Genomic DNA, 72089 nt, shown 5'->3' with positions numbered 1-72089 from the left:
TGAAACAATTAGCAAAAAGATTTAAACATTCACAAATGAAGACATGGAATTATAGATATTAGAGTAGTTGCATATGTATTATTTTTTTCTTTTTTTTGCATATGAATTATTTTAAACATTTGGTCTGAGTCATATATATGAGCAACAAAACAATCAAAATAAACTTCTAGGAATAGTTATAGATAATTTTGAAATAAAAGGAAGTATTAGTAGATGAGAAAGGGACAAAAAGGGAATTCATAAGCTGGAATATATATACCCCCAGAAATGATTAAAATGCATCATAGATTAAAGAGATGAAAATATTTTTAAAATATTAAGAAGTATGTAAGGTAGAATGAGAGATCTACTGAGCATCTGACTAGGATCTCAGAAGCAGAGGGAAAAAAAGTGATAGTAAAAAACAAATTAAATCTAAAGTATATATCCAACATATACTAATCAAAGCATTTAAAAAGATAATGGTTGTGGGTTTTCTGAACCGAAACAAAAATAACAGTACACCTACCCAGAAAGCACATTTTATTCCAAGCCAGAAAATATATCTTACAAAATAATAGTAAAAATCAAAGAAGTTTTTTCAAATGTAAGCCAGAAGGCAGTGAATTGAGACTTTCAAAGTGTACAGAGAAAACTATTGTCAGTACAGAAATACATAAACAGCAACACTACTTCTAAAAATATGGAGTTAGGGTGACTTTATACATAAAGCAAAAATTAAAAATAGGAAAATAAAAAAGCACATTAAATATAAAATAAATGACTTAAACAAGAACAAAAATTTTACTTATTAATATGTATGTAACTTAGTTACATTCTCTATTGAAAGACATAGCCTAACAAGTAAATTATTTGGTTTGCTTTTGTTGTTTGTTTTAGTATTCAGTAATTTATGAATATGAGATAATTCCTTAACCTGATGCAGTACATAAAAATATTCTCTCCTTCAGGGCACCTGGGTGGCTCAGTTGGTTGAACGTCTGCCTTCAGCTCAGGTCATGATACTGGGGTTTTGGGATTGAGCACCGAGTTTTCAGGCTTGGCTATGAGTCTGCTTCTCCCTCTCCCTCTGCCCCTCCCCACTGCTTGTGCTCTCTCTCTCTCTCTCACAAATAAAATACCTTCAACAAAGATTTTTCTCCCTCTGTACCATCTGCTATTAAGATTGAATCATGAGGCACCATCCCTTCCTATGTATGTAATTGATATTTACACAAATTAGGTTACTATTAATTATCCTATTTTGCTACCCTGAGTTTTAGAGAATGACTTCAGGACCACAATACCTGCTTTACACTTCCCCCAATCTCCATTTAGTTCTGGAGGCTACCAATGTGTGTTTTATATATTCTCAAAGGCATTCTCTCAATTTCTTCTACTCATCTCCACCGAGATGTGAAGCTCTCATACTGTCAGTTCTCATTGTGTCAGAACTACAGTACAATCTTCACAGAAACTGAAATAAAACTGACTACTCAAGATCACACTTATCTTCTGAACCCTAAGACAGCACTATATATTCCTTGTATGTTCCAAATCCCTTTGAAAATGTTCCGCTTCACTTTTTAATTATGGTACTCTTTGTAGAGATTTCAAAACTAGCAAATGGAAGCAAGTTCAAGCATAATCCATCTTGCACTCTCCTTTCCCCCACCTAATCTATCACTGCCTCCAGGTACTTCACACACAAATCCCCCCCCCCCCACTAAATAGTATCTGGTTTCTAACCATAGATCACTTCAGAACAAGAACATTGGCTTTAAATACTAATGTTGCATATTTTCAGCAATTTGTATGTCATGAGAACTGCCTGAGTAATCAGAACAGCCAGCTGCTAGGACATAACTGGTATATTCATGCTGAGTCATATAATAGCAATACTGATAGCATTAGCAAAGTTATATTTCATCGTATGGCTGCTTGAGCAGGTTGAAATGTCTTGTTCTCCATAGTTCTCTTCTCTCATTGTGATGGTTCAATAACTATCCTCCACTGTGCTGTCAAAAATGAGAACTCAGGAGTTTTTGACACATTGATGGTAAAATGATACAGAGTCCCAGTAAAAAATGTTGCAGTTTAATAGTATCTACAAAAGTCAAAGACTTTACCACTTGAGACAATTTTATAGTTTTTTAATTTTCTGTAGAAACAAAAGTCTAACACTCAAAATGACCACGAGTTCTTTCTTCAATGTCACTTCAATGTATGATAAATAATTTTTTTTGATTCCTAGTGTCATGGAGGGTGATAAAGTTATATAATGTCTGGACATTAGCTGGCATAAAAAGTCTGACATGGACTATTGCCATTGTAACATTGATTTGTGTCATAAGCAATTGTGGGAAGTAGGCATTTAAGATTCAAATATCACCCTAAAGACAGAAGGGTAGAGGAACAATACATTCATGTTGTTCTATTTTCTAAGACAATCTTTTCATACCTCTTTGAGCTAAAACCATATCTCTTATTACTAAGGCAAAAATATATATAGATATATATAATATATATTTATGACTGAGTATTATTCTGTTTTATATATATTATATATATAATATATATAAAATGAAATCTTTGCAACAATGTGGATGGAGGTAGAGAGTATGATGCTACGTGAAATGAGTCACAGAAAGACGAATTCCATATGATTTCACTCATATGTGGAACTTAAGAAACAAAACAAATGAACATGGTGGAGGGAAGAGAGGCAAACCATGAAACAGACTCTTAACTATAGAGAACAAAGAGGATTGTTGAATGGGAGGTGGGTGGGGGGTTAGGTTAAATGGATGATGGGCATTAAGGAGGGCACTTGTGGTGATGAGCACTGGGTGTTGTATGTACGTGATGAATCATTACATTCTATTCCTGAAACCAATATTACCCTGTATGTTAACTAAATGGAACTTAAATAGGAACTTGAAACTATATAAAGAACGCTTATCATGTATTCCAGTAGAAAATGGGTAAAAGCTATACAAAAGGGAAAATAAATGAACTAGAGTTGCATGAATCAACGTGATGAGTCCTAAAGGTCTGATACTGAGTAAAAAACAATTGCAGAAAGATATATACAGCATAAGTAGAAAATTTTAAATGTTAAAATAGTACTATCCATTATTTAGAGATGGAAACATGGTATAAGTATAAAGACATTTATGGATCTGGTTTTCTCTGAAGTTTAAGAATATGGGGGAGGTGGAGGAAAGGAGAACGTAATGAATTTCCAAGGTTTTTTAATGCTTTATATTTGATTCTGGGTGATGGGTACTTGAATATTCATTATATTATTTTATAAACCTTTTCATAAATCTAATATAGTTTTTTAAAATAATTTTTAAAATAGCATTGAAATTTTCTGGAAACAAGGAGGACAGGTTATGGGAAAATCGAGCTAGTTATTTGTTTTGGAACAAGGTAAAATGCTAAAACAGAGGGATTTTTTTTTTCTTTTTTTTGCTATGACCTCTGTCCCTGAGAGTAACTGCTAATGGAAACCAACTTCATAAGAATGGAATCTGAGTTTGGGAAACTAAACAGTAGTTTAATCACAAAGGAGCTCAAATGCCAAGTTAATGAGCATAAATCCCTTTCCAAAAACAGTGCATATTTTCTAGCAAGGAGTTGATGTGCTCAAATGAGCATTTCCAGGATGATGTGTTGAGCAGCAGTGTGTAGAATACACAGAGAAAAGTATATAGAGACCACTAAGATAGTCAAAATGTTATTTTATGAAAATCTGAACATCTACCAAAAATTAAGATTTTACAACCAATCATGGGGGAGACAGAAAAGCTAAGGATGAGTTGAAAGTTTTTGCATCAAATTAAACTAGGGGAAAAAGATAGCAACATTCCCTGGGTAGGGAGCAGCCTGAGAGAATTCACAAGGGCATTTTAAAAAATGAGTTGGTTAAAGAAATGAAATCTTGCCATTTGCAACGACGTGGACAGAACTAGAGGGTATTATGCTAAGCGAAATAAGTCAATCAGAGAAAGACAATTATCATATGATCCATATGATCTCTCTGATATGAGGAACTTGAGAGGCAGGATGGGGAGTTTGTGGGGTAGGGAAGGGGAAAATGAAATAAGATGGGAGGGGGAGGGAGACAAACCATAAGAGACTCTCAATCTCACAAAACAAACTGAGGGTTGCTGGGGGGGTAGGAGGGTAGGGAGAGGGTGGCTGGGTTATGAACATGGGGGAGGGTAGTGCTAAGTGAGTGCTGTGAAGTGTGTAAGCCTAATGACTCACAGACCTGTACCCCGGGGGGCAAATAACACATTATATGTTAATAAAAATAATTTAAAAAATGAGTTGTTATTTAAGTGTTGAGTTTAAATTTACCTAACCTACAGAGAGTAAAACAGATCTAGGTATGTATCATAATTCAGGAGTACCACAAAGAACCACAGTACTTACCCCTTTATTTCTCTTTTAGTTAATGACTGAAAAGGTTAACTTACTATGTGAGAAGAATCAATCTACAGGTTTTGCATTCTAAGTTTGTTAGGGCTGCCTTAACAAAGGACCACAGACTGGGATGCTGAAACAACAGAAATGAATTGTCTCAGAGTTCTGGTAGCTAGAAGTCTGAGATCAAAATGCCATAGGTTTGGCTCCTACCCAGGGCTGTGAGGGAGAATATGTTCCTGCCTCTCTCCCAGCTTCGGGTGTTTGTTGGCATTGGCATGCCTTGGCTTGCAGATCTCTGCCTTTATCTTTACAGAGTGGTCTTCTTGTGGGCATATTTGTCTGTGTCTACATTTCCCCCACCTTATAAGGACACCAGTCATATTTGATTAGGGCCCCACCTTATTCCAGTGTGACATGATTGAGTTAGTTACATCTTCAATAACCTTAAATCTAAACAACATAGTATTTAGATATAAGAAGTACTGGAGATCAGAACTTCAACATATGAATATTTGAGGGACACAATTCAAGCCAGAACAAGTAGGCATTATTTTTTAATTCTAATTTTTACCGAAGAGTCAACTGAGGAAAAGAAGAGTTAAGTCAATTCCAAAGGCCACCCAGGTAGAAAGTGATGTAGTCAAAACAGGCATTCAAGCAGTCAGGCTTCAAAGGACTCTCTCAAATTTAGAAGTTAGAGTGATTGAAAAAAACAGCCTTTGGTAGGAGCATGTCTGACTTGGTGCATACAGGACATACTGAGAATGTTTCACTTCAGGGAGAATGACAAATTTGGCTTTAAGGAGTGTGTACAAAGCACGGGAACAGTAGGTACCAAGGGATAAGAATGAAGAGATAGATACAAAGCAGAAACTTGGCTCTGGCAGATGAACACAGCCAATAGCCAGGCCTTTCCTTGGATCCTTTGCCTTTTCCCCAGGCCTCCCTTGAATCTACTAGTTTCTTCTTAAGTCATTAAAATCAATGGGAAGATTCCAAATGAGAATGTGAGAAATAGCACACATCTTGAGAAATTCGGGATGTTGCTGACTTAATCTTTGTCTAACTCTGTTTTAACTATAAAATCTGCACCTTACAGACCAAAATGGAGGTACTGTCAAAGGTCTATCCTAAAGCTCCACCTCAATCTCAGGCTCCTGTTGAAACTTATTTCAGGTGTTTCCAAATATTTGTATTCAGATAATGCTGTGAGAAGCATCCTTGCTGCTGTATCTTATCTTCTATTCCACATTATTCTCTTAGAATAAACTCCTAGACACGAAATTGCTTGAACTATATATAACTTCCAAGACTCTTGGTATGTTTCCCAATTGTCCTCGGTCTTCATAGAAAAATGCCTCAATATGAAACGCTTTGCCATCTGTCATCAGTTATTCTCCCATTATGTGAGATTATCTGTGGCTGCCTGAACCTACCATGTGCTTTCGTATACCCCTTCACTAGGTGATAAAGTCACAGTACTCTTCCCAAGTTCAATGCACTGTTATTGCTTTTGGGGGAAACTCTCTGATTCTCACAGCAATATCAACCTAAGCCTCCTCTGGGCTTCCTTTGCAGTTGCCTGGGATCATTACTACAGTTATCACATTGTACTGTGAGCTGTTTTTCTGCCTGGCTAAGTCGCTAGCCCCTTATGAACAGGAACTATGTCTTTTCCTCTTTTTGGCCTCAGCAAGGACTAGTGTGGGTAACATATGATCAGATTTTGGCAAATGTTTCTGAATGAGTAAAAGGAGCACATATTCCATTTTCCCAAGATGAACCTAAATTCTCTGCCCTGGTTTTTGTTATCCCCTTAGGCAGCAAACCATTCTGATAACTGCTGACTCTGGTAAATCTCAATTCCAAATTACCTGAGACAAAATTCAAAAAGTTGAATAGATTTCAAGAAAGAACCATGTGTGTAGGTGTGTGTGTGTGGGGTTAAATATGGATTTAACTCATATTTTATTAATGGCTATATAAATGGTTTCATTATAATTTTAATCATGTTTACTCTTAGAGCAATGTCAAAAATAGACTAATTGCATGTGTCTTGAAAAGAAAACAACAGATTTCAAAACTATTTTTCAAGAAAAGGAGGGGAATTAAAAAGCATTTCTGAGATCAAACTATATAGAATATTAAACATATATATCGGTCTCCTCTTTTAAAGACATGTATATTTAAACACATGTTTTAGAAGCCTGCCACTGACTCAGATGGTTCAAAAGCCAATATGAACAGGTTTTTTTTTTTTTCAGTTTTTTATTTATTTATTTATTTCCAGCATAACAGTATGCATTATTTTTGCACCACCAGATTAAAAACTGTTCATATTGTAAACCTGGTGATTCACAATATGAACAGTTTTTAATCTGAGCCTATTTGTATTCATCACAGGTCAGGGAATTTTTACACATTAACTTCAAAAGCAACTTTGTTGCTTTCTGTGGACTGTCTGTTTTCACTTTCTTCCCAACCTGATCATGCTGACTTTCTTAGATGTTTGGTACCCACTGCTTCTGCGTGCATCCCCATGAACGCTCACATACCCTTTATATCCCCTTCACTGGAAACTTTTCTCCCTGCACGGGCATTGACAATCCAATCTTTGTTAATGTAAGATTGAAATTACCAATGTCTCCCATGATACACATCTGCTCTCTGCCTGGAAATTTTGTAGAGTTCCATAAACCAAAAAATGACTTTATTTATAGGAATTTGATAGCATAGCAGGTATGCTGGGAAATCATTTTCTGACAGCAAGATTTTGGACATAACCTAAAGAAGTGATCATAAATTCAAATTTTATAAAGGAATAAGCCACGTGGCACCCATGGGCAATGCGGATCTTGAGTGTGAGAGCCCTATCGAGGGAGTCCTGCAACTTCTCTATTTCAGAAGATTGTTGCCATGCAGGATAGAAAGAATGAAGCTCAGAGTCCCACATTTCAGTTGGCTATGAAATAAAATATTTTCAAATTGTTGTTAAATAATTCATTGTTTTATAAACCTTGAGTGGGCAAAAGAAAACGTGCCTCTAGGCAGATGTGACGAGTGGACATCCAGTTTGCAACCCCTGTGGTATAAATTGTGTCAAAAATTCTGCTTCTGGAAATACAGGATCTAATTCCTAATCCAACATGCCCTCAGAATTTAGAAAGGTTCTAAGTGAATCATTCAAGTTAGAAATCTGATCTAGTCCCAGATCCAATTATTCATGGCTATCTGGAGATAGGAAGGAATTTGCCATAAGAATCTTTTGGAAATGTTTAAAGTTTGTTTTAGAAATGAAAAATTCCAAGAAAAGGGGGTTTTTGCTACGAGAATTTTTAAAAAGACTTTTTATTTATTTATTTGACAGAGAGAGAGCTGACAAGCAGGGGGAATGGCACTCAGAGGGAGAGGGAGAAACAAGTTCCCCGCTGAGCAAGGAGCCCCACTAAACAGTCAATCCCAGGACTTTGGGATCCTGACCTGCGCTGAAAACAGATGCCTAAATTACTGAACCACCCAGGTGCCTCTGCTGTAGAAATTTTAACATTGCAGATGAGAAACATTGATGAAAAATCAATGAGGCATATTCAACATGATCTAAATTGTGAATTCTCCCAACCCATTCTTAACTTATAGCTTATGTTCACCTTTCCCAAATTATGTGGCTATACTTTAATTGGAAAGAGAAAAATGAATGTGCTATGAAATATTCTTATGAGTTCACACCAGTTTAATCACCAGTGACATTTTTAACACTAGTAAGTATAGTCTTTAAAAATTAACCTTTCTCTTTCAGTATTTTTAAATACCATTTTTCTATTATAATAATGAATGAAATCTCATTACAACAAATATGAAAATAAAAGAAATAGTTACTGTTTCCCCCCATATTTTCTTGCTAATCTTAGCTCTTTATTTGTCCAAAATAAAAGATCATTGATGTTAAGTTACACTGTTAATGTTTCCTCAGGTTTTCCATTATATATCTTCTACTGGGTACATTATGATAACTTACATTTCTCTAGAAAATTATCCATTACTTAAAGTATATCTAATTCATGAAAATGCTATTGAACATCATAATCTCTTATAACTTAAAAATATTTTATATGATTATATTTTTTCTAATTCTAAGTTTTGTGCACACCTGTGTTTTCTCTAATATGCATATTTCTTCATTCAATATTCTGAGTATATTTAGAGCCTAGATTTTATAACTTATTTAATAATAATAAAAGTTATTTATTTTATCATTATTTTAACATTATTTTGTGTACTAATTGATTACTGTAGCCAATTTAAGTAGTGCAAAAGTAATGGTAGATAAAATTATAGGTGCCTTAATATGAATGAAGGCAGTACCACCAAACTGTACTACCAATTAATGCATTCTGCCATGTACTTGCAGAAAAAAACACTATGACCCTGCAATTGCACTACTAGGTATTTACCCCAAAGATACAGATATAGTGAAAAGAACAGCCATCTGTACCCCAATGTTCATAGCAGCAAAGATCATAATCACCAAACTGTGGAAAGAGCCAAGATGCCTTTCAACAGACCAATGGATAAAGAGGAGGTGGTCCATATACATGGTGGAGTATTAGGCCTCCATCAGAAAGGATGAATACCCAACTTTTGCATCAACATGGATGGAACTAGAAGAGATTATGCTGAGTGAATAAGTCAAGCAGAAAGAGTCAATTATCATGTGGTTTCACTTACTTATGGGGCATAAGGAATAACATGGAGGACATTAGGAGAAGGAAAGAAAAAGTGAATTGGGGTAAATCAGAGAGGGAAATGAACCATGAGAGACTGTGGACTCTGAAAAACAAACTGAAGGCTTTGGAAGGGAAAGGGGTGGTGGGATGGGTGAGCCTGGTGGTGGGTATTATGGAGGGCATATATTGCATGGAGCACTGGGTGTGGTACATAAACAATGAATCTTGGAGCACTGAAAAAATATATATAATTAAATTTTTTAAATATATAAAATTAAATTTTTTAAACATATAAAATAAAAATTTTTAAAAAGTCAGTTTCACTTAAAACTAAAACAGTAAAAATTATTAACTTTATTGAATGTTGACTTCTTAATGTTCTATGGGATGAAGTAGGAAGTAAACACAAAGCACTTTTGCTCCATACCTAAACTGTCCTTGAATTAAAAAAAAAAAAAAAGAACATGCACAATTGTTTGAGTTGAGAGCTGAAACTAGCTGCCTTTTTCATAAAGCAACATTTTTACTTGAAAGAACAACTGGCAGATAAACCATGGTTAATCAGACTTGTGTAATTGGCAGACATTTACTTGAAAATGAACAGAGTGAGCCTGTCATTTCAAGAAAACAACTGACAGTATTTGTTGCCAAAGATTAAATTTGATCCTCTAAGTAAAACTTAGAACTTTGGAAAACTGCTATTTTAGATGTCATGGTCAAGAAGGTCCTCCTGCAAGAGTGATGCTTGAGCAGATACTCGGGAATGAAGCAAAATGACAAGTTGTTACTCTCTAGGAGGAAAGCTTTCCAACCATATGAGTGGCTCAGATAAACGCCTTTAGAATATGTATTGTCAGTTGTAGAAAATATAACTTCTACATATATATCCTGAGGATCAGCAGCACGTCATGGATGTTTGTGGTACCCCAGTGAACCACAACACTATCTGAAAACCCTTTTTGATGTGATGAGAACTATTTTCTCTTTTGCATTTATTGCGGTCACACCTAATTCTGTATTGATGGGTCTCACTATTAAGTTAGGCGGTCAGTACATGAGTTCTAGATCTGCTTCCTCTTGATTACGAGGCATTCGTTTCTGTTCTGCTGTTGCTATACTCAGAACCCATCATGGGGTGATGAGCTATTAACTGATCTCAAACTGCTTGTACTTCCCATCAGTTAAGCCACGTATAAATCATCCTGAACTATGGGATCAAACATATCAGACACTTGCAGAATTTTCCTTTCGTGTCTTCTGCTATTGCAATATAAACAGATGTGTATAAGGGAAGGACTAGGGACTAGCAAATTACAAAATTCCTATTAAATGCCAAGGATTCAGTAGATACTACATATTTTACCCCATCTATTTATCTTAACAACTCATGTTGTTAAGTATTATTAGCTCCATTTTGCAAATGAGAAATTGAGATAGACTGAAATTAAGGAATGTATACAAGACATTTCAGACCGTGGCAGATGGAAAAATAATATGAATCCAGATACAATTGACTTTAAAATCCTATCTTCTTTCTAGCTTGCTGTCTTCAAAAAGCTGAGAGCAGCCTCTAAAGAAATAATCTGCTTGTGCAGTTTCCAGGCTTAACATTTTTAGATGTCTTTTCTATTTTCTTTTCTACTTTTCTACTTAAAACTGAACTTCCCAACATGTTTTCCATACACCTTAAGAATCTAGCCCCCATCTGCTCCTGACGGGCTAGCGCTCCCCCTTCATGGGTCACGTTTTTAAATACGAACCATATTGCTCTTCCTCTTATGTGTCACAGTCTCACTCATGTCTTGGCTTTTATTATCAATTGAATGGGTTGAGTTATAAAAACCCAGAAGTCCTAATGGAGTGTTTCAAAGGTAATGTTTCTTTTTTTTTTTTTTTTTTTAAAGATTTTATTTATTTATTTGTCATAGAGAGAGAAGCGAGAGCAAGCACAGGCAGACAGAGTGGCAGGCAGAGGCAGAGGGAGAAGCAGGCTCCCTGCCAAGCAAGGAGCCCGATGTGGGACTCGATCCCAGGATGCTGGGATCATGACCTGAGCCGAAGGCAGCTGCTTAACCAACTGAGCCACCCAGGCGTCCCTCAAAGGTAATGTTTCTTAAACTGAGTCTTAGTTTTAAAGTCCAAACAGCTCTTATTAACAGGAAAGAGAATCAAGCAACATTTGTAAGACCAACTCATGCTTCAATCCCCTCACAAAACAGGAACAATACATTTGATTATAATTACTAATTCTATATTATTTGTCTAGGGTAGTGCTGTTCAGTAGAATATTCCATAATGACATGAGGGCTCTACACCTGCATTGTGCAGAAGAGAAACCACATAATGGTTTTTGGACAATTGAAGTATAGCTAGTGGTGTCAAGAAAAGGAATTTGGAGTAGCATTTAGTTTTCATTAATTGAAAGAGCCATATACGGTTAGCCACTTTCACATTGCACAGTGCAAGTCTAAGGAAGTATAAGATAGATTTTTTTTTTTAAAAGGAACATTGATGAGAGGCAGGAGCATAAGTAAAGAAAAAAAACTACAGTTTCTTCATTACCCCCCTGCTTCTATTCTAGTTACTGAAAGCTCTTGTTCTCTATTCAACCTTTTATAACTCCTAGTGAAAAGCAAACAATATTGAGTTTAGAACAGCTTATGTTAGCAAAGTTAATTGCTATTTCAAATAAATAATAATATAGAAAAGAGACACTTTTTTCTGAAAAAAATTCTAAGATTCTCATATTGGGGGAAAATTTGCTTAAATTGGGAAATAATTTAAAACAAAGCATTGTAAAATAATTTAAAAATTTAAAAAACGCACTGTGCTTTACAAAATCAAGAGTATGATGCTTAATTTTACTATCAACTTGGAAAGTGTTATGGGTGAAATTAACCTTCAAATCTGTAAACTGTGAGCAACCACATTACCTTCCACAGTGTGGGTGGGTCTTATCCAATCAGTCGGAGGCCTGATTAGAACAAAAACCTGGCCTCCCATAGCAGAAGGGAATTCTTCAGCAGACTGCCTCTGGACTTCATCTGCACCTTGCCTTTCCTGGGTCCCAGACTATTGGCCTTTAGGCTGTAACTGCACCATTGGCTCTCCCCAGCCCACACTTCAGCTTTGGACTTGTCAGTCTCCATAACTGGGTGAGCCAATTCCTAATATAAATCCCTGTCTTGACAGATAGATGAGATGATAGAGAGAGAGACAGAGACAGACAGACAGACAAACACACCTTATTGGAGCTGTTTCTCTGGAGAACCCTAATACAATGGAGTTTTAACACTTAAAATTTTCATTGGTGTACTTTTTTCAATATTACCTTTCATTATTTTCCTATCCCCTGTGTGACTGTAGACTTTCACTAGAGAAGTTAACAAAAACTAAAACAAAATTATGGAAAAAAGGATAAGCTTTTAACCTCATGGAAAGTTATTCAAGAAAGGAGATATCACAGTACACTCAACAATGGATAATTTTTACATAGGTCATAAGATAAGCACTGATTATGGATGTAACTAAAAGTTACGTTTCCACATTGAGTGGAAGAAAGTGAACAGCAAGAACACAAAGAAACTAAATCTTTATTTGCCATAAAAGTCAAGAAATATTGTATAAAGACACAAATTAAGAAATAATGGCATTAACATGTTACCTAAAAATATGTAGCTAAGTATCACAAGAGACAACTGAAAGAATAAGAAGTGTTTATCACTTCTTAGCAGTAGGGAATTAGCAGTAGAGAGTGTGATTTTCAATATTATGTATTTTTAAACTGTATGTCGATATTATTTTGACAAATATTTTTTCTATGAAAGCAAAATGAGGAGCAGATAATCAATGAAAAGAAAAATGCAACAGTCTATGAATCTAGTCAGAATTCCTGGAATGAAATGTTACAGTATGCCTGATGCAATAATTATCCCCAAACCTAGTTTTATTATAATTGATGAATATATATGTAAAGAGTACTATCTATGCAGAAATGGAATGAAATGAGTCATTTAGTTTGTAATCTCAAGCCCTGGACTATTCAAGCTGGAAAGCACCATAGAGATCATCTATTCATTTCTCATTGCTCTCTCCCGTCCATCCACCATTCCCTTTATATCACAAAGAGGCAGAGGCATGGAGATGTTCTAGCTAGGAGAAGGGATATGCCACAGCTTCTGTCTTGCTGACCGGCCTGCAATTTATCAGATGGGAATAGCCTAAGTAGAGAATCTTAATTTTATGAGGAAAACCAAATGATTTGATTAATAAAGTATTCTTGAAGTAACAAAGGTTAGATCTATTAATGACATTTTAAGCTATTTGAAATATCAACAAATTTGAGTTATCTTCATTTTAAAATCTGCCATCAATTTTCATTGAACTTGGACTTTTAGGGCCTGAAAAATGTAGTTAGATGAGATGAATGAAGATGAACAGCTACAACAGTTAACATAGCAGTCTTTACTGTACCCTAGAGTAGGAAACTTTTGGAATTGGACTCTCTGGAGCATGATGAGGCATTTCCTTATTCTAAGTGATCTGTGACAGACCGTGCTTCTGACCATTTTTATCATTAGACTAGGGAAATAATAGTCTTTCTTTCTCAGAAGTGTGTGTGTGTGTGTGTGTGTGTGTGTGTGTGTGTGTGTGTGTTGATATGGGTATCATTTGTCTTTCTTTTTAGTTGTAGTCAGATATATTAATTTTATGATGACATTAGAGGTACACTAATAAATCTTTTTGTAGGGTTTTAAGCCTATTTCTCTTGCCTTTCTCTAGGGCAATCCTACTTCTTGCACTACACAACTATTGAGGAACACTGCACAGGCCCTCACCATAATTGTGCAATGTGGATACGGGTCTGCCTACATCCTCAAATAGCATTTGGGTGGAAATGAGGTACGGGTGGAGATTGGTTAAGGACACTCTCTACCCTGGAGCTGATGAATCAGTGACAATTAAAAAAAAAAAAAAAAAGAGTGCCAAGGCATTACTAGGTCCAAGAAATAGGAATGCAGAGAACAAAGGTCCCAAGTAGTGTAGAGATAAAGAAGGTATGCTATTATTGAAGATGTAAATCAATCTAGAAGATTAGATGAATAAAATATGATTTTTGACAATTTCTATATATAGAAAATATTGAAATTTCTGAAGAAGTTCTTATTCATTATCTCAAAACATCAATGAATCTTTTGAGGGGAATTATTGTCCCTGATCCAAAAGACTTGGAAGGGATAAAAATTAACAACAGCTGGTTCGGTTGTATGTGCCAGGAGTGAAGAGATGCCTGACAAATTGCTTAAATATAAATCTGGAAGACAAATGTCATAAGTTGACACAAAAGAATTTGAATTTAAAAAATTATGGAAAGTAGAAGAATATGAAGTTTCCTGCCTTTCATGGTCACAGTGGATCTGAGAGATAGAAATATAGGTCCCTCATGGATTTATTAGATGTGTTCCAAAGGACATTTAGCCTTTAATAATATCAGAATTATTAGATATCATATATTATTACTATTGAGACAGTACATTACTACATTATTAAAACTAAAATTATTAATTATATAGTTCATAATTATGGTATGAAGTCAATCATATAATATGGCTATAGAAATAAAAATTCTTAATTTTCTTTTTGAGTTTATATCTTGACCAAATGCTGTGGTCCTCCCTCTTTTACATTTTATCTTTTTGGCAATGAGGAGCTTACAGGACTTCCTGTAGACATCCTTCTCATTCCAGTAATTCTGCACCAGCTCATTAAAGATCTTCTGGGATACCATGCAGTGTCAGAGAGACTATATTATGCTCTGGTGTGAGCTTAAGAGGAATTCTAAACAGAAGCCTGCAATGTTGATTTCTTCACCAGCAGAGAATTTTAAAAAGTCATTAATGGCATCATGTAGATTACCTTCCTAGAAAAATTTATGCACAAATATTAATTAGAAGAGCACAGAATTTTAAAGCCTGGCTCTAAGTTCATTGTGAAACATCCCACAGCTTTACATCTGGCCACTTGGATTTTGTGGCTATTGTCTGAATTAGGTAGAAGTGAGCCATTTTACTACAGCAGTGGGAAACTCAGGGAGCCGACAGGTAATCACTGGTTATTTTTAGAATCCTTGTTCTATGATTTATCTTCTTCCTGCTTGCATTGTAAATAGGGCTGTATTTGAACTACACTATTATACACCGAGGAGCCACCCAGTTGACATAAAACAAGGTAAATATATTCCTGCTACTGGAGCAGTTTTGGAGGGTACACTTGCATATTTACAAAATGACAATAAATTAATCATGAAGACCAACATCTTGAAGTTATTACTATGCTACTTTCTAGTTACTGATAAAATATTTTAACCTGAGGAAAAGCAGATAAGATTTAGTAAAATGTTCTATTATGTGCTATATATGCTAAACTGATAGACAATATACAAAATGCTGTATGAAATTCCAGCAAGATACAAACAAGAAGCGCCTGGGTGGCTCAGTCAATTAAGCGTCTGTCTTCAGCTCAGGTCATGATCTCAGGATCCTGGGACCAGCCCCATGTTGGGCTCCCTGCTCAGTGGGGAGTCTGCTTCTCCCTTTCCCTCTGCCCCTTCTCCCATTCATGCTTTCTCTCTCTCTCTCTCTCTCTCAAATAAGTAAATAAATAAAATCTTAAAATATAAGAGATATGAGCCATGAGAATAAGTCTTGGCCTAATAATAATAATAATTACCACTAATTGAGAAGTTACAATGCACTCAGAAACACACTGTGTTTTACACACTCAATTTCCCTAAAAGATAATTTTCTTAACACTAAATATATATAATTTTTGGTCTTACTATTGAATGCCTACTTGATCAGTCAGGGTACCTGCAGAAATAGATGACACACTCAGATGGGTAGGTGAGGAGATTTTGGTAAAAGGCAGATTACAAGGGTTTAAGAAGGGTTGAAGAAACCAAAGGATGAGATCAGAGGACGAGAGCCTAGCCATTACAACAAAAGACTTGTCCCCTAAGAGGCAAAGACAGAAAGCAATTACCAAAACCTGGAGATCCTTCAACCTTTAGAAAGGAATTATGGAACAGCTCTGGCCCTAACTGGACAGACACAGCCACAACTGGTCTGCTGCAAGGGAAATAAAATCCAACCTAAATAGCTTTTCTCCTCTGATCCTCTGAAAGTGTTTCCCAATTGGCAAACTACTCAGTGTAAACCAGAGGGCAAGAGTCCAGATACACAATTTGTAGAGGCCAGCCTCCCATAGCACAGAACAGGAAAGAAGAAAGCTTGGAGTAGATCTGCTGCAGCAAAGGGAAAATATGTAGCTCTGTGTCTTTGGTATTCTCTTAGGCTCAGTGATATTACCTGTAAACACAGAAAAATACCTGTGAGCAAGGAACTTATATTCCAATTGACAGTGCCTAAAATAAAATAAAATAAGTAAACTATATCATAGGTATCAAGATGATGATGGAGAAAAACAAGGCACCAAAAGAACAGATGTTGGGGAGAGGAATTCTAAATTTTAAATTTTAAATAGGGTGGTCAGAGAAGGTCTTACTGAGGAAGTGATACCTGAGCAAAGACCTGAAAGAAGAGGCTACATGACAATCTAGGGAGACAACATTTCAAGCAGAGGGATGAGCAAGCATAAATCTCTAGGTGGGAACATGATGATTTGTTAGCGAAGTGGTGATGGAGCAAAGCAAGTCAGTGAGGCTGCTGGAAGGACTAAGGGGACACATGGAGTGGAATAACACTGGCAAAGTAGTATATATATGACCTTGAAGGTCATATAAAGTAATCCCGTTTTAGGGGCACCTGAGTGGCTCTGTGGGTTAAGCCTCTGCCTTCGGCTCAGGTCATGATCTAAAGGATCTGGGATCAAGCCCCACATCAGGCTCTCTTCGCAGTGAGGGAGCCTCCTCTCCCCCACCCCCACCTGCCTCTCTGCCTACTTGTGAATTCTCTCCCTGTCTTGCAAATAAATAAATATTTTTTTAAAAAAGAAATCCCGTTTTATTCTCAAAGCAAAGAGTAGTCTTTGAGAAGCTCAAAGAGGGCGTTGATGTGATTTCCAGATCTGTGTTCCAGAAAGATCACTCCAGCTGCAGTAAGGAGAAATGATAGAGATGTGTTGGTTGGGAAGGTGAGGAAAGGGCAGGACGAAACACGTAGGTGGTCCAGGCTGTTGCAGTCATGTAGATGTCAAATGATGGCCCCTTGGAGGAAGATGTTGGCATGACAGATGGATAGAAGCAAAAGAGTTCAAAAGATATTTAAGATGTAAAAGTAACAGGTCATGGTAAAGCATCGGATATGGAGGGTCGTGTGGGAGAGGGAGGTGATCTGGGTGCTGCCTTTCACAACAGCTACCATTGGCTGAGGATTCTGTTCAGCTTTAGATGTGCTGAGGTTTATTTCAGACACCCAGGAAAAGATGCCAGGTAAACTGTTATTTGCATTGGAAATTAGAGAATAGGCCTGCATCAGATATACAAATCTGTGACTCATTTAGCCACCATCCTTTGTGTGGAGACACACACACACACACACACACACACACACACACACCCCACACACCCCACACCCCACATGGAAGGTGGGACACAGATATGATTGAGTTGAGAACATGTATGGAGTGAGTAGAGAGTGGTATAGAATCAAGCTTCACTTGAATAGCTCCGAAAGTGGTATCAGATAAAGAAGAAAGAGTTGAAAAGAAAGGAAGGAGGCATATATGCATAAAGGCCTAACATATGGGATGCCTGGGTGGCTCAGTCGGTTAAGTGTCTGCTTTTTGCTGGGGTCATGATCCTGGATCCTGGGATGGAGACTCACATCATGCTCCCTGCTCTGTGGGGAGCCTTCCTCTCCATCCCCCCCTGCCTGCTGCTCTGACTGCTTGTGCTCTCTCTCTCTGTGTCAAATAAATAAAATCTTTTTTTAAAAGGCCTAAAGTATATATAACTGTGATTTAAAAATGTATGACTTCATAGTAGCGTGAACTATAATTAATGTTCTAATTATTAACCTAAACATGAGTAGCTATAAAAGTACAACTAATATAAGGCTATATCCATAGACTAATTCAAACAATAATGTTCAATTTCTCCTTATTGAGGTACAGACTGGATCTCAGTACATTCAGAAAATTATCTTTTTCACTTCTACAACTTTTCATCATAAAACTTGGTTGAATTTTTTTCAGACATTCCCATATATTTGTTCTGAACCTAATTAGCCATTCTTTTGTTTTGTAAAAATACTATATTATACAACTGAAACCAATATTACACTGTATGTTAAATAACTGGAATTTAAATAAAAACTTAAAAATATTTATTCCAAATGTCTTCAAATCCAACATTTTGGTTATATCTAAGAGAAGATAACCTTAGATTTCATCCTTTCTTTGTTTAAAAATATCACTGATTTTTCTCTTCTTGGCTTTTCCAAGGGTTCTCACAGACCTATTCTCCTTTAAATAGTCTACTGACAAATTTCCCTGTGTACTTTCACCCAGCTTTAAAAAACAAAACAGTTCAAGAGGCAGTAAGTATAAAATTTTAAGCCAAGAGAGACTAGAGCCTTTTGGAACATAAATTGCATATCAATCAGGAAAGAAAGAAGAGAACAATTTACTGGTAGATTTTCTTCACTGAATTGCCTGAAATAATTTTTTTGTCATGCAATGGTTGCTTATGCTTTGATTTACAATTTATGGTGATGCCAACTCTCCCACAAGGGAGCCCTGGTATATAGAGTTCCTTTCTACTTAACGGAAAGGTTTATTACTTTTTTTTCAAGAGTTGGGCTGCTTCTTGTTCCTCATCATCTATGACAGCATATTGGCTGCACATTCACCCTGGGATAGACTCTTCAAATCCCTTTGCCTATTATATGGAAGGCTTAGTTTTATAGAAGCATAATTCTTTGAAGGAAAACAAAAGGTACAATGAACCAAATTCTCTAGAGATTAAACATAAGATTAACTTTGAAATAGTAATACCTTACTTGTCCCTAAAATGCCTTAAAAGCACAAAGTATAGAGTGCTTTATTGTTTTATGAAATCTTCATTTCAAATCCAATAATTTGAATATTCATATAGTTGATCAAGATGGCCTTCCCTTAATGTTCCTCAGTTTGACTAAACTTTAGACTAAAGTTTAAACTTTAAACTTCATCTATAGTCCCCGACCTCCTTTCTTAGAACATCTACTTTAGAAAACTTGTAATTGTAAATTTTTTCTCTGACCCTTTGAGGTGTGAATCTACAATCAAGAATTGTCTTTCTCAAAAACCTGGAAGTCATTGCTTTGAAATGTAACTATCAAGAATGATAGTACCTTTTTCTCCCAGTTTCTGGGGAAGGGTGGGAATCTAACTCTATGAATGTCAATCAGCAAACACAGATGCCTAATTCATTGACTGAACCCCCCTCCCCACAATGTCCTTCAATACCTTTCTACTCTTCCATCTTTGTTTTGGTGGAGTGGAGTTCATTCTTTCTTCTATTAAGTGATCTCTCTCTTCTATTGCAATAGTCTTGAATGAAGTTGTCTTTGTCTGTTTAACTGGTCTGGCACAACTTCTCTTTTTATGAAAATTATGCATATATTTGATTCAAATGGATGAAGAGTCAATCCTGACTTGTAATGTAGCTTTCATTCACTAGGTAGCACAGATACATAATTAAATGAGACTGTGATGCTCGACATTTCTTGAGTGAATTCACTGGTTTTTCACCATCTCAGTATAGTTTTGAAATTAAAATAAATAGCATGACCTTGGTCCATATTGTTTTTCCAAATGTATTTTCCAACCCATGTTTTTCCTTTAAGTTCTTGTATTTAAATTCTTGCCACATCCATGATCTAGTTTTTAAAAATTATTCAATGTCGTTTTCTTGTGGACACCTTGATTACAGAACTCAATAGATTATCATTAAAATTAAAAATTAAGTCATTTTAACGTCTGGTGGTTTGTCTATAAAATGCCTATAACTATTAAAAATGGAAGTAAAAATGTTATTAAAAAGTTCAGCAAATAAATGAGAAAGCACAACACACTGGGGAAAATGATACATTTCAGGGTACTCTTAAATACAAATATAGTGATCAACTACTTTAAAAATGTAACATAATAGTAATTCCCCTTAAAGCACAGCCAATTTTTTCAACTTTATTGAGGCATAATTGACATAACATTGTAAGATATGGAAAGTGCTCCTCATGATGATTTGACGTATGTGCACATTGCTATGTGAGATGATGCATGTGCTATTCACCCCATCTATATAAGTAACACAGGCATCATCTCACATACTTATTTTTGTGTTGTGCATATGAACATTTAAGTACTAGTCTCTATGCAATTTTCAATTATATAATATAATGTTACCAACTATGGTCACCATGTTACATATTAGATCCTCAGAACTTACTCATCTTATAACTGAAAGTTAGTATCCTTTTACCAACCTCTCCCTCTTTCTCCCCAACCTCTAGCAACCTCTGGAAACTACTTCCCTACTCTGTTTCTATGAGTCTGATTTATTATTTACTTTCCACATATAAGGGACATGCTGTCATATTAGTCTTTTGCTGTCTAGCTTATTTCACTTAGCATAATGTCCTCAAGTTTCATCCCTTCTGTCCTGTTATTCACCATAGTCAAAATACTGAACCAATAGCTGATTTATGAATTATATAAACAGAAATTTGATAGATATTGTCTGTATTATGAAAGCTCTGGAGACCTTGTAAAATTTAAGCTTATATTACCTGAATTTATTCCATATCAGCACCAGATCTATAGCAATATAAACATTTAGGTTAGTATTTTCTCCATTGCTCCTCCTTGCCTTCCCCAACCACCCACCATTCTCAGCCCTGCTCTGTGCTCTTGAAGTTTGACTTCTGTGGACTGAAGACTCTTTTGCCTCTGACAGCTGGACTACAGGGAAGGAAGACACTAGCAGGGTTAGAAGATGGTGCCTTTCCTGCAGGGCCCTTTTCTCCACAGCTCTGCCTCCTCTCATAGACCCCTCCCAGGGCTAGTTCTCACAGGTTTCAGCTGCACTGTTCCATTTTCTGTAGTTTCAGGTGACTCCATCCCTTGGTTTTGTTCACCCTGAATTCACCTCTATAAATAGTTCAGGCATTAAATTTTCATCAGCCAACTTCTTTGAGGATGCCATCTGCCTGATATGGTATGTATCATATTGAGGCTACATATGAACTGAGTTCAAGTTCCTATCCTGGACAATTAGGGAGAGAATTAACATTAATTTTGAAATAAGGCCTAGGGGGCACCTGGGTGGCTTAGTCAGTTAAGCATCAAAAGCACAAAAATGGGGGAGCTGGGAAAGAGTCCTGGGTCAGCCTCCCAGCTCAGTGGAGAGATTGCTTCTTCCTCTCTGTCTGTCCCTCACCCTGCTTGTGCTCTCTCTCTCTCTCAAATAAATAAATAAATAAAATCTTTTAAAAATAAGGTTAACTTTCATCCTTTCTCTTTAAAGTTAGTAAAATATAACTTCATAGGTAATTTCATATTCTCTTTTTAACTTTGCATTAATAAAATTTCCAATATAAGCAATAGTAGGGTAAAATAAACTCTCATGACTCATATCACCCTGTTTCAAAACTCATGAGTATTTTGATATACTAGCTTCAATCTCTTCTCCTTGCCTTTTTGGGGGTCACACAGGGTAGGAGTAGGGGTAGGGCTAAAGTATTTTAACACTAATCCCAGACAGCATATCATTTCTATTTCAATACACATCAAAGGCAAAGAAAATGAAAACCATAATGTCATTATCACTATGCATAATTAATAAAATTAGCAATTCTTAAATTATCAGCTAAAATATCTTTGTCTCAAAAATGTCTTTTTACATTCCCTTTGCTTGAATGAGAATCCAATCCAAATGGTCCATTTCTATAATTGGTTATTGTATTTCCTCTCAATCTCTCTCTCTCTCCATTCCCTCTCCTTTCCTCCCCTTCTTCCCTCTCTTTATTATTTTTTAATATAGACAATCTCCTCCTATTCTATTTTTCACATCATTGCCTTTTTGAAGAAATTAGATCAGTAATCCTACAGATGATCCACAGTCTAGATTTGGCTGATTATTTCTTGTTGTATTTCACTGTATATTCCATTAGACCGGATATAAGTTCTTAAAGACTTAATTCAGGTGTATGTTCTTTCTTTTTCACAAGAGCATTCTATAGGTAATGCTTTGCCCTTTATACTGCATCACTTTGGAGGCACACATTGATTGTCCTGCTTCAGTGAGACTAGTTGACATGTGTTTTCAGATGGTAATATCCTGTTTCTTTCATTGCAAAGTTCTCCCTTAGTTTCATCTAATGGTTTGGGCATCCATTACTGATTATTGCCTAATTCAGTTCTTTTGCATGTGGTAGCAAAACTGATTTTCTAGTTATGTCATTCCTTCTGCATTTATTAGCTGTAATTATTCTCTATAATGGAACTTTATTCTGACAACCATTAGTATCTTTTTTTAAACATAAATTATAGCTTATGTTGAAAAGGTAGAATAGTAGCATAATTCTTTCTTGTTAAATGATCAACAATTAAAGTTATTGGTATGCTATTTATTTCCAGTGGCATGCACTGAGTTTTGATTCCTTCTCCTCCTTCCTTCCTTCCTTTTTTTTAAGTGCTATGGGGGTCACTGGATGGTGTAGTCAGTTAAACTTCCAACTTTTGCTTTCACCTTAGGTCATGATCCCAGGGTCTTGAGATCAAGCTCTGTGTCAGGCTCTGTGCTCCGTGCAGAGTCTGCTAAAGTTTCTCTCTCTCTCTCTCCCTCTGCCCCTTCTAGCACTCTCTCTCACACAGAAATAAATAACTCTTAAAAAAAAAAGTGCTACAATAAACTGTGGCCTTTATTTACTTTTTAAAGATTTTATTTATTTATTTGTCAGAGAGAGAGAGAGAGAGCACAAGGAGGGAGAGCAGCAGGCAGAGCGAGAAGTAAGCTCCCCGCCAAAAAGAAGCCCAAAGCAGAACTCGATCCCAAGACCCTGGAATCATGACCTGAACTGAAGGCAGATTCTTTTTTTTTTTTTTTAAGATTTTATTTATTTATTTGACAGACAGAGATCACAAGTAGGCAGAGAGGCAGGCAGAGAGAGAGGAGGAAGCAGGCTCCCTGCTGAGCAGAAAGCCTGATGCGGGACTCAATCCCAGGACCTTGGGATCATGACCTGAGCCAAAGGCAGAGGCTTTAACCCACTGAGCCACCCAGGCACCCCCTGAAGGCAGATTCTTAATGGACTGAGCCATCCAGGCATCCCATCTTATGACCTTTAACATTCATTATGGTTTTTCTAAATTTATTTTTAAAATCTAAATTCAATTAATTAACATATTTGTTTCAGGAGTACAGGTCTGTAAATGATCAGTCTTATATAATACCCAGGGCTCATTACAACACATACTCTCTCCAATGTCCATTCACTCACCCATCCACCCACTCTCCCTCCAGCAAGCAACTCTCAGTTTGTTTCCTAAGATTGAAAGTCTCTTAGGATTTGTCTCCCTCCCTAGTTTTGTCTTGCTTCATTTTTTTCTCTCTTCCCCTATGATGCTATGCCTTGTTTCTTAAATTCCACCTAACAGTGAGATCATATGATAGTTGTCTTTCTCTGATTGACTTATTTCGCTTAGCATAATACGTTCTAGTTCCATCCACATTGTTGCAAATGACAATATTTCATTTTTATCATTATGTTATAATCAAAATCATAGTTTTTTTGAAACTCACACTGTCCCATCTTCAGGTAGTGACAGTAACTGTGAAGTTTTTATTATACCATCTTAATGTTTTTTTGTAGCTTATTTTCTAGCACAACATGATGTCCTAGGCTCCTCTCATATATTTTCTGACCCATACTTGAAATCAGCCTTGTTTTCAAGTAGTCCTCCTCTCTTTTGGTGGGAAATGATATTACAGACCGATATGGTTCAATACTACTATGTTGTCACTGCCTCTAGGACTTTTCAATTGATAGAGCTGGGGAATACAAAGTGATCATACTGCTATTTCCCATGAACTATAAAATCCTAGGGCTTTTCCTTAGCTTCTTCAATTCCTGCTATCACCCTCGACCCACAAGGACGACAAGAAGCCCCAGTTCAGGTGTATCTTCTCTCTCTTTATTTCCGGAAGTCTACCCACTTATATACGTTTACATGACCAATCAGCGAGCAGGGTACAGGAGGGAGCGAATCAGGCTGTGCACCTAAAGGAACAACTTCGCTAGCAACCAATGCTGTTTACTTCCTCTTTGGGCGTTCCGCTTAGTCTCACGAGGCAATCCTAACCTGGCAACTAGCCAGGCGCCATCTTTTAATGGCGGAGGCCGCCCTGGCCAGGGGCCTGCCTCCGACACCTGCGTCATTTTTCTTTTTGCTGAAAATCTTAATTACCGATAAATAATATGTTACAAAAGGTAACATTTTAACATTTATTTACTTTCTCCTATAATACTCTAATCATGTTTATAATTTCAGGGACCAATTCAATACACAACTTTTAGGAAAACAGTTGTTAAGAGGAAAAAAACTCTGATTCTATTTTGGATAACAATTTATCTACAGAATTTGCACTTCAGCTATGATGGAATGATTGGGAGTGGACCTATCCTCTACCATAAATAAGTATAAAACTAGACAAAATCCATGAATCGTGGTCTTACTGAACTAAGCATCACAGACTGGAGTTGGGCTGCTGATATGGTTGCTCATTTCAAGGCTGATGATGATTTAGAAATCTATGGGGGGGTTCCTTGGCTGGGCTGCAAAAGCAAAGGGCAAGACCTAGAGCTGTAAGAGCTGCCTAGATGAACGATGATACCAGAGGTCACATCATGATATTCCAGCTTGGCCAGAGGGAAGAGAATTCCCTTGGAAGACCATCACTTATGTGGGATCCTGAAAGCCCGGACATTAAGAGTAGGGACCATGCATAGAATAAGACTGCACTTTAGGAGTAAAAATAAAACTGAAATAAACTGCCCAAACAAAGAAAAACAATGGAATCAAAGGGATCCACATAACTGTATGCCAGAAAAGCTCAATACTCTCCTTTAAAAAAAGGTAACACAGAGGCGCCTGGGGGCTTCTGGGTGGCTCAGTGGGTTAAGGCCTCTGCCTTCAGCTTGGGTCATGATCCCAGGGTTCTGGGATCTAGACCCGTGTCGGGCTCTCTGTTCGTCGGGGAGCCAGCCTCACCGCTCCCTTCTCTCTCTCTGCCTGCCCCTCTGCCTGCTTGTGATTTCTGTCTGTCAAATAAATAAATAAAATCTTAAAAAAAAATAAAATAAAGCTAACACAGCAATGCCTGGTGGCTCAGTCTATTAAGCATGATCCCAGGGTCCTGGGATTGAGTCCTGCATCAGGCTCCTTGTCTGCTGAAGAGTTTGCTTCTCCCTCTGCCTGCTGCTCCCCCTGATTGTGTGTTTTCTGACAAATAAACAAATAAAATCTTTTAAAAAATAAAAATAAATAAAAATGTTAGCATAATCCACTCTTTTTAATTGTGTACCATCCATAATATTCAACATAAAATAATTTATCTAAATATTTTTAATTGTTATAACTTGTGTTTTTAAAAAAGTGTTCTATCTCTTCCTTCAGATATCCTTACACATTGTATAATAACACTTTTTTAAAAAACTTCCCTTTGAGCAAACATAACATTTTCAGACAGGTTCTGTCTTCGTTACTTGTTTCCATTGTTGAAAAGGATAAGAGGGGTGGAGTTATATATAATATAGATATGCTTCTTTGAATTTTTGTTTTGGCTTCCAGTGAATTTTACATTCTACTAAATTTATATATGACAGAGTCTCTGGATGATTTACATAGTTTTGATTTTCTGACTGAGATATATATATTTTTTAAGATTTTATTTATTTATGTTTTTATTTGTCAGAGAGAGAGAGAGCACACAGCAGGCAGAGTGGCAAGCAGAGGCAGAGAGAGAAGCAGGCTCCCTGGCAAACAAGGAGTCCTATGCAGTACTTGATCCCAGGACCCTGGGATCATGACCTGAGTCAAAGGCAGTGACTTAACTGACTACGCCATTCAGGCGTCCTTAAGATCTATTATTATTAATAATAATTGGACAAAGGAGAATAGAAGTTTCTTTTCTCCAATTTTTAAAGATTTTTGAAGTATTCTTGAATCTCCCATATATGGATAGCATAAAATATTTATCCCCTAACAATGTAGAAGAAAAGGCAGAGAAGCTTAAAGCTTAATGTGTTATGTACTTAACATGAAAAAAAGAAAACATCAATCATTCAGAGTCAATAATTTTTGTTCAAGTTAAGCTGTTGGTTTTTAAGTGATCATGTCTATTAATAGAATAGTAAAATATGCAATGGATTTCCTTATTGTAGACAAATAAAAAAGAATTACAGCTATTTGGCACCATCTGGGTGGTTACTTTCTGACACCACTGGTTTTAAAATACAAGATACAGAACCTGAAATTCAAAATTTTGTGAAGATAGTGCTAAGCTTTTGACATTAAATACATGTGCACTGTCAATTTCAAAAAGTACAAGGAATTACTGGGTGTCAGAATTATAGAGCAAAATGGAGGAATTAGCAAATTAAAACAAATTCCAAACCATAAAACAGAGGAGAAGCAGCTGAGGAAGAAGTACCTCGGTGTCTGGAAGTGGTGGTCAGCCCAGATTATGGTGATTATGAGTATGTTTTTCGTGATGGAGGCCAGGTGTGCCAGCAGATGCACCAGGGAGAGAACTTTTCCAAGGTGCTAAGCAGTAGAAAACTCCTCTAAGGTGAATTCCTGAACTTCTGTCCTGTTTCTTGTATCCTCCATTTTTGACCATATTGACATAGTCGACCGAGTATTATAGAGTATCATGACTGAAGAATGAAGAACTTTTTTTTTTAATTAAACATATAAAACAGTGTAGGCAAATGGGTAAAGAGAAATGGAGGTACAGGCTTCCAGTTATGGAATGAACACATCACAGGGATGAAAGGTAGAGCACAGGGAATGTAGTTAACGATATTGTAACAGTGTTGTATGGTGACGGATGGTAGTTACACTTGTGGCAAACATAGCATAACATACAGAGCTGCTGAATTACTATATTGTACGTCTGAAACTAATGTAACACTGTGTGTCAACTATAATTTAAAAAATTGTTTAAGAAATGGAAAAAATTAATAAAAAATAAAAGTCAAAAAATACATATTAGCTTCTCAGAACACACTCTCTTAGGGATGGTCTGTTAAGTACTAACAGAATACCATGTGGTCTTAAGTCCTTGAAAACTAAAAATAAAACTAGTCTATAATAGTTGCTTCAAACCATTATCATAAAATTTGCAGCCTAGGAAAGATTTTTAAAACATAGTAGTATTAATTTTTCATTAAAATGAAATGAGGTTTCTTGCATGTGGTTTTCAATTATTTAGGCAATAATGAGTAATTGAAAAAAAAAAACACGGAATCTAGTCAGCCCGATTTCCATCCTAAATTCTGACTTTGTCACTTGTCACAGTGTGTTATTTAAACAAATAGCCTATCACTTTGTTTCTCAGTTTGCTTACCTATAAAATAATCACACTAAGGCCTTTATTTTAGGAGTTTTATGAGGTTATAACGTGATAACATAAGTAAAATTTCTCGAGAGTGCCTGGAATGTAGCACATATTCTCTAAGTGTTAGTATCTTTCCTGTTCTTTTTTATTCCTCTCTCATGAAATAAGAAAAGTTCAAAAAATCAGACCTTTTCTGAATTTTCAGAGAACAGGAACTTGAGATAGTCAGATCTTACCACAAACCTTTTCATTCTCTCAGCATAATAAACCTCGATCTACTATACACTATAGTCATATTCTCTGTCTTACCTTCCATTATAAGAAATGAACAACTTGCATTTCTATCAATGCCACTGGGGTCCTGCATCCACATGATTTTTTTTTTTTTATTTTTTTTATTTAACAGACAGAGATCACAAGTAGGCAGAGAGGCAGGCACACAGAGAGAGGAAGAGAAGCAGGATCCCCGCTGAGCGGAAAGCCCGATGCAGGGCTCCCTCGATCCCAGGACCCTGGGATCATGACCTGAGCCGAAGGCAGAGGCTTTAACCCACTGAGCCACCCAGGTGCCCCTCCACGTGCTTTTTCATAATCGAGTTTTGCTCCCCAAATTTCCCTTTCCATCCCTCTCTTATATCTCCCTTTTTTTTATTTAAATTAATTTTTTATTTTTTATAAACATATATTTTTATCCCCAGGGGTACAGGTCTGTGAATCACCAGGTTTACACACTTCATAGCACTCACCAAACCACATACCCTCCCCAATGTCCATAATCCCACCCCCTTCTCCCAAACCCCCTCCCCCCAGCAACCCTCAGTTTGTTTTGTGAGATTAAGTCACTTATGGTTTGTCTCCCTCCCAATCCCATCTTGTTTCATTGATTCTTCTCCTACCCACTTAAGCCCCCATGTTGCATCACCACTTCCTCATATCAGGGAGATCATATGATAGTTGTCTTTCTCTGCTTGACTTATTTCGCTAAGCATGATACGCTCTAGCTCCATCCATGTTGTCGCAAATGGCAAGATTTCATTTCTTTTGATGGCTGCATAGTATTCCATTGTGTATATATACCACATCTTCTTGATCCATTCATCTGTTGATGGACATCTAGGTTCTTTCCATAGTTTGGCTATTGTGGACATTGCTGCTATAAACATTCGGGTGCATGTGCCCCTTTGGATCACTACGTTTGTATCCTTAGGGTAAATACCCAATAGTGCAATTGCTGGGTCATAGGGCAGTTCTATTTTCAACATTTTGAGGAACCTCCATGCTGTTTTCCAGAGTGGCTGCACCAGCTTGCATTCCCACCAACAGTGTAGGAGGGTTCCCCTTTCTCCGCATCCTCGCCAGCATCTGTCATTTCCTGACTTGATGATTTTAGCCATTCTGACTGGTGTGAGGTGATATCTCATTGTGGTTTTGATTTGTATTTCCCTTATGCCGAGTGATATGGAGCACTTTTTCATGTGTCTGTTGGCCATCTGGATGTCTTCTTTGCAGAAATGTCTGTTCATGTCCTCTGCCCATTTCTTGCTTGGATTATTTGTTCTTTGGGTGTTGAGTTTGCTAAGTTCTTTATAGATTCTGGACACTAGTCCTTTATCTGATATGTCGTTTGCAAATATCTTCTCCCATTCTGTCAGTTGTCTTTTGGTTTTGTTAACTGTTTCCTTTGCTGTGCAAAAGCTTTTGATCTTGATGAAATCCCAATAGTTCATTTTTGCCCTTGCTTCCCTTGCCTTTTGCGTTGTTCCTAGGAAGATGTTGCTGCGGCAGAGGTCGAAGAGGTTGCTGCCTGTGTTCTCCTCAAGGATTTTGATGGATTCCTTTCGCACATTGAGGTCCTTCATCCATTTTGAGTCTATTTTCATGTGTGGTGTAAGGAAATGGTCCAATTTCATTTTTCTGCATGTGGCTGTCCGATTTTCCCAGCACCATTTATTGAAGAGGCTGTCTTTTTTCCATTGGACATTCTTTCCTGCTTTGTCGAAGATTAGTTGACCATAGAGTTGAGGGTCTATTTCTGGGCTCTCTATTCTGTTCCATTGATCTATGTGTCTGTTTTTGTGCCAGTACCATGCTGTCTTGATGACGACAGCTTTGTAATAGAGCTTGAAGTCCGGAATTGTGATGCCACCAACGTTGGCTTTCTTTTTCAATATCCCTTTGGCTATTCGAGGTCTTTTCTGGTTCCATATAAATTTTAGCATTATTTGTTCCATTTCTTTGAAAAAGATGGATGGTACTTTGATAGGAATTGCATTAAATGTGTAGATTGCTTTAGGTAGCATAGACATTTTCACAATATTTATTCTTCCAATCCAGGAGCATGGAACATTTTTCCATTTCTTTGTGTCTTCCTCAATTTCTTTCATGAGTACTTTATAGTTTTCTGAGTATAGATTCTGTGTCTCTTTGGTTAGGTTTATTCCTAGGTATCTTATGGTTTTGGGTGCAATTGTAAATGGGATTGACTCCTTAATTTCTCTTTCTTCTGTCTTGCTGTTGGTGTAGAGAAATGCAACTGATTTCTGTGCATTGATTTTATATCCTGACACTTTACTGAATTCCTGTATAAGTTCTAGCAGTTTTGGAGTGGAGTCTTTGGGGTTTTCCACATATAGTATCATATCATCTGCGAAGAGTGATAATTTGACTTCTTCTTTGCCGATTTGGATGCCTTTAATTTCCTTTTGTTGTCTGATTGCTGAGGCTAGGACCTCTAGTACTATGTTGAATAGCAGTGGTGATAATGGACATCCCTGCCGTGTTCCTGACCTTAGCGGAAAAGCTTTCAGTTTTTCTCCATTGAGAATGATATTTGCGGTGGGTTTTTCATAGATGGCTTTGATGATATTGAGGTATGTGCCCTCTATCCCTACACTTTGAAGAGTTTTGATCAGGAAGGGATGCTGTACTTTGTCAAATGCTTTTTCAGCATCTATTGAGAGTATCATATGGTTCTTGTTCTTTCTTTTATTGATGTGTTGTATCACATTGACTGATTTGCGGATGTTGAACCAACCTTGCAGCCCCAAACATTTAAAGAAGAACTAATTCCTATTCTCCTGAAACTGTTCCAAAAAATAGAAATGGAAGGAAAACTTCCAAACTCATTTTATGAGGCCAGCATCACCTTGATCCCAAAACCAGACAAGGATCCCACCAAAAAAGAGAGCTATAGACCGATATCCTTGATGAACACAGATGCGAAAATACTCAACAAAATACTAGCCAATAGGATTCAACAGTACATTAAAAAGATTATTCACCACGACCAAGTGGGATTTATTTATATCTCCCTTTTATCCTTGATTTCTTACTTAACATATACTCAAGTTGTGTTTTCTTTCTGTCTTTTTTTATTTCTTAAGACAGAATGTTGGCAAAGATGCGGAGAAAGGAGAACCCTTCTACACTGTTGGGTGGGAATGCAAGCTGATGCAGCCACTCTGGAAAACAGTATTCAGGTTCTTTAAGATAGAGCTGCCCTATGACCCAGCAATTGCACTACTAGGTATTTACCCTAAAGATACAAATATAGTGATTCGAAGAGTTATGTGCACCCCAATATTTATAGCAGCAATGTCCACAATAGCCAAACTATAGAAAGATCCCAGATGTCCATTGACAGATGAATGGATAAAGAAAATGTCGGGGGGAACCTGGGTGGCTCAGTCAGTTAAGTGTCTGTCTGCCTTTTGCTGAGGTCATGATCCCAAGGGTCCGGGATCAAGCCTTGCTTTGGGATCCCTGCTCAGTGGAGAATCTGCTTCTCCCTCTCCCTCTGCCTGCTGCTAGCCCTGCTTGTGCTCTCTTTCTCTCTGTCAAATAAATAAATAAAATCTTTTAAAAGAAAGTTGTGGTAGGGCATGGTTGGCTCAGTGGGTTAAGCCTCTACCTTCAACTTTGGTCATAATCTCAGGGGCCTGGGATCGAGGTCCACATTGGGCTCTCTGCTCAGCGGGGAGCCTGCTTCCCCCCTCTCTCTGTATGCCTCTCTGCCTATTTGTGATCTCTATCTTTGTCAAATAAATTTTTAGAAAAGTGGTACACACACACACACACACACACACACACACTGGAATACTACTCAGCCATCAAAAATTGAAATCCTGTCTATGAAGAACTCTTCAAACTCAACCCACACAAAACAGATAATCATGTCAAAAAATGGGCAGAACACATGAACAGACACTTCTCCTATGAATACATACAAATGGTTAATAGACACATGAAAAAATGTTCATCATCACTAGCCATCAGAGAGATTCAAATCAAAACGACATCAAGATACCACCTTTCACCAGTTAGGATGGCCAAAATTAACAAGACAGGAAACAATGTGTGTTGAAAAGGATGTGGAGAAAGTGGAACTCTCTTACACTGTTGGTGGGAATGCAAGTTGGTACAATCACTTTGGAAAACAGTGTGGAGATTCCTTAAGAAATTAAAAATAGAGCTTCCCTACAACCCTGCCATTGAAATACTGGGTATTTACCCCAAAGATACAAATTTAGTGAAAAGAAGGGACACCTGTACCCCAATGCTCATAGCAGCAATGACCACAGTCGCCAAACTGCAGAAAGAACCAAGATGCCCTTCAATGGCCAAATGGATAAGGAAGATGTGGTCCATATACACTATGGAGTAATATGTCTCCATCAGAAAGGATGAATACCCAACTTTTGTAGCAACATGGATGAGACTGGAAGAGATTATGCTGAGTGAAATAAGTCAAGCAGAGAGAGTCAATTATCATATGGTTTCACTTATTTGTGGAGCAACAGAAATAACATGGAGGACATGGGGAGATGGAGAGGAGAAGGGGGTTGGGGGAAATAGGAGGGGGAGATGAACCATGAGTGACGATGGACTCTGAAAAACAATCTAAAGGTTTTGGAGGGGCGGCGGTGGGAGGTTGGGTGAGCCTGGTGGTGGGTATTATGAAGGGGTATGGTACATAAACAATGTACCATACTGGGTATGGTACATAAACAATGAATTCTGGTACACTGAAAAGAAATTTAAAAAATAAAAAATTTTTAAAAATTGAAATCCTGCCATTTGCAACAACATAGATAGAACTAGAGGGTATTAAGCTAAATGAAATGAGTTAATCAGAGAAAGTCAATTATCATATGATCTCACGCAAATGTGGAATTTAAGAAACACAACAGAAGATCATGGAGAAAGGAGGGAAAAATAAAACAAGATGAAATCAGAGAGGGAAACAAACCATAAGAGACTTTTAAGCATAGGTAATAAACTGAGGGCTGCTAGAGGGCAGGGGAGTAGCTGGGTGATGGACATGAAGGTGGGTCACAGGATGTAATGAGCGCTGGGTATTATTTCAAGTTAAAATACATCATTTCAAGTTAAATATGGTTAGCTAAAAGACATATATATGACTAACATACAGTTTTAAATTGTATCACTTTGGGCTCAGTCAGTTAAGTATCCAACTCTTGATTTCAGCTCTGGTCCTGATCTCCCAGTTGTGGGATCCAGCTCACATCTGTTCTGCACTCAGCTAGGAGTCTGCCTCTCCCCCCTGGTCTCTCTCTTTCCCCCTTTTTAAAATAAATAAATAAATCTTTAAATTGTATTACTTTAAAGATATTATTTTAAAAAAAAGATACAATTCTACTATATTGGAACTCCCACTAGTGATATAGAGAAGACTGATGACTAGCAGATCAACATTAGTTTTCCTCTTTTTGTTCCTCCATCTTCATTTATGATCTTATCTTTGCCTTTGATGTCCTGAATTTTCTCTCTGATGTGGCTGCAAATGCATTGCTTTACGTTTCCTTAATTATGTTGAGTTTTTGAAATCTGAACTAGTCTTTGATCAATTCAGTAAAATTCTTATTATCATAGAGACTGTATTTGTTTCTTATATCTGGGAATTCCCTTTGCAATTTAGTGGCTCAGATTTGAAATAGCCAGTGATTTAACAGCTTGCATTTGCAAGCCACTATGAGCTGGCTCCAGCAAACTACTAATAGACTTTCAGGTGAACAGTATTTTTCCCTATATATTTAAGCTATTATGCTCTCTTTTGACTTTTTGATTTTAAGAAAAGTCTACTGGTAAAAAATGACCATTCATTTGTACCTGCTCTGGCTTTTTCCTTTGGCTGATTTTAAGATCTATTTCTGGTGATTTCCATTTTTACTATAATGTGCCACAGGGTGGCTTTATTTTTTGTTTATTTTCCTCAGGAATCCTTTGTGCTTTTTGGACATGAGGATTTATGTCTTTTATCAATACTAGAAAAATTTAAACCTTCTGACCTTCAAATACTATAGCTTCTCATTTCATTTAGTTTCTATTTATGTAATTTCTATTTAATATATACCGAATCCTCCATCTATATTAGTTTTTTTGGATTTTCTCTCTTTAATTCTCATGGCTGCATTTTCGGCATTTTCCTTCAATCTATTTTTCATTTTACGAATTATTATTTTGTGGCTAAGTGGCTATTTAAATTGTTCCCAGCTGATATCTCATTATCCCTTCCCCACCAAGGCTGCAGCTCCTTTCCTTACATGAAATTTGAAATCCTTGTCTCTGGTGGAAGGCCAGTTACCCCGAGTTTGTTAACCAATCAGCATGTTCTGTCTTTTTTGCTCATAGTGCTTGGTTCAGGGTTAGTATTATCATCCAAGTGTAAGAAATAAAACTAAAATCAGAATGCTTAACACGAAATTTTTTTATATGCATTGGCCTAGCTAGAATGAGTCTCATGAAATCCTGAGCAGTAAAGAAGATAAATGGTGAAAATATTGTTAATCCAAAGGAAAGCAGAGGTGAAACATAAAATAATTGGAATCCAAAAATTTATCATTTTATTTGGACCCTGAGTTCAGCAGCCCCTGAAGTTAGCACTGCCCCCGGATTTTCATTTTATATGTGCTGGAGACTGTTTCAGTTGGATTTCTGCATCTTGAATATGAGTTATCACTAGTATAATAGTTATTCCCAGTCTTCTCTCATCTTTCTCTGTCTGGAAAGTGGTAGGAAGTATACATTTCAATGTGAAAGACAGAAATAATTTAACTGTTCCATAGTGAACGTTGTGATGCCTAGTTCAGACACTTCTGGACTGAAGGATTAATTAACCCACTATTGGGCATTCTCTTTATAGACAATTCTCCCTCAGCTTTCAGCCTTCATCAGTTAAAGTTCAACTAAAGGAACAGAACAAGTAGAAGATAGATATGAAGATATTTACTGCAAGGAATTGATTTACACAATTATAGGGACTGTAAGGTAAGGCTGAAATCCGTAGGACAGGCTAACAGGAATAGCAGGCTGGACCTTCTGGGTACCAGCCAAAGCTGCTGTTCACAGGTAGAATTTCTTCTTTCTCAAGGAAGTCATAAGTCTTTTAAGGCCTCTGAACTTATCAGGCCCAACTAGATCACTGAGGATAATCTCCCTTACTTAAAGTAGACTGGAATTACCTTCACAGGAATATCTATATTAGTGTCTGATTGCATAACCTGGTCAAGGTAATAGATAAAATACACTATTATGGAATGTTCTTAGAGAATTGTCACAGTCAAAGAGAGTCTCTTCAGTCAAGGTCATGACGCCACCAGAATACCCTGCATTTAATGACTATATAAGATGATTAAAGCCTGTTAAACTTCTTCCAACTTAAGAAACTCTGTAGAATCTTATCACCTTCTGAATTTCTTTCTGGATTGACTGAAACCTTTGCTCTGCATCACAACCTAACTTCACCCTTTGTCTAGTCTGTTTTCTTGCCTTCCTTCCACACTGTGGAAATACTCCTTAATAAACTTCATATGCAAATCCCTTCTCAGAATCTCTCTCAACACATGACAGGCTCTAATATTCCCTTTGGTTATCTTCCTAAAGCACACGTGAACAATACTTCATATATTTCCTTTTAAAACATATTATAAAATAGGAAGACTGTAACTCTCCAGGATATTTAATGCTAAGACTATATCCAAGTAATTTACCACTTTATTTAAAACACATACAGCATCTGGAAAATAATATGCCTGTGTTCAGTTAATGAATATACAGTTAATGAATATAATAGCTGGTTTCTACCAATAGTTAAAATCTCTGTTCATTAACTTAAAATGAGAGATTATTCTGATCAATATTTAAATTTATTAGGATTATACTATTGTTCTGCAAAACATAAAGCATGGTGTTCATGTTAGTTTCAAGTTTTTATTTAAATTGCAGTTAGTTAACATAGTGTAGTATGTTTCAGGAGCAGAATTTAGTGATTCATCACTTACATATAATGCCCAATGTTCATTACAAAAAATGCCCTCTTCAATGCCCATCATCCATTTAACCCATCTCCCACTCACCTCCCCTCCAGCAACCTTCCGTTGGTTCCCTATAGTTAAGAGTCTGTTTTACCGTTTGCTTTTCTCTTTTTTACCCTTATGGTCATCTCTTTCATTTCTTAAATTCCACATATGAGTGGAATTATATGGTATTTGTCTTTCTCTGACTGACTTATTTTGCTTAGCACAATACCCTATCCAGCTAACATTCCTGTCTTTGCAAATGGCAAGATTTCATTCTTTATATGGCTGAGTAATATTCCATTGTATTAAGCTGATGGAAGACTATTGAATGATTTTTTTTGCCACACTAGAAATGACCAATATTATCAATATCACCCAAATTAGCTTGTGATGCTTTGTTTCAATCCACTTAAATTCTGGCCTGCCAGAGTGGAAATAACTCTGAATTTAATGACACCATTTCATTCAATTCTTTTAGTGTCTTTATTATGAATATAATAGCTCTATTATTGTATTTTTGGTTATTCTTACTTGAATATAGGAAGAAGAAAATTATTATAACTTAAAAAAATAATAGCACACATATGGCTTTATCCTAGAAGTGCCAGTGCATTAATATTGTTAACAGTAATGTTGATGAAATGACAAACATGTTTACTTCCTGAAAAAAAAAATTCTGTAGAAATGACAAACCTTAGGTAGATGCATTTACTTCTTTTGGCCATAATCACTGTTAAATTGAACAGTGTTCAATTTTGAGGAGGGAGTATTTACACCACAAAAATTGACAAATGCTACAAATCAAGGCTTTTCTCCAAAAGAGCTTGTTGTTCATATGTACAAACACACATTCTAATACCGTCCCAATTACTCAAAGACTTATTTCTAGCAATTTTTTTTCTTTATGATCCAGTTTTAACCAAATAAGAAATTTTAAAAGAATTGAAAGAAAAATGAAAGAAGGCTAAGTTAACCAAGTTTGTATTAATCTCTTCAAGATAGTAAGGGATTTTTCAAATATGTGGTGATTATATAACAAAATCATCACATGTGTTCAGAGATTCACATTTCAAGTCAAGGATAAGGTTGTTTTTGTTAAGGAATTTTCCCTTATAGGGAAAGCACACAACTTTTATTTGGAGAATCATTTATTTGGAGAATTAGAATCAGAAAAACATGACACAATTTTTTGTTTGCTCGTTTGTTTATCCTAGCATGTAGAGTTTATGACAAGCGTACATGTTGCGCACACTTGTTCATTATGGAAGCAAAGTACACTGTTAGTTCTTCTTCCATGCAGGTCTTTACTGTGTTTGAAACCCCCTAACAGCTACTGTTTTCCTTCTGAGGAAAATTCTTATAATGGCCATACTGAATGTAGCCTTTAAAAGGAGATGGATTTTGCTTTGCTTACTGCTCCTTAATCAGTCTATAGAACACAGTAGGTGTTCCTTAAACATGTTTGGTTAAAAGGTCAAAATTTAGACTCAGATTACCAAAGGTTTTTTGGGGATGATGTGGGTCTCTTGCCATTTGCTTTTTCGGTCACAGATTTTCTGTGGACATGTCCAAACAGTAATCATAGCTGCACAATGGTTTCAGAGACTTAAAATGTGTGTTTAGCCAACCTGAGGAATTTGCATTAATCAATGAATATGTTGTCAAAGAAAAACTGATCCTTTTAATAACTGGTAAATTCAATCACTTCTGGGAGGAAAATCTAAATGAAATTAATACACATTAAGATAGATTGAGGTAAATATAGATAAAAAAATTAAAGTAGCTTATACCTGGAATATTTTATCTTAGATAATCAGGGTAGTAGAAAATGAGCAAAGATTAATATTTATCAAGTACTTATGGATTGCCTGGTATTTTGCTGGGTAATTTGCACTGTCTCCTTCTTCTACTGTTAACAACTCTACAATACAGGTGATTTTATTATTTCATATAAGAGATAAGCTAACTGAAATAGGCCGAGACTTTAATTTTTTGAGAAAACTCCACACTGGTTTCCATAGTGACTACACCGGTTTACATTTGCACCAACAGTGTATAACATTTTCCATTTCTCTACAAACTTCCCAAAACTTGTTTGTTTTTTTTTCTTTCTTTCCTTTTTTTTCTTTCTTTCTACAATAACCATCCTAATAGGTGTGAGGTAACATCTCATTGTGATTTTGATTTGCATTTCCCTGGTGATTAGTGATGTTCAGCACTGTTTCACATACCTGTTGACCATTTGAATATCTTCTCTGGAGAAATATGTGTCTAGATGCAACTTCACCAGGAAAATTAAACTTCTTGGTATAATTTTTGCATCTATGTATTTAATTTTTCTCTCTCTGTCTCTCAAAATACATCTAAAGGTTAATGGTAGTTATTTCTGGGTAACAGAATTATGGGTAACATTTTCTTCTTTTTATGTGCCTATATTAAAAATATCATATGCAGTGAATATGTTTTATATTCTTTACACAAAATTCCAAAAGACAGTAAATATTGTGACTAGTTCAAAATTTTAATACATAAGACATGAGACAGCTGGCCAACTGCTAAGAAAATCTAACAGATACATTTTAACCACAAACTTAAGCAACTAAATAATAACCTCATATAAAAATAATATGCTAGGCTGATTAGAGAAAAATCCAGTGATGATATAAGCAAACTTTACATAAGTCTTGTGTGAGCAATACTGATATGTCACACCAGCATTTTGTGGAAAATTAATTTGACTGTCAAAAAACTCCTCCTTGAGAGAATGCAAAGGAGATTCCAAAAGAATTTTACAGCAATATTGGTAGATGGTGTTAAGTAACCCTGTAGAAGCAAAACATGCATATAAAATAACTTGTGCTATAGAAAATCAGTAATGATTTTCTCAATCCATATACACTCAATTACCTTTTAAAGATGCTCATTAAAGAATGTAGAAACAAAAGCCATGAGTAATCTGTTCAAACACTCTAAGAATAAATTTTGCAGATTCCTTTTACTGACCCTTGTAATTCTAATAAATGGCAAACAAAACAGAAATTACTCATTTTTAATGACTCTGCAATATTATATAGTAAAAATGATAAAATTGGATTAAAAATGCTATACAACTCTTACAATATCCAGAACAAAAAAGAAAATATAATTTAAACAAATTTAAATTTATTGAAATAAAAAAATTACCAGACTGCATTTTGGATAATGCCATATAAACAAATTCGAACACTCTGCCTAAAGAAGACAACTTGTGAATTTTGAACATAATATCTACCCAGAAAATACCTATGAAGATGTGGGAAATTCCTAATGGATAAAAATTTTATACAAACAAATGTCATAAAAGAAAAGAAATACTAGAGATCTCAAAAATTCACTTCTAAACTTAGAAGGTAAAAATCCAAATAAAAACTTGGGTTAGCATTCTATAACAAGATACATTTCTTTATCCTCTTCCCCCTCTCCACCCTGATGGTCCCAGTCCTGTTCTTGATTTATACATAAATATTTATGAATTGGGGAGAGCAGAAATTTTACAAGTAAGTAATTTGACTTTAACCTTTCTAACCTATATTTCATTACCTCTCTTCAAAAAACACTTTGATACCTAGGAGGTGCTATATTAGAAAGAACACATAGTGTAGATCAGAAATAGGGTGGTAAACTCGTTTCTCTACCTGCTGGCTAAGAGTGTGGATAAGTTTCTCACTGAATAATTTTCAATTTATTTGAGTTAATAAGAGCTACTTTTGTAAAAATTTTTAAGAGATTTTATTTATTTGAAAGAGAGAGAGAATAAGAGAGAGAGAGAGCATGAGAAGGGGGAGGGTCAGAGGGAGAAGCAGACTCCCTGCCAAGCAGGGAGCCCGACTCAGGACTTGATTCCAGGACTCCAGGATCATGACCTGAGCCGAAGGCAGTCACTTAACCAACTGAGCCACCCAAGAGCCCCATTTTTTAGAAAATTTTTTAAAGATTTTATTTATTTATTTGAGAGGGAGAGAGAATGAGACAGAGAGCAATAGCTACTTCTTTTTTAAAAAAGATTTTTTAAATTTATTTGAAAGAGAGAGAGAGAGATCACAAGTAGGCAAAGAGGCAGGCAGAGAGAGAGAGGGAAGCAGGCTCCCCACTAAGCAGAGAGCCCGATGTGGGGCTCGATCCCAGGCCCCTGAGATCATGACCTGAGCCAAAGGCAGAGGCTTAACCCACTGAGTCACCCAGGTGCCCTGGGTGAAGTAATAACTACTTTAAAGAGTTGAAATAAAGATATATATTAATTCATGTCTATCTTTAGATGTTTGTGTGTGTGTGTGTATCTGTCTCCATTTCTATCTCTGTCTCCATCTATTTGTATGCAAACACTATATTAGGCTCTATCTATATATTGTGATATTTATAGTTAGTGCTTGTGACATAGTAGATACTCAACATCAGTCATCTAATCCTCTCCCGTGTTCTAATTCTACAGACTCATTTAAGCCCTTTTCCTCTTCTAAGACCCAGATAAAATCTTTCATTTTCTTCTTGAATTTTGCTGACATTCCCATATCATAGTAATTTGGGCTCACTTGCCAATTAGCCTTCACTTTTTAACACTGTTTGTTGTTTGTTCTGTTGGGTATATAAATAACGGCTCTCTGAACTCCCTTTTTTTTTTGTTGTTAAAAATTTTATTTATTTGACAGAGATCACAAGTAGGCAGAGAGGCAGGTGAGAGAAAGGAAGGGAAGCAGGCTCCCTGCTGAGCAGAGAGCCCAATGCGGGACTCGATCCCAGGACCCTGAGATCATGACCTGAGCCGAAGGCAGCGGCTTAACCCACTGAGCCACCCAGGCGCCCCTGAACTCCCTTTTAAGCATCTTGAAAAAAGGAAAAGAATTATGCATTTTTAAATGCGTATACCTTAGTCAATTAGAGGATGTGGGTATTTAATAATTAAGCACTAATATAAAAAAATGTGTTTGTACCAAAGAATCTATAGAGCTTGAACGAAGATCTATATGGTGTTCTGACCAAGGTTGTGTCTTCCTATATTTACTTTCTAACTTGACCCACTATTTATTCAAATGAAATTAGTTAACATTTATTGAGCTTCTGTGGTGAGCATTTATCATCTTGCTTAATCATCACAGTATTCCTATGAGCTATAAATTATTAATCTTGCTTTGCAGATAGGTAAATAAAAACTCACAGAGGTTAACAAAACTTCTTCAGGGACTCATAATACTAAAACTTGAATTAGATCCAAGTCTGCCTGACTTCAAAGTCCAGGATCTTCCCAGCATACGAAAATGTCCATCTCATACTTAGATAATCCAAGTCTGTTCCTCCTCCAAGCCTCTCACCACTGAGATTTCCACAGACTTCTCACTTTTACAATTGTGCAGTTCTGGATCAATTATACACACACACACACAAATAAGAAGAAAAGTATTTACCTAAAGATCCCCAAAGTTTATGTGGAATTAGTACTCTAATACAATTATAAATTATTTGTACTATAGTCTTAGATTCTCATTCTTGTTTGAACTAGTGTTTTCTTGGTCTTGCTGAGAATAAGAAACTAGTTAACTCCTGAGCCTCATCCTTCTTCAACACTAAACAAATAACAGAGAATTCTAGTCAGAACTGAAATGACTGTATTGGTTCAGAATCTTAGTTTGTGACATAGTGACATAATCTTAGTATGTGTGTCGGGGGTGGGGGTTGATGAACTTCTGGCAACCACCGATCTTCCAACTGTTTGCATAGGTTTGCCTCTTCCAGAAAGTCACATAATTGGAATTATAAACTATATAATATATTTAAACTGTATTATTTCACTTAAGAAAATACATTTGAAGTTTTTTCATGTCTTTTCCTGGCTATATAGCTCACTTATAAAACTGTTTAATAGTATCCCATTGTACAGATGTACCATAGTTTGTTTATCCATTCACCTGTTGAAGGACATCTTGGTTGTTTCCACTTTGATAATTATGATAAAACTGCCAAAAACATTCATGTCCTAGTTTTTGTGTAGATACAAGTTTCCAACTCCTTTGGGTAAATAGATTAAAAACAGGATTGCTGAATCACATGGTAAGACTCTATTTAGTTTGGGGCACCTGGGTGGCTCAGTGGGTTAAGCCGCTGCCTTCGGCTCGGGTCATGATCTCAGAGTCCTGGGATCGAGTCCCACGTTGGGCTCTCTGCTCAGCAGGGAGCCTGCTTCCCTCTCTATCTCTGCCAGTCTCTCTACCTACCTGTGATCTCTCTCTGTCAAATAAATAAATAAAATCTTTAAAAAAAAAAAAGACTATATTTAGTTTTGTAAGAAACCATCAAACTGTCTTCTAAAGTGGATGTACCATTTTGCATTCCCATCAGCAGTGAATGCGAGTTCCTGTTGCTCCATATCATCACCTGTATTTAAAGTTAACAGCGTTTTGGATTTTAGCTATTCTGATAGACGGGCTAAAATGCAGTCTTTGTTGTCGTATATATCAATCTATGTTACTCAAAGTGTTTCTCAGTGTTAGCTCCACTGTTCACATTCTAAAAATAGTTGTCTCTGCTAACATTTTATGTCCTTGAGTTTCCAGAGTATCTAGTCTTATGAATTCTTGTTTGTACATTCAGGAAACTCTTTTTTGAGCTCACTTTCTCTGAAATTCCTGGGCAAATGTAATCCACAACAAACAACACACACGTTGGAGTTCTCTTTCCCCCTTAAACTAAGAGATCATGTGTACATGATCTGTCCCCCAAAGCTAGCTAAGGAGACAGATTTACCAAATATTTTGCTATGGCATAACATGGATTATTACCACATGGATTGTCTTCTACCCAGCCCCCTGTTACTAAGCCAATTTTTAATTTTCATGGAACACCCTTACTTCTGATTGTCAGCTCCTGTATTAGTGAAAATAAGCTAGTTTTTTTCCACAAAGGCCTAAATCAGAATGTTTCAAAGCTAAAGTTTATTTTTCATTCATCAAATATCATTTTTAATTGCAATAAAACATTATTTTAATAATATAATTATTTTTAATATTTATTTTTAATGTTTTTAATTTAATTTAGTTATTTTTAATTGCAATTTAATCTCAATTTTTTTCTCTAAGAAAGATAAAACCAAATATGTTAATCAATGTTCTCCACAGAAACAAAACCAATAAGACAGATTGCTAGCTGGCTAGCTAGCTAGCTAGATGACAGATAGCTAAATAGCTCGATAGCTAGACAGAAGAGTTGGCGCATTGGCTCCTGCCATTACAAAGGCCAAGACGTCTCACAGTTTGCTGTCCATAAGCTGGAGAACGAGGAAAACCAGTATTGTAATTCCATTCGAATCCAAAGGCCTCAGAACCAGTGGAGCCAAGAGTGTAATTCTGTCCAAAGCTAAAAACCTGAGAACGGGGAGCTCCCATACCTGCAGGTAGAAGAAGTCACCCTTTTTCTGTCATTTTTTAAAATTCAATCATAAACAGCATGGATGATGCCTGCCTACATGGGTGAAGGCAGGCAGATCTTTACTCAGTGTTACTGATCCAAATGCAAATCTCTTCTGGAAACACTTTCAATAGACACATGGAAAAATAGCGTTTTACAAGGTCTTTGCACATTCCTTAGTACAGTCAAGATGACACCAAATTAAACATCATAATAAATTATTCCTAACAGGTGCCCTACAAAAACTATGTTACCTAGGCTAATTTTGGTTTGGGCTCTAAACATGGAGGTCAATTGCAATTACAGTAACAAAGTTACAGTTCCTTTTATCTACTTCCTTATATACTAAAGTATCTCCAGTCCTTTGTAAACTGAAAAGAGATTTCTAAGGGACTGCCTTCCTTTCTTCTTCCTTCCTTTTTCCTTTCCTTCCCTCTTTCCTTCCTTCCTTCCTTCCATTCCTTCTATCTGCTTCTCTTTTTTAGGACCTATCAAACAGAAACAGTGTTTCATGGTAGTTTAGGAAAAAAACACAAAAACAAAAACAAAAGATAAAATCGGGCAACATGAGAAAAATTCAGGACAGGGAAAATTATTAGACATAAAATAAAATAAAAGCCATTGAGTTGCTTCTGCCTGCCCTAATTTTCCAAGAGCATTAGGGAATAGGAATTGTCCTCTGCCCATTTTATAGGTACTGAAAGCAAACAATAACAATTTTAAAACATGTGTAAACATGTTTTTTCTTAAAAAGAAAACTGAAGGATTTGATCAAATAACCACATTTTAATAGTTGCAATGTAATAAAACGAAACCAGTTTTAGTTTTCAAACCCAAGATACATTGCTTTAATAGCCATGCTTAGTTTAAAACTCACAGCTGTTAAATCCATGATAACTTACTTTAATAATGCTGGTTGTTCCAAAATAAGAAGAATGCATCAAACTACTTCAATTAATTCACTTGGAAATGAAAATTAGAAGTAAATATTTAAACATATTCCCAAATATAATTACTCACATAGGATGACATTCGGAGAATTTAAAAGAACATTAAATATCCATTATCTGATTTTCTTTTTTGTGTTGTGTATGAAGCAGTATCCATATTGTTTCCTTTCCTGCAGAACAGTGAGGTTTTGATTTAAAAAAAAAATTCTTCTTCCCTAACATTTATCTTTTCTTTTGTACTCTGGATTCAGGCCTCTCCCAGTGTCTGTAAATTACCCATCCATTCATACATGTATCCATTCATTCATAGATTCCACAACACTGCATTCACATCCTACTATGTAGTGAGCACTATGCCAGGCATCAAGGATACAATGATCCCGGAAAATATGCTGGAGAAAACAGGAGAAACCTGACATACAGGAAACTTGGCAATCAGCTCCTATTCTCCATCCAGCTCCCATTCTTAAACTGGAACAAATCAAAGCTCTTATTTTCTGAAAGGAAGGGAGGGTATGGGAGGAGTTGGAGTCAGACAGGAAAACATTTTTTTCTTTTCTGCAGGTATTGGAAGAGATTTTTGTTATCAGTATTTTTCAGTTTCCATTTCCCAAAGGCAAAATAGGAATATTCCTGGAATTTCCTACAATCATATTCATGTATATTTAAACTAGAACAGAGAGCAGCTATCAAGTGATGCCAAATACCACCCAGGACAAATTGGATTTGGATCTTGCAGATAGACCCCTGGAACTCCGGATGGATAGCTGTGTGGACACAGACTTCATTTCATTAATCTTGCAATAGTGACCTCTCATACTAGGTTATTTAATTTTGGGATCCTATTTATAATGTTATGGTGAAGTATTTTACCAGAGAGACACCTTTTTCCATTGTGACATGGTGCAAAGAAGGACAAAGGAATAAACACACATGCTGATAGTTTTCAGCTTTGGTGTCAAGGAACTGAGAAAGTTTTTATCTCTTGACTTCTATTTCCTCTGTGATTTAGGAAGCAAGCTTATCGGATGAGAATGGGGAGGCAAATATAAATATTAAGATATACTCAAGTTTTTAACAACTTAAAGAAAAAAGCAAACATGTCCCCAGTCCCTATGCTTTCCCCTCCAACCATCTGATAAGAGATACTTCCTTTCCCACTGCTGCTGAGGCCCCTTTAACACCTCTACTTCCTGATATGTCCATGGCTGTATTTTTATTTAATTGGTTTTACTTGTTTGCTCCAACTCAGACTGCTATATGGGGTTTCCACATCTCTCAGTTCTTAAGTTTAGTTTCTTAGAAGTAAGAATCTGATGGACCAGGTTTGGCTCAACTGGACACATCTGAAACATTCAACTGTGGCCCAGAGTCACAGCCATGTGATCCTGGTGGCCATTCCTGCATAGAGAGACTATCTTTGGAAAAAGGGAAAATTGTAATAGATAGCCAAATAACATGTATCTATGACACACTAAACCTGGCTCATGGTCTCTCTGTATTCATTTTCAGAAGGTTCCTTCTCAGTCTCCCTATTGGGTTCTATTTTCTCCACCCAGAAGCTTGGTGTTTGTCAGGATTCTCTTCATAGCCTTCTCTTCTCACTCTAGATCCCACCCTTGGGTGGTTTCATCCTTTCTCCATGATACAATTAACAGTTATGGGGTGATGACCCCAAAATCTATACCTCTTTTACAGGTCTCACTCCTAAGTGACAGGCTAGTAAAACACCACCATGAACAGAGCTGAGCTATAGAAAGAGAGAAAAATCTTGATGAGCTCAAAAGTGTCAAAACCCTGGATGGAGCTGGACTGAATCATATCCATTTCTTGGATGTTTTACAATAAGAATTCTTCTTACTTAAGCCAGATTGGGTTGGGTTTCTGTTACATCCCAAAGCTTCTTTAACTGATCCAGAGATTTTTTTTTGCCCCCAATCTGGTTTCTTTCTCAGGGCTTCATCTTGCCATTTGCTCACCATTCTCTTGTTGGTCACCTTGTTCCCTTTCTCCCAAGGTCAGACTAATAGCAACCTCACAAACATTCTCATGCTCCTTCAGAAACACTCGTACTCTCTCCATTGTCATCAATCTCCATTCCCAAGTCAACATACACACATGCATGCACACACAATGAAACAAACTCAGAATGCTAGCTATAATTTAGCTTTTAGCTAAAAAAACAGTTCATTTGAGAACGTGTAGCTACCAAAGTTAATCCAAGGGATAGTCCCCATTTTCACTAGAAAAGGATGTATGGTTTCAGCATGATTGGTAGCAAAATAAGAGTCAAGAAACCTGAGAACTAGTTCTCAGAAATTATTTTAGAGAAACAGAAAATATTTCTGCCTTTTTATTTCTTTCCTAATAAAAATTATAATATCCTTCATAGTGTTGTTACGAAAGTCTAATCGTAAGAACTGTGAAATGCTTTGATAAATGGGAAACTGTTCTTTGATAATGAGCTTTTAAAAGAGGTAGATATACATGAGGAAGTTAAAGAAAATTAGGTGATACTAAGTGAATGAGATCTTAAAAAATATATATGTAAGCACTTAGATATATACCGTTTTTATCCTGATATATACAAGAATAGTTATTATATTTTCATTTCACCAGACTATAATTTTGTAAATAAAACTTTGCAAGTTCTTTTCATATATTTACAAATATAGCAAACTATTTGGAATTCATATACATTACAGCACCTTGGTATGTATACAGAGGTTTCAGTTTAAAGGGAAAAGGACATCACATCAATTAGAGAAAGGATGAAAACCATATGATCATTTTAATAAATGCAGAAGAAGCATTTGACAAAGTGCAACATCCATTTTAATAAAAACTCTCAACAAAGTAGGTCTAGAGGGAACATATCTCCACATAATAAAGGCCTTATATGAAAAACCCATAACTAACATCATACTCAGTAGAGAAAAACTGAGAACTTTTCCCCAAAGGTCAGGAACAAGACAAGGATGTTCACGCTCACCACTTTTTAAAAATTTAACTTAATTTTATTATTTTTTGTGTGTGTTCCAAAATTCATTGTTTATGCACCTCACCCAGTGCTCCATGCAACATGTGCCCTCCTTAATACGAACCACCAGGCTCACCCGTCCCATAATACTAGAAGTCCTAGCCACAGATATCAGACAACAAAAAGAAATAAAAGGCATCTATATTGGTGAGAAAGAAGTAAAATTTTCACTATTTACAGATGACATTATACTACACATAGATAACCCAAGACTTCAACTAGAACTGATAAATGAATTCAATAAAGCCATAGGATACAAAACAGATGTAAAGAAATCTGTTGCATTTCTGTATACTAATCATGTAGAAAGCAGCAGAAAGAGAAATTAAGGAAATAATCCTGTTTACAATTGAGCCAAAAATAATAAAATACATAGAAATAAACTTAGGCAAAGCAGTAAAAGACCTGTACTCTGAAAACATTAAAACACTGATGAAAGAAATGGAAGAAGACACAAAGAAATGGAAAGACATTCAATGTTCATGGATTGGAAGAACAATATTGTTAAAATGTCCACACTACCCAAAGTAATCTACAGATTTAATGCAATCTCTATCAAAGTACCAACAGCATTTTTCACAGAACTAGAACAAACAATTTAAAATTTTGTATGGAATCATAAAAAACACTGAATAGTCAAAGCAATCTTCAAAAAGAAAAACAAAACTGGAGGTATCACAATTTCAGACTTAAAGTTACATTACAAAGCTATAGTAATCAAAACAGTATCAAAACAAAAAACCTATAGTAAAAAAAAAAGCTATAGTAATCAAAACAGTATTAAAACAAAAAACCCACATAGATAAATGGAACAGAATAGAAACTCCAGAAATAAACCTACAATGTTATGCTCAATCTTCAGTAAAGGAAGAAAGAATATGCAATGGAAAAAGACAGTCTTCTCAACCAATAGTTGGGAAAATTGGATAGCTACATGCAAAAAAATGAAACTGGACCACTTTTTTTTTTTACACTACCCAATAAAACAAATTCACAATGGATTAAGGATCTGAATGTAAGCCTGAAACCACAAAAATCCTTGAAGAGAGGACAGGCAGTAATTTCTCTATTGGCTGTGGCAATATCTTTCTAGATATGTCTGCTGAGACAAGGGAAACAAAAGCAAAAATAAACTACTAGGATATATTAAAATAAAAAGCACTTGTCATGATGAGTGCTGGAAAATATATGAATTTTGTTGACTCTCTGTATTGTATACCTGAAACCAGTATAACACTATATGTTTACTAGAATTAAAATTTAACAACAACAACAAAAAGCAAGCAAAAAAAAAGTTGCAAAGGAAACAATTTTATTGATTAATAAAATTAAAAGACAACGAATGGGAGAAGACATTTGCAAATGACATACTGAATCAAGAGTTAGTATCCAAAATATATAGAGAACATATACAATTCAAAACAAAACAAAAAACAAAACAACCCCCCCCCAAAAAACCCCAAATAATCCAAATAAAAACGGGCAGAGGTGAACAGACATTTCTTTAGGAAGACATCCAGATAGACAATAGGCACATGAAAGATGCTCAACATCACTCGTAATCAGGAAAATACAAATCAAAATCACAATGAGATACTGCATCTGTCAGAATGGCTAAAAAAACAAACAAACAAACAAAAAAACAAGAACAAAAAACCCCACCAAACTCAAGAAACAAGAAGTGTTGGTGAGGATGTGGAGAAAAAGGAACACGCATGCACTGTTGGTATAAAGGCAAACTAGTTCAGCCACTTTCACACTGTAGAAGACAGTGTGGAGGACCCTCAAAAAATTAAAAATAGAACTACCCTTCCATCCAGTGATCTCACTACTGGACGTTTACCTAAAGAATACAAAAACAGAGTACCTGTGTAGTTCAGTCTCTTGGGCTTCAGACTCTTGATTTCGGGCTTAGGTCATGACATATTCATCATGAGATCAAGCCCCACATTGGGCTCTGTGCTCAGCGGGGAGTCTCTTCCTTTCTCCCTCTCCCTTTGCTCCTCCCCCTGCTCTTGCACTCTCTCCCTCGCTCGAATAAATAAATAGATAAAATACAAAAACACTAATTTGAAGGGACATGCCCCCCCCAAGTTTACTCAGCATTACTTACAATAGCCAAACTACGGAAGCAGCCCAAGTGTCCATGGGTAGATGTATCAACAAAAAGATGTGATATATATATTATTCATCCATAAAAAAGAATGAAACCCTACCATTTGCAACAACATGGATGGATCCCTAGAGTAAGTCAGAGAAAGACAAATACCATATGATTTCATTCATATGTGGAATTTAAAAAACAAAAAGTCAACAAAGGAAAAAAAAAAAACAACAACAACCAAAAAACAGACTCCTAACTATATGGAACAAACAGATTGTTACCAGAGGGAAGATGTGTGGGAGGAGGGTAAGTTGGTGAGGGGTATTAAGAGTACATTTATCTTGATGAGCACTGAGTAATATATGGAACTGTTGAATCACCATATTGTACCCCTAAAACTAATATAACACTGCACATTAACAACTGGAATTAACATAAAACTTAAAATATAAAGGGAAAAGGAACCAACCATCTTTAATGCCATGCAAACATATTTGTATTTTGATTGCATGAATATTGATCTGGCCAGATATGCAACACTGAACTGATCACAAATGTACCTTTGTTTCTGTATGGTAAATTACTATAAAAGATTGAGTGCAACATAGTAAGATATTGTAAACAGATCCAGAGCAATACTTTAGAATTCTCCCAAGCAATTCCTAGGGCATCAAGTGAAAATTAATTTCAATACAAATTAAATATAGATACATTTTATTCCTAACATATATCTTGCTTATAGCACATATCCCAAAATAACCGGAATAAGACTTACATTCTTCATAGTGATATTAATTAAATATTAGTTTCTTTTTTATGTAAAATATTGTTTTAAAAGAGAGTTTATGAAATTAGGACTGGATAATAATCGCCTTGCATCTCTCAGCAAATCCTTAAAACTAATTCTATTATGCAAAAGATCTCACTTCTTTTTAAATGTATAGCCACCTCTAAAACAATTTGTTATAAATAAACACTCCAAAAGATAACACCAAAAGAACAAGTAGAATAGAAAATATACACTGATGTAGTAGAAAAAATAGAAAGGGAAGGGAATAAAGTCTTAGTACCTACTTTAGTTCTTGTATTAGATAGATGTATGACCTTGTCCTAGTCACCTGCCTTCCTTGGGCCTGTTTTCTCACCTGAGTAAAGAGAATGTTGATATTTATAAAGAAGACTCCTATTCATCTTAAGTTGCATCTTAAATATGTCAGTTATTATTTATTACAGTAAGGAGAGGAATTAATGGATAGATAATGGAAGCATCACTCAACCTTAAGAAACACTACACAGGAAAATAAAGGGTAAACTTTTTCCAGAAAGAAGTCCATGCATCTTCTGAAATTATCAAATGTATTTATGGAACGGTTAGCCCCAGTTTACTCTTAAGAAATTGGAAAACGTGGTATGTGGATTATTGGTAATGTTCTACTGTACCTTTCTTTGCTTTGCTAAATTATGTGCCTCTTTTGTCACTCTTCTTCTAGTTAAGAACTTGGAGAATTGGGCTATAGTGGGGAAATAAGGAAAAGCACTGGTTGACCTAAAATTGTTTAGAATGCATGTGTGTCCCAATTTTAAAAAGACAGCAAATCAAAGAAGAGTAAGTAAAAAGTTGCCTGGAGCTACTTTAACTTATGCACCAATAGCACACACAAGATTCACATGGTGCTTTGAATAACTATCATTTTTCTCTTTCTATTGAAAAGCAAATGCAGCAGGACCCACTTAAACATTAGTCATGTCAAATTGATGCTGGATTTCTCTTCTTTCCTGAAGGCAGTTATACTAACACGATATCATTATTATTATGGGAGAAGCTGAGACTAGCTCTGTGCTCAAGATGCTAAAATAATTTAGTCATTACCAAATGTTCTAGTTTAGCACTGTACTAACGCTGCTTTACATGGACTAGTGTGTCTTTTGAGATTGTTAAGAAATAAAATGTAAGCCACTTGCTCAATCAACAAAAACAATCAAAGAGAAATGAAGTCAGGCTTCAGTGCAAAGAAAGGTTAGGACAATTGTCATCTGGGGATAGAGTAACACCAAGCTCACTACTGAGATTTATTTTAAGAACAAAGAAAGCCAATTTAGTCCTTTGGTAGGAAAAAAAAAAAAAAAACTCTAATGAAGCTTTAATGAGGAAAGAAAATACACAACCCTAGGCTTAAGTGGGGTATTCTGTGAAACTCCTGGTAATGAATTTTAAAGCTACCCTTCCTTCACACCTGCTACTCTGCTTTTATTCATTCACATAATTATAAAGCATCTACTGTATACCAGACACCTGTTGGTCATACTGAGGTCCTATTGACCAATGCTGGAACATCAGGGAGGATGTCTCAGAAAAGGAAATTATTGCCCTAAGTCTTAAAGAATGTAGGAATTAGACCAGGTAAAAGTGGAATCAGCCTTTTCTAGGGAAAGGATATCTTTCAGGAAAACATGATAGATTCAGAAAACTTCTGGAAGATCAGATACATGTTTAGGAAGTGAGAGATGAAGTTAGAGGCAAGGGTCAGATCATGGAGACCCTTGTAGGTAAAGCTAAAAAGCTTAAATTTTACTTTGAATATTGTGTGGAGCTCATTGGGTATGAGGAAGCAGAGTAAGTAAGATTTGTTTTTTTTTTTAAACCTTCTTTGTATGCAGAGTTTCATCTTTTATTCATATATTCAACAAATATTTGTGGAGCATCTACTGTATCAGAAAAAGAAAATGTAACTATAAATTAGAAAGTCAGGGTCTCTGCCCTTCACGGAGATTATAGTACCTCAACAGAGACTAACAGCCAATTGCTTATTACTCAAGAGGTTATTTCAATCTACATGGCAAGAAATAAAAGGGGCTCACAATTCAGGCAATAGCAATAAAGGAAGAAAAGAAAGGATACAAGATAGGAATAGAAGTAACAGGATTGGGTTTTCTGGTGACCTAAACACAGGTAACATTTCAAATAATAACTATATAGCTGATAAAAAGTTATCTATTGACCGGCTGTCCTCTGCTAGGCACTGAAACAAGCACTGTATTTTATTCAGTGCTCATGAAAACTCTGCAAAGAATACGTTATTTGTCAATTTTATCAGAAACTCAGGATGTATAGATTTCAAAAATGACCTCAATAGTTTGCAGCTCTTTCTACCAGGAAATGGAGCCTATTTTCCCACAAGACTTGATATTCTGGCTTACTTTCACCCACACAACACAGCAAGAGTGACATTATACCAATTCAGGGCGTAGGCTTCTGTTTTGTGAGTGCTCCTTCTTCCATATACTCATAATTCAAAGTAAACATAAAAGAAAACAAAACCAATGAACAAAACGGGAGATGAGATCCAACCACATAGAAGCTTAAACTTGGGGGGAGGGGCTCATTTTCAGATTTTTCAAAAAAGATCCTATTTTTGCTCGTTTCAAATTTCGTATTCTTTTTTTTTTTTAAGATTTTATTTATTTATTTGACAGAGAGAGATCACAAGTAGACAGAGAGGCAGGCAGAGAGAGAGAGAGAAGCAGGCTCCCTGCTGAGCAGAGAGCCCGACGTGGGACTCGATCCCAGGACCCTGAGATCATGACCTGAGCCGAAGGCAGCGGCTTAACCCACTGAGCCACCCAGGCGCCCTCGTATTCTTTATTTCTGGGCATCTATGACACTTCTACTTTACCACCGCGGCATTCTAACTCTTCACGCAAAAGATCGTTTCGATCAGGAGCAAATGCTCATTATGTAAATAAACCAAGATGTGGTAGCACCTATTAGGATTCTTCTCTGGCAGGATCTTGTGGTTCAACATTCTCTCACTGGCAGTGAATCTCTGATGGTTTTTAAAGACATTTTAAACATAATTCTCTGGTCATGCAATTATTTATTATAATAACTGAGGACCATGAGTCATGTCACAGAGCCATTCACAAAAAATATATCAGAGCTACAAAGGAAATTAAAGGTCATACATTTCACTAGATATAGAGAGGTAGAATCAAATGCGGGTCTTCCAAAACTCTGTCCAATGGCATCTCAGTTTTAAAAGGCACTGTTTCTGGGGCATCTGCCTGGCTTGGTCAGGGAAACATGCAGCTCTTGATCTCAGGGTTGGGAGTTCGAGCCCCACATTGGGTGTAGAGATTACTTAAATAATTAAATAAACTTAAAAAAAAATTAAAGCACAGCCTCCATTCAATGATTGGTTAATGGAGGCAAAACTACAATAGACACTTTTGTCTCCCTAGGAAATTAGTCAAGTCCTGCAACATTAAAGTACAACAACAACAACAAAAAAAAAAAAAAAAGAAGAAGAAGAAAAGAAAAGAAAAGAAAGAAAGAAAGGAATCTAAACAAATAAAGCACAAGAGAACATGGGGGAGAAAACATAATAAAAAAAAGTCTTCCCTTAAGCTACATTTTCAACACTCTTATTGAAAAGCAAAAATCAATTTTTATAGAGTTCACTTGAGAGGTACAATTCAGTGGAGACTATTTTTAAACAAAATTAAATATTCAAGACTGCAGTTAAAACACACTTTAAAGAATTTTAAAAAATAAATGTTGTAGAGTAATAATTAGTGCTAAAAGGGAATCATCAGAGAAATAAAATGATTGTGATTATTATGTTTCCCAAGGTAATATAAGCTCCAATAATCATTTTATGTTTAAAAAAAATAGTAACAACGTTTGAAGTTTAAATAACTACTCCTATTTCACCTGAATTTTAATATATACAATTGAACTCTCTAAAAATATGATGAATTAGGCTTTTTTCTAAAATTCTCAAAATAGTGCATGTAATTATGTTATTTATTCTCACAATGAGAATTTTGGTAATTTTTCAATTATGGGATGAAAGATTTCAGTGACTTGTTGAAGGTTACATAGGAGACAGGGCATACATGTAAAAACAGAAGAAATCTGGTGGGTCTGTAGGTATACTGTGGGGTGTCAACCCAGTCAGCACTTCTCTGAGAAGCATCCTCAGACCTAGACTCTGTGAAAGGGGCGGGCTACCCTCTTATGCCTGTGACCTCACCGTAAGCATAACTGATGGGAATTAAAGTTGACATATATTCCAAAATAACTAAATCTTATTCTCCCTCTTGAAAAGTTGTTTTCTAATTCAGGTACTTAGTTACTTGGTGTTGTTTCTAAAGTTATAAGGTGTTTTCATTTGGTGTTTGAACCAGTGTCACAGAAAGCTACACTCACCATGAGTTATGAGAGTCATATTCAAGCCTTTCTGAAGAGAAAGACAGCAAAGCCAATGTGCAGCATACAGACAAACCGCTCGAATGAGAGAGGACTCTGAGTATCAGAGAGAGAGGGGACAAGAGAATGAGACAGAGGCTGCTTATTAACCTTCTAGTATATATGAAATCAGCTGTGTTTCCTACGACTAGGTTCCTTGAAATTCTTCAGGTTCAGGTTCAGGCTTTACAAGACATCATTTCCCTTAGGGTCATTCAGAGATAATAAATTAGGTCCCTGGCTTGGAACCAATTGAGAAATAATTTTAGAAGCATAGCAGAAATCAAACAGCTTTAACGATAAAAGCCAAGTCTGTTAATAATTCACCCTAATTTGTCAGATTTACCTACCCAGTCACCACCTTAGAAGGAATACTACAGGTCTCACCCACAAGGGCCTGTACCTGAAAAAAGTCGTACCATAGAAGCACAGATAATACGTCTCTCTGTACTCAGGCAAATTTCAACATGAGAGCAGTAAGAAGCAGTGAGCTAGTCTTCAAATTCACCAAACAAGATAAGGCGTGTCCACTTGTCTGTGTTATTAGGTCTCATCCCAGATATTCTTATTTAATTAGTTTGGGTACCACCAGACATTGAGACTTTCTAAAGCTTCCCAGGTTGTAGTAATATTCAGTCCATCTTGACACCCTTCTTTCTAAGGAAGACTCTCTAGAGAAAGGAGTAGTCCTGGTCAACCCCCTAAGCTTTGTGCACTCTTAGCTATTAGAATCATCATTTGACCTATGGTCAGCCTAGATTGTCACTGTGCCTCCCATGTGAGCATAACCACATTTTTGTCAGAACTCCTCTGCTTCCATACTCAAGAGGTTCCTACCAAAATACCAATTACTTCTTTGTGGACTACATTTAATCCTCTGAAGGGCAATGTATATCCTACAGAAAACTGCTCAGTGAATCAAAAAAGCTATTTTAATTTATCAATTAAATTAACTTCTAGAGTTGTTGAATCCAAAACTGTATACTCTTCTATTTTCCAAGTTAATCTGTGCTCATTATAGCTTATCAAAGTTACTACAATAAGATTAAATGACTAAGATGTACCAATGATATAATAGCAGTTGAGGTATACTCCATATCTGAATACAAATCTCTTCCATAATTATTTCACAAGAAGATATGAAAAAAAAATCCGAAGAAACTTTATGTTTAAAATCAAAATATCTTATTCAGATGAAAGAATTTAAAACCTAATGAATTTAAAGTTCTCCCCAATTTCTTATTCCATTTGCTCACTGCAAGAAGTCTTGATGCTTATGGCTATAGTGACAGTTTTCATCTGATGGAAAAACTTTAAATCCCACAGCACCTACAAAGTTGAACCTAAAGCTAAAAACTATAATGTGCCTCATTAAAAAAAAATCAAAGCATTAGCAGAACATTCATATTATTACATAGCACTGGACCATTTCTAACAAATTTGGAAAACTGTGTTTTTTAATCATTTATTAGTGGTTTCTTAAGGATTGAGAATATACATCTTAACTTGTTGGAGTTTCCTTCAGGTTTATACCAACTTAAATTTCCATAAAACATAAAAACTTTATTTCTATGTAGCTCTATTTCCTTCCTAGATTTTTATGTTATTACTGTCATTTATACTACATCTATTTTAAAAACGGAAAAATATATGGTTATTGTCATGACTTTATATAATCTTACATCTTTTAAAGAAGCTAAATAAATAAAAGCTTGTATATATGTATAGTTTGTTATATATACTTTATAAATTACTTTTTCTGGTTCCCTTTACTTCTATCTAGTGTCGTTTCTGTTTTCCTTGTGGCTTTGAATTACTCTCTATGTCGGTTGTTTTTGGCCATAAGAACTTCTTTTATTATTTCTTTTAAGGTTGATCTGCTAGCAACAAAGTCCCTCATCTTTGTTTATCTTGGAATGTCTTTATCTCATCCATTTACCTCACACTTATTTTTGAAAGATAATTTTGCTAGATAGATTTTTTAACAGTTTTGTTTTTAGCACTTTGAATGTGTCATCCACCCCAGCCTTCTGAACTCTACAGTTTGTTGTTATGATTCCTTTTTGTCTTGGTCTTTTCAAGATTTTCTCTCTGTCTTTTAAAATTTGACTATGAGGGGCACCTGGGTGCCTCAGTGGGTTAAGCCTCTGCCTTCAGCTCGGGTCATGATCCCAGGGTCCTGGGATCGAGCCCCGAATCGGGCTCTCTGCTCAGCGGGGAGCCTGCTTCTTCCTCTCTCTCTCTGCCTGCCTCTCTGCCTACTGTGGTCTCTCTCTCTGTCAAATAAATAAATAAAATCTTAAAAATAAAATAAAATAAAATAAAATTTGACTATGACTAGTATGGGTGTTTTGCTCTTTGTGTTTATCTTATAATTTGTTGAAGTTCTTGGTTCTGTACATGAATGTTTTTCTTCAAATTTGGGAAGTTTTCAGCCTTCATATCCTTGATTATTTATTCTCTCCCTTGCTTTTGTTTCCTTCTGCTAGTCCTTTTACATGTATGCTGGTGTGTTTAATGGTATTCCACATTTCTCTGAGACTGTTAATGTTTCTTCATTCTTTATTCTGCATCGGACTGTATAATCTCTATTGATCTATCTTCAAGTTCATTGATTTTCTTCATGTATCAACTCAAGTCTAGTGTTGAACAATTCTAGTGAATTTCTTATTTCAGTTATTGTACTTTTCAATCACAGAACTTTAATTTTGTTCTTTTTAATAATTTCTATCTCATCATTGATATTCATATTTTATGAGATGATTCTCCTACCCTCTTTTAATTCAAGTATGGTTTCCTTTAGTTCTTTGAACATATTTGCAATAGCTGCTTTAAAACCTTTGTCTGCTAAACCTACCATCTGGAGCACTTCAGATATCTATTCTATTTCCATTTTTTTCCCTGTGTATGAATCATAGGAAGAAACTTTCTCATTTGTTTTCATGTATCATTATTTTTGTTGAAACTTGTACGAATTCTGGATACTGATAAATGAAGCTACCTGTTGTTATTTGCTTGGTCATTGGTTTGTTTAGAGACTTGGCTGAAATGATTCTGTAATATGTATTTTTCCTGCACTGTGCAGCATCTGATCTTGTCATTCATATTTTCCTCCCTTCCTGTTGTTGTTGTTTTTTAGTTTTGGTCACTCTTGGGTCAGCATAAACTACTTATTGGTCAAAGGTTGCATATAAACCTCCTTAGACAGTTAGATTTTTACCTTTCACTATTGAACTGTGTGTGTGTGTGTGTGTGTGTGTGTGTGTGTGTGGTTTGGAAACTATCATAATTCAGGGATTTTATATTTCCCCCCATGTTTAGCCAGAAATAGTAGCTTGGATGTTTTCTTTCTAATCATTCCTGAGAGAATGCAGCCTTTAGCATTCATATAGTTTTTGAGGCTGCTAGGGATGACTATAACATTATTTTAAAACTTGGCTTCTTAAGAAATCACTTCTAGGGGCATCTGGCTGGCTCAACTGGTTAAGCGTTAAGCGTCCACCTCTTGGTTTCAGCTCAGGTCATGATCTCATGGATTGTGAAATTAAGCCCTATGTCAGGTTTCACAATCAGCAGGGAGTCTGCTTGAAAGATTCTCTCCCTCTGCTCCTCCTCTCCCCATCCCTCACTTGCTCAAGCGCTCTCTCTCTCTCTCTCTCTCTCTCAAGTAAAGAAACCTTAAAAAAAAAAAAAAAGTCACTTCTGGTCAGAGTAGCTTATTGTTTTGCCAATATCCAGTTAGAGGTTGTTTAAAGCCCTTTGCTGGAAGCTACAGACATTGCTGATCTGTTTGAGGTTTGGGGAATGCTTTCAAGTCTATCGCACATCTTGCTCTGACTGGTCCTGAGCAAGTTCAGCCTAGAGATATATGTGCACTGGCTGTCCAAACCTGAGAGTTGATTCTCTTTACTAAACTTCTGGCTACTCTGCCATTTTATTTGTATGAGAGCTAACAAGATCTTAGCCTTGAGGCTTATGAAAATGTGTTTTTTCTACTACCACAACCTTGAAAGAAGGATTATTCTTTTCATAATAAGGAAATTTTTTCCTTTTATTTATTTATTCATAATATCTGCCCCTTCATTGTGAATAAAATGACACACTGAAGCTCAGCTATCTAAAGCTACATTCAGAATTCAGTAACAGATAATTCCAGAGCAGGTTGGTGGAAGGATCTCGTGAGTGTGAGGCAATCTATCTAGCACAGTATGCCTGGCATAAACAGTTTTAATCTAAAAACAAAATTTGGGTTCCATAGCACCAGGTGGAACTCGACTCTCTTAGTGGATAAAAGCCTAGGCCTCAGCTTATATATTTAGCTAAGAAAGACAACTTAAGCATCTGAGAGAATGATTTCTTACTTTAATATCTAAAGGCCTATTTAGGAATGATTCCCTGTGGTCTTGACAGACATTTGATAAGAATAAGCTATCCCTTCCCCCTACCTCAAGATTTCCAGCCCCTGCTGCACAAACCTTCTCCTCGTTACTCAAACACTAAAGTGTTACTATGAATGGATTTAGCAGATGTAATTAAAATCCCTAATCAACGGGCTTTAAATTGGAGATATTATCCTAGGTAAGTTTGATCTAATCAAGTAAGTCTTTTAAGATAAAGTGAAGTGGCAGGATTTCCTTTCCTTTTTTTTTTTTTTTCTTAAAAAAAAAAAGGCTAAATGTATATACCAGATTTTCTTTATCTACTCATCAGCTGACAGACATTTAGGTTGTTTCCACATACTGGCTATTATGAATAATAATTCAGTGAGCATAAGAATGCAGATGTCTCTTCAAGATACTGATTTGAATTTTTGTGGACATACATCCAGAAATGAGATTGCTGGATCATATGAGAATACTATTTTAATTTTTTTGAGGAACTTTCACATGGTATGTACCACTTTACATTTCCACTAATAGTTCGTAAGTATTTCAGTTTCTCCACAAATACACCATCATTTGTTACCTTTTCATTTGTTTTATAATAACCATCCTAACAGATGTGAAATGATATCTCACTGTTGTTTTGATCTTCATTTACTTGAAGATTAGTAAGGTTTAGCACCTTTTCATATACATGTTGGCCATCTGTTTGTGCTTTATAACTGGGAAAATGTCTATTGAGTCTTTTCCTTATTTTTTAATTCGTTGTTTTTGTTTGTTTGTTTTTATTTTGTTTTTTTTTTTTGTTTTTTTTTTTTTTTTTTGTATTGAGTTGTGGGAGTTTCTTATATGTTTTTAAGCTCTTATCAGATATCTGGTGTTCAAATATTTTGTCCCTTTCTAGACAGCCTTTTCCCTCTGTTGACTGTTTACTTTGCAGCACAGAAGCTTATTAGTGTAATGTAGTCTCATGTGTCTATTTTTCCTTTTGCTGCCTTTGCCTTTACCTTTGGTGTCATATCCAATCACTGCCTAGACCAATAACATGGAATCTCTTCTGTTTTCTTTTAGGAGTTTTAGAGTTTCAGATCTTATGTTTAAGTCTTTAATCTTTTATCCATTTTGAACTGGTTTTGTGTGGTAAAAGGGTCCAATTTCATTCTTTTTTTCATGTGGATATCCAGTTTCCTCAACACCATTCAACAAAGTAGATGAACCTCAAGGACATTATGCTAAGTGAAATAAGGCAGTCACAGAAGAATAAATACGGTATGGTGTCACATAAGTATCTAAAACAATCAAACTCAGAGAAACAGAGAACAGAATTTGTAGGGACTGAAAGGAGCAAGAAATAGGGAGTTGCTATTCAACAGATGTCAAGTTTTAAGCTACTCAAGATGAAGTTATAGGGATATGCTGTCCAACATTTTGCTTTTAGTTAACAATAATGTATTATGCCATTCAAAATTTGTCAAGAGGGTAGCGCTCATGTTAAATGTTCTTTCCATAATGATAAAGATTAGATAGATAAGATAGATAGAGCGATAGATAAAGAAAGAGGTCACGTGTGAGAGACATTCTCCTGTTGACCTAGAAGAAAGTGGAAGCTGCCATGAGTTTGGAAGCTACAAAGAAATGAATTCAGTCAACAAACTGAATGAGTTTGGAAGAGGTTCTCAAACTTCAGGTAAGAATGCAGCCCCAGCTAACACCTTGACTGTAAACCATTTGAGACTTGAACAGAAAATCTACCCATGGAAACTGTAAAATAGTAAATTTGTATCACTTTATGCTACTAAGATTGTGGAAATGTGTTACACAGCCACAGAAAACTAATCAATTTCTTTTCTCCATAATTGGATCCTTGTCTCTGCTGTGCCTGATTGCTAAGGGCTGTACTGTCTACCTGCATTTGTCAATGCTGCTGCTATAGTCCTAGTGATTTCAAAATAATCACTTGCCTGAATTAAAGTGACTCACCTAAAAGAAAACTGCCACAAGCCTGTGAATAAAGCCTTCATAAAGTATGGCAAGTTTGTAAACTCTTGTGGCCAGCCTTTACAAGAGGCTAGGTTCAAAGAAATCTCCCCAAGCTATACGGTAAAAAGTCAACCACAAAACAGGATAAACTAATTCAAGAAACACATAGGCCGCTGAATATAATTAAGGTCAAAATCTACCACAGCTCCCACTTGCTAACCTAAACCACCATCAAGCCCAATCAGAAGATACCCAGATTTTGGGACATACACAAACTTTGGGCCTTATAATACAATAAAACAACAACAAACAAAAAACCGACTTGTACAATTCCCGAAGACTCAGCTATCAGTTTTAAACATGAGTGAATGTAAATGTATGTATGTATATGTGTGTATATGTGTATATATGTATACATGTATATATGTATATATATATCAGTAAATTTCATTGAAAAGGAAGTTAACTGCTGTATGCATAACTGAGCAATAATTTCTAATATTGAGACCAGATACCTTATTAATGATTCTAGCAGAGTGTCCATTAGATTTTAAAGTGACCTTTGAAGAAACCCATTTTACTCAGCTTACATATAAAAAATAATTTGACGGATGTATGTTCTTTGAACATCCCTGTAACATAAAAATGTACAGCTTGTTTCAAAGAAATAGTCCAACTTTTGTATACAAAGAATGCTATCTACACGTTATCAAACATCAGAAAAATTAAAATATATGAAGCATTTAAACTTCTCTTTCTAACCCTCTTTAGTAATATGTGATATCTTCTCTTCCTTGATAATCCTGACATTATTAATTGGAGCACAAGCTAAGCTGCTATAACAAGAAGTCCCAAAATACAGAAACTTAAAGAAAATAAATGTTTATTACCCCTTTCATCAATCCTTATGTCTCCAGAGGTAACGAGCCTGAGATTAGAAGGCACTTGTATAGTTCTGAACACATGACTTCCACCTTCAGGGCCACAGATGGTGTTCTTACCAAGTACTTGTGGCCTGTATAGCAGGGAGTAAGAAGGTGGCAAGTGAGCGCAAGTACATCTCTTTTTATGAGCATGACTACAAATAGCATTATTTCCAATTGTGCCCTGTTGTCCAGAACTTAGTCACTTGAGTACATCAACTGAAAGAAAGTGGGAATGTAGCTATAAATGACAACCATATGCCCAGCTAGAACTTGGGAGCTTTAATGTTAAAGAGTAAGATAATGGGGCAACTGGTGGCTCAGTCGGTTAAACGTCTAACTCTTAATTTTGGCTAAGGTCATGATTTTAGGGCCATGGGATTGAGCCAGGCTGCCCTGCTCTGTAGGGGGTCTGCTTGAGATTCTCTTCCTCTCCCTCTGCCCCTCCCCCTGCTTGTACTCTCTTTCTAAAATAAATAAATAAATCTTTTAAAAAAATAATGGATAGATATTGTTGGACTTCTAGTATTTGTCCTTAGTTCATTACCACATCTTACCACACAATAACCTATTGTGTTTAACTTTTCTTATTCTCAATGGCTGTATTCCTAAATTAGTTTTCATTCTTTTCTCACACCAAATCCAATTTACCATTGCCTTAATGGTCAACTCTAGTGCAAGTATTAGAAAATATTTTGATTAAGTTTAATTATAAAACAAAAAGATTTAATAGCATATTATACTTTCCAGGATATTTTCATTTTATGCTTTTTATTTACTTATTTAATTTTATGCTTTTTTATTTACTTATTTGGCAGAGAGAGACACAGCAAGAGAAGGAACACAAGCAGTGGAGTGGAAGAGGGAGAAGCAGGCTTCCCGCCGAGCAGGGAGCCCAATGCAGGACTCAATCCCAGGACCCTGGGACCATGGCCTGAGCCTAAGGCAGACGCCTAACGACTGAGCCACTGGGGCACCCCAGATACTTTCATTTCAAACAAGAGGATACCCATTACCTTTATTTTACTGGAGCATACTGAAGATTCTAACACCAAATTTTGATCAAAACAAAGTTTGATAATGTATGGGCAAGATTTTTGTATACAAAAATTAGGGGCAGCAATTAGGAAGATACGAATGATAAGGGGATTGAGTCCAGCTTCCCAAATCTATTCTTCCAATTATCATGAACAAGAACAGCACTTCTATGAATGGGCAGATTCTATTTGTCATGAGTCTTGTTATTTCTTTGTTTTTAACAGTCTGGGACTGCATGTTCTTTTAGTATAAAACATCCTGTCTTGGAGATTAGCATCTATTCTTTGTGAGTAATAGAGTTAAGGGCAAAAAATATAATCGCTATATAAAAAGCATTATACAAAAAGTAATTGTTTTGGACTGTTAGGAACACATTAGTGCCTTTCCAACAACACAGTTCCACTTCCAGGATATAAACTTAACATTCCAATACTGAAAATACAATACTGAATCCACCAAGGTATAAAGATGGAGAATTATTTATATATTCATTTTTTTTACTTATGTGTAAGTGAAGTTTATCCAACTTGGAGCTTACTTCTACAACAAGCTTTACCCTAAGTTATTTTTAAATAACCTAAAAATGAAGTGACTGGGTAGCAGCAATTATTATGTAACTAAGAAAAAATACTGTAAATGGCTGCAGGAATCATGACCACATTACCAATAAGGACTCCATTAGCTCAGGTGGTCTTCCATAGTATCAAAACACATTTGTGTATCATGATTTGTTACGAGGTAAGTAAATTATTTGTTAATTTTAAAAAAGTGCCAGAATATGTAAACCATTTATTATTTTAAAAATAGAACATGGTTTAAAACTTCTGTTCTTCATAAAAAACTATAAAGATAATGAAAATACAAGTCACACAATATTTGAATATATATGATATATATATGATAAAGAATTTATATATATGATAAAGAATTTATATCTATAATATATAAAGAAACCTCAGGCCTTAGAATTATGAAACCCAAACCCCCAAATTAAAAATATATATATAGGCAAAAGACTTTAACAGACATATTACCAAGGATACACAGATCTGTAGCATACACATACACAAAGCACTCAGCATCATGAGTCGTTAAAGAAATGCAAGCTAACCACAATGATATACCACTACACCTATTAGAATAGCTAACATTAAAATGACTGACTATAATGCTGATGAAGATGTAGAGGACCTGGAACTCTTATATACTGTGAGTCGGAATGTAAAATGGTATAACTACTTTGGAAAAGAGTTTAGCAATTTCTTAAAAGGTCAGATACCTACCATATGATCCAATCATTCCTAGGTCTTTATCCAAAGTATTTGAAAGCACATGTCCATACAAGTTATATACATAGATGTTCACAGTAGCTTTATTTTGTAATGGTCAAATACTTGAAACAAATAAATGTGCACCAGCATGGAAAAGGATTAAGACACTGGTATATTGGGTTGCCTGGGTGGCTCAGTGGGTTAAAGCCCCTGCCTTCAGCTGGTCATGATCCCGGGGTCCTGGGATCAAGCCCCACCTGCTTCCTCCTTTCTCTCGGCCTGCCTCTTTGCCTACCTGTGATCTCCCTATGTCAAGTAAATAAATAAAATCTTAAAAAAAAAAAGAAATTGGTATATTTATGCAGTGAAATACAACCTAGCAATAAAAACTAATGACCTATTTATACGCTACAACAGGATGGATGTACAAAATAATTACACAGTACAAAAAGCCAAATCCTCACTTTCCCCCAAAGAGTATCTTCTCATTCCCTGATTTCATTTGTCTAAAATTTTAGAAAATTCAAACTTATCTCTAGTGATAGTAACCAGAACCAGATCAGTATTAGCTTGAGGACTGAAGTATATGAAGAAGCAAAAGGGAAGAATTACAGAGAAGCACAAGGAAATCATTGGAATTGTTAGACATCTTCATCATATTGTGATAATCTTTCAGGTGTATACATATGCCAACACATTAAATTGTACACCTTACACATATGCAGTTTTTTGTATAAAACTGAATTCAATTCAAGTATATCACCTGAATGAAGACGTTTAAGTAAATGAATAAGAGAAGATTCAACAGTTTCACTGAATTTTAAAATATCTGACAGAGAAGGTGAGAAAGTTACCATTTGGACATGGAATAGCTCAAAATCACATGTGCTTCTTTAAGTATGTGTTATAAATATGACTGTCCTCTGTCATTTTTGCCTCAGTGGGAAAAAACCAAAATCTCTGTTTCAGGCTGTGTTTGAACTTGAAGCCATACATAGGATAAAACAAGGTCCCTATGCTATGAAACTCTTAAAAGGAACTGCAGGCGATGCAACTTTTCTCATTCTGCGCTTCAATTAAACTGTGACTTTCTCAAGGAAGACAGTATTCTAGATTCATAAAATATTAGAGAAGAAAGCAATTTACGTTCATGTAGTCAAGCCTATTTTCAGAAGATGGAACTGAACTAGCAAAATTAACACACAGAAATATATTGGTATAGTTGGGACTAAAATCTGCCTCTTCAACTCCCTGCCCAGAGTTTTCTCCATTACATCATTACATTACTTCCCTTTTACTGAACGCTATACCCTGAGTATTGCCAGTGATTGATAAGTTTGCTTACGAACTGATGATCCCAATTTTGACAATTAGGAAGAGTCCCTTCACAGTTAATTGTATCCAGAATGTTGAGGTACAAAGAGTTCACAAGAATAAGAAATAGTGGAAAAATCTGAATCTTCTTGTTTATAACTCTTTTCCTCTTCCTTTAAGATTAGCTGTATTTACAAATAAGTGTTCTAAGACTATTAAGAACCAATTCTCTACAAACAATAAAAAAATTAATTGGACTTTGGTAGGAAAAATCCAGAAAGAACTGCTAAAATGTCAATTTATGAATTAAGACCATTAGTAGAGATTAAATCAGTCTGGTGAACAATCAGAGGGAGACCTTTGAGAAACTCCATGCTATTTATAGTAAAGGCTCTGACGTCTTGCTGTTCATTTATATTAGGTAACGAAATTACTACTGCAACAGAAGCACTTTGTAGGATCTATGGCACTTGGCAGGAAAAGAGAATTGATTCCAAGCCAAAGAAATGACAGCACAGTATAGCTGCTGCTGACTTGAAGGAATTAAAAAAAGAAGAAGAATGGATAATAATAGATGCATATGGGCAGTGAGGAGAAGTGCAATCAGCTCAGATTAATTATAAGCCCAATACATGCACAAGAGACAAATTTTGAAGGAGACCAAGATAAAAGGGGACAGGCATTTAAGGTGGCTGTAAGAATTGAGATATTCAGGCAAAAGAGAAGACTCTACATTCTCATCAGCTGGGACAAAAGACCTGTCACAAAAGGAATGTCATGAACGACTCTGTAAGCAGGAAGAAGTAATCACAGGCCCTGGCACATGGAGACACATTTAACCTGCCCAAAGGAGTTATTCATAGTTCTCCCTGTCATTAGGTGATGTTCATTTTTCTTAGGTCACTTTGGGAAATGAATCATGGTGAGCAGGAGCACTGATGACTTATTAAGAAAACAAATGCTAGAAAATATTAATAAAAACATAGGCCACAAACTTTAATTTCTGATTGAATCCCAAGGTCACCCATTCAATAAATTCACCTTCATAGAACATAGTCCATAGCCACATATGTGAAGAAAACAAAACCAACAAAAATTCCTTGTTCAAAACACATACCTCAAAATCCATGAACTTTGATCATATAAGAGGTATTTCCAGTATTCCCTCATTTATAGTATGACTCTTGACTTAGATTTTATTTCAGTAAGAGTGTGTTCTCCAACAGCAGATATATAATGGCAAGTTCAGGGAAGAGGGCTATTATAAATAGGTTAACAGCAGGAAAATGTATGTAAAACCATGTGAACTAAGTGGAATCCATAAGTTATAATAAATAAAATAGATCAATCTTAATAATCAGAGGTCAACTAATGTATAAACATACATTTCTACACTTCAACCATGATGTCAACACATTCTATGATAGAAGATGGTTTATGTTCAGAATGATGATTCATAATCATTGAAAGAATGAAAAATAATATTTAGTGCACTCCACAACAGATATGAAAGTAAAAAGTATAGTATAGAAATGTCTCTGTGCAAAATTATTAAAATGAAAAAAAATTGCCTTGAGTATAGAAATTATTGGGAGAATTTCCTTATGTGAAACACTTTATTAGTCATGAGACATTTTCTAGATAGACCATAGTAAACTCACTGATGAAGAAAACAAATAGATATTTGTCATATCTCTTTTGCTTGGAAGTGAGAGAAATCCAACTAAAATGATTAAGGAATTCTTCAACTCATGACCTGATAGCCTAGTGGTATGTCTGTGTTCAAATATAGATGGACAGAGGTACATAAAGTTGCCAGGAATCTACGGTTCTTAATTTCTTGACTCAATTTTTTTGTTTTTGTGTTTTTTAAACTTTTGATTTTAAAATAGTCTTAGACACATAGAAAATCTGGAAGAATATTACAAAGAGTTCACAATACTCATTCTTCAGTTTCTCCTAATGTTAACAATTTAGGTAAGCATAATACAATTTTCAAAACCAGGAAATTAGCATTGGTACAATATTATCAAATATAGTAAAGACCTTTAAATTTCACCAGATTTTTATTCCCCTAAAATCTTTCTTTCTGTTCTATGATTAAATCCAGACTTCCATATTGCATTAGCTGTTCTGTTTCTGCAGTCATTTCCTATTTGTGACAATTCCAGAGTCTTCTTTTGTCTTTCATTATCTTGAAACTTTTGATGAATAGTGATCACTTATTCTGTAGCTGTGCCTCAATCCTAATTTGTCTGACATCTCTTCTTGACTGGTAACTAGGTTAAGTTTATGCAATTTTGGCAAGAATATCACAAAATATTGATTTCTTCCCCTCTTTCTGTATATAATACTGAGAGAACATAATGCCAATACATCTTATTTCTGATGATGTCGACCTTGATTGTTTGGTTAAATTTTCTCTGCCAGATTTCTCCATTGTAAAGTTAACATTTCTCCCTTTATAATTGATAAATAACTTGGAAGAAACATTTTGAGACTATGCTAATACCTTGTTTCTCCTCATACTTTCACCCAATGATTTTAGCACTCATCAGTGGACATTGTTTGGAACAATTATTCTGTGAGGTTTGCCTTGGCACTGTTTCTTCTTCATTAGCTTCAGTCCCAAAGGGATACTAATAAATAGTGACTACAAGTAGCTCTAGTCTTAAATCCAGCCACTTCAGCAATCCCAATGAAAGGAGCGCATACCTCTTTCCCCACTTGCAAAAGAATGCCTATTGCCACTAATTGTTCCCTTTGTTTCAGTCATGTATTAATTGCTGAATTGATTCCAGTAGAGAAAGGGAAGGCCACCGTCATAGACGGGCCATGGCTTATGTTCCCACTTCTGGAGTTGGAGGATGGGTTGTCCCAATGTAACCACAAGAACTGAGAACGGAGGGGAGGAGATTTCCCAAGGAAAAAAACATGAAGGTCTTACCCAATGAGGCAACAGATGCTGCATGGGCTAAATCAACAGATATCCAAAACACTAAGACATAACGAATTATTCCTGGTGTGTTTTGAGATCCAAGTTTGAGAAAAACAATTGTTAAACCTATCAATACTTAAAAATACAAGCACTTCAATTTACCTTATTTATCACAATGTGGAAGACTGTTAGTTCTTGGTTATTGTTGCAGTGTTTCCTGGCCCTTATAGACACTATAATTTAAGATTTACTTCTCCTCTGTCCTTGATGTAAACAGAAAAAACAACCATAATTGCCTCTACAATTAAAATAGACTACTTGATATAGTATATGACATAGACTTAGACAACTGCTCAAAAATATTGTTGTTATTATGATAATTACTATTATTAAAACATTCCACTGGACATATATTTATCGAAAGCCTGTTATATATAAGCTACTACTAGATTATAGGAATTCAGTGACAAAAAAGAAAAGGTTCTGGTTTTAAGGAGTGCAGAAACTAGTGTGTAGGATAAAATATGTGTGAAACTCTAATACCTCAGGCAGAACGTAACAACTTTTTATAATAATGCATAAGTGCTATGCATATAATACATATTTATATGTTTTATATATTAAGTCCCTACTTAATCTCTTCTTCAGGCAACACAGAAACAGAAAAGAAGGAACCACATTTTCATCCAGCCTTTTCTTAAAAGATTAGGCTCTCCATATACACTTAACCTTTTGGATGTAAATTGGATGTGACATTAACCAGCAACTGAACAGAATGAAGAACAATTGACTTCATTGTTATTAATGTCTTAGTTAAAAAGACTTAAAATAAAGATCACAACAAATAATGTAGTCAGAATGTTATTTTTCAATATTTAATACCATAGTTCCTTTATGCACAACACTAGACCTTTTCTCTGCATTTTTTTCTATACATGAAAAAATCAGATTATTGGGTTTCTTTTTCACAAAAGGCTTTGTAATTTGGAAGTTGCTTTTGAATTAAATGACCAGAATGTTGCTAAGCAACAGTGCAAAACAATTCTTAAATATGAAGGCATGTCTAAAACATGAGCATGTAAAGTCTCTGGCAATATGTCTGACATTTTTGTATATTAAGTCCATATTATTTTCAAAATAGATATTTTCAGTGTTCTCTTTCAAAAATGAATTATACATATGTGTGTATGTATTTAAAAAAAAAGTCCATGGATGGAATATGAAGTATAAAGCAAAATCTCAATCCAATTGGGTTAATTTTAAATAATTTTTCACTTCTTAATTGGTCCTGTTAGCCTGCCAAGACACAGAATTTTTCTAAATACTTTTGCGTTTTTTGTTATAACTCTTGAAGCATTTCTACACAGACAATGATTCAGATGTTCTGGATCAATGCACTCTGCTCTGGAAATAGAGCATTTTACAGATATTATTTCTGGGAAAATACCAAGACAAGAAGGTATTGCCTTATCAAGTCTGACTTGATAACATGTATTCCAATTGAGAAATTATTACACAATTAATATAATTTCATTATGAGAGTACAACACTAAAAATCCAGCAAATTCATTACTTAACTGTAAATGTAGGTTTTCACTAATACTACAAAGACCAAGAATATACTTGTTACTTTTTTTTAAAGATTTTATTTATTTGACACAGAGAGAGTAAGAAGGAGAGGGAGAAACAGGCTCCCCGCTGAGCAGAGAGCCCGATGCCCTAGCCCTCTAGCCAAGGACCCTGGGATTATGACCCAGGCTGAAGGCAGATGTTTAACTGACTGAGCCGCTCAGGTGCCTCTGTCTTAGTCACTTCTTAACCAAAAAGAGAAAACTCACTTTCCATATAAAGTTAGGAGTGGTAACTTTGGTCCTCTGAAGCAAAGGAAGGGGACTTAAATTCTTTTCCCATGAATCACCAGGTTTACACACTTCACAGCACTCACCAAAGCACATACCCTCCCCAATGTCCATAATCCCACCCCCTTCTCCCAAACCCCCTCCCCCCAGCAACCCTCAGTTTGTTTTGTGAGATTAAAAGTCACTTGTGGTTTGTCTCCCTCCCAATCCCATCTTGTTTCATTGATTCTTCTCCTACCCACTTAAGCCCCCATGTTGCATCACCACTTCCTCATATCAAGGAGATCATATGATAGTTGTCTTTCTCTGCTTGACTTATTTCGCTAAGCATGATACGCTCTAGTTCCATCCTTGTTGTTGCAAATGGCAAGATTTCATTTCTTTTGATGGCTGCATAGTATTCCATTGTGTATATATACCACATCTTTACTGCTTTACTTTTACAGAGATCACTTTACCCTAGGATCAATTCCGTAACTAAGGAAGCCATCCTTCTGTGAGGCGTTGTTGCCTACCAACCTCAAGACGCCCCCTACAGTCCTAACTACAGAATGGCAAGCTCTCAGATAAAGTAAGTGAACCATTTCTGCCTCATTCGCTAAGAACATTTCATTCACAAAAAGTCATCCAGACAAGGCCAAAACAAGAACTTCCCTCAGAAAGGAAATGCCTTTGACTAATTGTCTTGCTAAGCTACTTTTTTATAAAAGTTAAATCCTATGGAGGCTAGTATCAGGAAAAAAAAAAAAAAAAGACAGGAGTTTTTATTGTTTTATTTTTTTTCTCTAAAGGGTAAGAGTATGGAAACAAAGAATTGCCAGAGTGAGTCAGAGATGGTGTGTGACAGGAACATCTGTAAGAAGTATCCAGGAGAAACTATTTACTTCCTAATTATTTCTGTTGCTTCAATGTACAGTCTTTCTTCTCTCAACTCCTGCACTGTGCTTCCCAATCAGTATTTAATGCAACTACCTTAGTTATGAGTGATTTTTTGTAGACTACTTTTCTTGATATGTTATGAATAGGACAAATTACTTCGGTTGTTTTGGGGTGAAACAGCATGTACAAAAGCATAAGCCCAAAGACAGAGGAACCATAATCACAGAAGCTCCAGTAAATCTACACAATGTTAGAGAAAGGGCTTAGGTTTCCACAGGCTATGTTTGGAGATTGGAATCTGTCTTAAGTTACTTCACAAAATCAGGAGACTCCATACAGAAGATATCTGGCTTATTGCTGTAATAATAAAAATGAGTTTGGTGTCCTGGGCTATTTCATCTGCTGAGTTTGTTGAACTGCCATTCTAGAAAATTATGTCTAACAAATATAAGTTGTCACATATAAAGCTCAGACAGTATTATGTGTAGGAGTGTTTTATGCTTCCCGCATCTTTGAGATGTGAATCTCTCCTGTTCAAATCAAATAAAACCAATCAGAACTCTAGTTTCATAATTACATAATTCTCTAATTATATTAAGGTCACATATTATTGTATTTTACAGCACCAATTTTGGTACTAGTTAATAGG

General features: G+C 35.8%; 2 long non-coding RNA genes across 2 annotated transcripts in view; both read right to left on the bottom strand.

The window, feature by feature from the left end:
- Positions 1-31840: 31840 nt before the first annotated feature.
- LOC116592352 lies at positions 31841-48572 on the bottom strand. Its single transcript, XR_004286460.1, has 3 exons — positions 48500-48572; positions 35514-35520; positions 31841-31852 (listed from the first exon to the last, which is right to left on the bottom strand). It is a non-coding gene; the product is annotated as an uncharacterized LOC116592352 (long non-coding RNA).
- Positions 48573-66897: 18325 nt separating this feature from the next.
- Positions 66898-72089, bottom strand: part of LOC116592351 — an 8015-nt gene continuing 2823 nt past the window's right edge. Inside the window, exons 3-4 of the long non-coding RNA XR_004286459.1 lie at positions 68865-68965; positions 66898-67022 (exon numbers count right to left, since the gene is read on the bottom strand). This is a non-coding gene — a long non-coding RNA (uncharacterized LOC116592351). The remainder of the gene's footprint in view (positions 67023-68864; positions 68966-72089) is intronic.

The sequence above is a fragment of the Mustela erminea genome, chromosome 6, assembly GCF_009829155.1.
Source record: "Mustela erminea isolate mMusErm1 chromosome 6, mMusErm1.Pri, whole genome shotgun sequence".
Lineage (NCBI taxonomy): Eukaryota > Metazoa > Chordata > Mammalia > Carnivora > Mustelidae > Mustela > Mustela erminea.
The sequence above is the reverse complement of the archived record's forward strand: the minus strand, read 5'-3'. Positions and strand labels throughout refer to the sequence as shown.